This window comes from Pristis pectinata, chromosome 1 (assembly GCF_009764475.1).
Source record: "Pristis pectinata isolate sPriPec2 chromosome 1, sPriPec2.1.pri, whole genome shotgun sequence".
Classification (NCBI taxonomy): Eukaryota; Metazoa; Chordata; class Chondrichthyes; order Rhinopristiformes; family Pristidae; genus Pristis; species Pristis pectinata.
In genome coordinates this window covers 15,596,857-15,657,804 of record NC_067405.1, presented here as the reverse complement: position 1 = coordinate 15,657,804, position 60,948 = coordinate 15,596,857, and the positions used below count along the sequence as shown (strand labels likewise).

Genomic DNA, 60,948 nt, shown 5'->3' with positions numbered 1-60,948 from the left:
TTCCTCATAAAATAATCCCTATAAACTAAGAACACATCTAATAAACCTCATCTATACTTGCTCCAAGGAAACTATATTCTTCCTTAAGTGAATGGTACAGAGTTTTGAATCGCAGTTTGCATTAAGACTATCGAAGTTTCAATTGATTACAACTCCAAAATCAGCTTGCAGTCTTTCTGTGCCAGCTCCACCCACTATTTGGTTCTCTACCCCAGCAGCAAGAAAACTCCTACTTTGATATGGCTATGTTTTGGATATTGCTTAATCTCTATAACAGGAAATTTTTGAATGCAAGGGAATTGTTATATTTTATATGACAACAGATAGGCAGATATTATCAACCACTATACTCCAGCTGTTAAGGTGTGTGCTTGGCAATAAAATTTTCAGATTGCTCAATAAAACTTGTGTAAATATTCACCATGTTAATGATTTTACATCCAATCTGCTTCAGGTATAAAACGTAGCAGGGTCGCAGCAATCACTCTATATTTTTCCATCAGCTCCTTCACAAAGGGATTAACTCTAGTAGGTTGTCTTAATTTAAGAAATAGTTTATGTTGGTTTAAGAATTAACCCATGAAATGTTTAATGAAAAGCACTTACCTTTTTTCAGCCTTTGAAGCATGGTTTCCCACGGGATATTGGGTTCGCTTCTCTTTACAATCTTTGTGATTGGAAAATGTTCTGCTGTGACCAGTGAATTTACTAACTTCCTCAACGGAATTTCGAATGCACAGTCATTGACGCCTGAGCAGAAACTGAACATTCAGAATTTAAGAACAGACACAAATGGACAAGGTAAATGACCATAAACAGTTTTGGTCTCAGTGTATGGTTTCCACGTCTTAACCATTCAATCAACTTAACAGTGTGGCTGCAGCTGTTTGAAATGTCTCTGTCAATACCAAATATTTCTGATTGTTCATTGGAGATAAAATTGGGTGTAATTGGGGTATATCTTGACTTTAGATCAAGATATTCAGTGTAAAGTGATAACATGATCTAAAGTCAAACAGTTTGAGTTTTCCTGTTGGAGACTGTTACATAGATCTCAGTCATGTCATAGAGTGTAATCTAATTCCAGTGTAAGACTTTGGCATGTAGATCAATTGAAATTTATTAATGTTGCACTAAATATGATTTGGGTTATTTTGTGGATAATGCATAATGGTCAAAGCATAGTTTTAACAACAATAACAAATCAAGCAGAGAGAGCATATATGTCATGTTGACATTCCACAGATGCCCCGGATAATTCTATCCGCCTTTGTTATGCTGGCACAGAACAATATGAATAATCTACCATTTGTCTCGGTTCAATGTGAACTTGCAGTTGATACAAAAGGATATTTCTTCAACACATTGACCGTACTTTTGTTAATAAACCAGCATTATTGTACAAAAAGGAGATTGCAGTACTTTTGACCAGTGAAGAAGAAAAATGACCCAATAACTTGAAAGTATTTTTGCATAGTAAAATGGCCTATTGCAATTGTAAAATATAATCAATAACCACATTTATAAAAGTCTTGCACTTTAATGTAAAAGCCTTTGAGGACACAAAATTGATGTGCAACCTCTGTTACTTTTAATATAAAAGCATACTGGAAATACTCAGCAAGTCAGGCAGTATCTGTGCAGAGAGAAAAAGAGTTAATATTTGGGGTTGATTACCTTCCTTCAGTACTCAGAATAGTCAGATATAGTATTTCCCAGCACTTTCTGTTTTTATTTTGTATCTGTCTCCATTTCTGATGCTCCATTTCTCCCTCCACAGATGCTGTCTGACTTGTTGAGCATTTCCAGCACTTTCTGTTTTCATTGCAGATTTCCAACACTTGTAGTACTTTCTCATGTTTGATTCCACAGATTCACCAAGATGTAAATAGGTATAACTCTGTGTTGTCATCATTGATTTTACAGTGCATCTTTACCCAGACTGCAAGGCATTAAACCGATTTGGAAATAAGCCCAGTGGCATGTACGTTATTAAACCCAAAAACAATTCACCTGTGTTGGTCTACTGCGATATGAAAACTGAAGATGGTGGTTGGATTCTGGTGCAGAAGGTCAAGAAAGGCAATAATTTACCCTTCCCAACAACATGGAAACAGTACGAAAATACCTTTGGTGATTTTAATAACAACTACTGGCTTGGAAATATATACCTTCATCAACTCACACAGGAACAGCGCTATGACGTGAAATTTGTTCTGCAGGGTGGTAATGAAACTGTGAATATTGATTTTGACAGCTTTAATATTGATGGGGAAGATAATAATTATGCACTAAGGTTGGGGGCTCCCCTCAATGATTCTGACCATCATAAACAATTGCTCAAAAATGATAACATGATGTTTTCTACTGAAGATATGGACAATGACAGAGATTCCACAAAGAATTGTGCAAAGTTATATGGAGGGGGATGGTGGTTCAATGATTGCACATCTGTCATGTTCAATAGCCAGCACATTGTATGGTCAGGAGTTTGCGATGACTGTGAGTCTGCTGCCATTTTAATTAGACCTTCTACTGAAAATTGTGTACCAAAAGGAATAATTCCAAAATAGATAATGTTGAATGAAGAAGCTGTGTTAAGCTCTTGATTTGCTGTAACAACCTTGTACTCTGTAGTATAGTAATAAATTCCTCAAAGTGATAAAAACAGCTTGTCTTTGTTTGAATGACTGAAATGATTAAAGGAAAAAAATCTGTTTGCACATTGAAAGAGTTGCTTCCTATCTCTGAAGTAAATATGAACCACAGGATACTTCTCATTGCTCTGTAAAGAGCTATCTGCATAAACATGGGTACCTTACTTTTACCACTCTTGTTGTTCGTCACTTGTTCTTAAGTATGACCGTGACATCTGGTCTATAGTGCTGCGATGTGTAAAGAGGTGGCTGATTAGACCAATCTGGGCTTGAAGGTTCTTTTCAAACAGGTGACAGAGGTGTAGGGAGGCTGCAGCATCAGCAGTTATTGATTTTCAAGATTCTCTTTTCCTCTTCGCTTCCTCCATTCCTCATATGAGTGAGCACCACTTTTTATGCAGATATGCCTGTCATGTACCAGCAACAAAAGAAACACACCGAGTCATGTATGAGTGTTAGAAACTATTTTATTAATAACTACTTATGAAAATAAGAAAAATAAAAGTAAAAATGTTAGATATTAAACATTAACCCCAAAACTAAACTCTAAGTGTGTGTGTGTGGCAAATTCCCAAACTCCAAGTCCAGGAATAGTTCTCAAAGTTCAGTTCAGCAAGCCATAAGGTGAAACATGAGCAAAGGTTTCTGCAAGACCACTGCTGACTGAAGAGGAAATGTAGAGAGTAAATAGAGAGGAATTACAAAATCCAAATGTTCCATGATGAAACCCATATGACACCTCAATCACTGATGATCTCCATTCCTTTGTTCCGAAGTATCTGCCACCCCGAAAGGCATTCGAGATGTGGCCGTCCACACAAATACCTGTTTCCTTCTACAGGTTAACAACAAAGTGGACTCCTCTGGATTATTCCAAAAATCCATACGTGGATTGTAGTGACAGACACAGTTATTGTTTTTCATCCATCGATACAGAGACCAGCAGGCAGGGTGTCTCTCTCCCTCTCTCTCTCTTCTCTGACTCTGACTGAACCAAAGCATCAGCACGTCCTTATCTCCTGTTGTTGTTGTAATCACGCCACACAAACACACACACACACACACACACACACGCACACTACTGTGCTACGTCTTAAAGGGACATTCACCAAATAGTAACCTAATCCATAACACACCAAACAGGACGATCTAAAGCTTGTTGGTGTGTGTCAATGTTGAAACTCTTCAGGGATGTCCTAGGAGAGTCTTTGACTCTCTTTTTCTGTCCACCGCATGATTATTTGCCCTCAGTCAGTTCTCCATAAAGTAGCTGCTTTGGTATTCTGTCATTTCTGTCAGCAGACCACAATCAGTGAGGACAGGCAGCAACACCTTTGCCACGATTAACGTCAACACTGGTGCCCCACAAGGCTGTGTCCTCAGCCCCCTACTCTACTCCCTGTACACTCATGACTGTGTGGCCAGATTCTGCTCTAACTCCAATCACAAGTTTGCAGATGATGTAGTGGTCTGAATCTCAAATAATGATGTCGGAGCACAGGAAGGAGATAGAGAGCCTAGCGGCATGGTGTCATGACAATAATCTATCCCTCAATGCCAGCAAAACAAAAGAGCTGGTCATTGACTTCAGGAAGCCACGGGGAGGGGGGGGGTGTGGTGGGTGGGGCGCGGTGCACATGCTCCTGTTTATATCAAAGGTGCTGAGGTTGAGAGGGTTGAAAGCTTCAATTTCCTGGGAGTGAACATCACCAATAGCCTATCCTGGTCCAATCATGTAGACACCACAGCCAAGAAAGCTCACCAGTGCCTCTACTTCTTCAGGAGGCTAAAGAAATTTGGCATGTCCCCCTTGATGCTCACCAGTTTTTATCAATGCACCAGAGAAAGCATCCCATCTGGATGCATCACGGCTTGGTACGGCAACTGATCTGCCTGGGACTGCAAGAAACTGCAGATGGTTGGGGACACAGCTCAGCACATCACAGAAACCAGCCTCCCCTCCATGCTTATATGTCTCACTTCTCAGTAAAGCAGCCAACATAGTCAAAGACCCCACTCACCCCAGACATTTTCCCTACTCCCTTCCCCCATCGGGCAGAAGATACAAAAGCCTGAAAACATGTACTGCCAGGGTCAAGGACAGCTTCTATCCTGCTGTTATAAGACTATTGAATGGTCCCCTAGTACGACAAGATGGACTTTTGACTCACAATCTACCTCGTCATGGCCTTGCACCTTATTGTCTGCCTGCACTGCACTTTCTCTGTAACACGTTATTCTACATGCTGTCATTGTTTTCCCTTGTACTACCTCAATGCACTGTTCTAATGAAATGATCTGTATGGATGGCATGGAAAACAAAGTTTTTCACTGTAGCTTGGTACATGTGACAATAATAAACTAATTTACCAATTTACAATTCAACATTCTTATCACCTTTCTTAAACTTGGGTCAAAAACAGAAAATAATGAATTACTTCACTCCAAATGTTAACTAAAACAAAATAATGTAGGGATATGTTCTATGTAATAATTGTATGGTATTCAAATTTACCTCCTTAGTTGATTTGGACGAGGGATTCAGGAATAATATAGCCAACTTTGTTGATGATACAAAGCTGAATAACAGTGTGTGCTGAGAAGAGGATGCAAAGGGATTTCACAGATAATTTGTAGATTAAGTGAGAAGGCGAGGACATGGCAGATGGAATGAATTGTGGGAAAATATTAGTTCATGCACCTTGGTGTTTTTTTTTAATGGTATGAGACAGTAAGGCATTGGTGTTCAGAAGGGCTTGATGTCCTTGCAGACAAATACAGCAAGCAAATTGAGAAAAATGGTATGTCGACCTTTATTGAAAAAGGATTGGAGTAGAAGAGACATTTTGTTGCAATCATATAGGGCCCAGGTGAGAATGCATTGGGAATATTTTCTGTAAGTCTGGTCTGGATTCCCTGCCCAAGGAAGGATATATCTGCAACAGTGAAGATTCTCCAGATTGACTCTGGGATGTCAGATTTATTGTGTGAGGAGAGATCATTCAGACATGGCTTATACTCTCCAGGTTTTAGAAGATCTCATTGAGATATATAAAATAGAAATGTAGTTATCTTTCCTCTGGCTCGAGTGTCTAGAACCAGAGTCATAGTCTCAAAGTCAGGGGCTGGCCATTTAGGACAGAGGGGAGAAGAAATTTCTGTGTGGTGAATCTTTGCAATTCTCTCAGCAAGAGGGCTGCAGAGGCTCAGTTGCTGATACAGGCTCTTAAATATTAGGGGAATATGGATTTAATGCAGGAAAGTAGCACTGAAGTGAAAGACCAGCCATGATCTTGGTGAAAGGTGCATGAGGGGACTTCTCTTATTCTTATGTTAGTCCTAGAGTCACACAGCACAGAAACAGGCCCTTCAGCCCACTGAGTCCATGCTGACCATCAAGCATCCATTTACACTAATCTTCTTCCCACATTCTCATGAACTCTATCACTCATCTGCACACTAGGGACAATTTACAATGGCCAATTAACCTTTCAACTGGCACATTTTAGGATGTGGGAGAAAACCGGAGCACTTAGAAGGAACCCACATGGTTACAGGGAGAATGTGCAAGTCCACAAAAAGGTGGCTGAGGTAGGGATTGAACCTGAGTCACTGGAACTGAGAGGCAGCAGCTCTACTGGCTGCCGCACTGTACTGGCCCACAGTGAAGTTGAATCCATGCTTGAGGGAGTCACGCTCTGACTTCCCTTCCAGAAGGTGTACACTGACATCCCTCTCTTCTCCCTCCCTAGAAGGCCAGGTTTTGCTGTGTTGATGTTTAGCCTCACTAGCTCCTGGATCACAATAGAAGTTCACCCTCATGGTAGTTTGCTCTTTGTATTGTTAATGAGTGTTCTCACACATCATGTTCTGAGGTTTAGTTTTTTCATGTTTCAACTGCAGTAATGGTGATCATGCTGGGTATGTCTTTCCAGCCAGGAGAGATGGGACAGCCCATGTTTGAGGTCCCACTCAGGGTGTCCTGAAGAGGGCTTCTCAAATATGGATGCAGCTCTTGAAGGATGTCCCTGAACCAACAAGATTGCCCAAAGGCCATCACACATCTGCTCCTGGTGTAGAAGGAGGTAGTAAATTATCCTTCACTGTCCAACTCAATTCCAGGGATGAAGGGGTCCTACAAGGAAAGATTGAATGGGTTGGCGCTGCACTGTCTGGAGGTTAGATGCACGTGAGGTGACCTTATGGGAACATTTAAGATTTTGAGGAGTGTTGACAATGGTAAGTGGTCCGAGAATATTTCCCCTGGTGAGGAAATCTAGAAATTAGGGAGTGTGATCCCACCAAAAAGGTTCTCCACTTAAGACTGAGATAAGAAGGACTTTCCTCTTCCTCAGAGGATTGCAAATCCTTGCACCACACAGCAATGACTGTTGCATTATTAAGAATATTTAAGGCTTCGTGGGCTTCGCTTTGGAGGACTTCGGACCAGATAAGTTTTCCTTTTTATTAAGTTTTAAGTATAAGGCTTAGTTTTTAATAGGGTTATAATTTACTAGGGTTAGTATTTTTATAAGTGTTTTAAAAGTTTTTAGTGGTTGAGTGGGGGCTGCACTGCGCGGGCAGTTTAAAAAGCAAACCGCCTATACAGCGGGCAGCGTCGGAGCGGGCAGCGGAGTGAGTGGGAGCAGGGTGTTCTGGGCTTTGGCTCAAGGGGCTTTGATGTAAAGGGGTAAGGCAGGTGAGTAGCTGATAGGTAGGCAAAGGTAAGGTTACCTGTTATCTGTGATAAATATTTAAGTAGAAAAACTAGGAAAAAACAAGGTATTAGATCAGATGGAGGACATGGTGGTGTGCTGCAGCTGCTTGATGTGGGAACTCGTGGACCTTGCTGCGGTCCACGATGGCCACATCTGCAGTAAGTGCTTGAGGCTGGAAGAATTTTGGCGATGAGCTGGAGTTGCAGCTTCAAACACTGCGCAGCATCAGGGAGGGGGAGAGTTTTGTAGATTCTGTTCACCAGGAGACGGTCACCCCTCTTAGAGCAGGCGCTTCTGGGGTCCAGGAAGTAGATAGAAGGGTGACTGTCAGGGGAGGGAAAAGGAAAAAGAAAACAAACAGTCAGATAAAGCAGAGGACCTCGGAGGCTGTTCCCCTCAATAACAGGTTTTCTGCTTTGGAGACTGTTGAGGGAGATGACCTGGCGGGGCCTAGCAGCAGTAGTCAGCTCTGCGGCACTGGGACCGGTCCTGCTGTTCAGAAGGGAAGGGAGAAGAGGAAGGCGGTAGTGATAGGGGACTTGATAGTCAGGGAAACAGATCGGAGGTTCTGTGGCAGTGAGCATGAATCCCAGATGGTATGTTGCCTCCCAGGTGCCAGGGTCCGGGATGTCATTGATTGGGTCCACAGGATTCTAGAGCGGGAGGGAGAACAGCCAGAAGTCATGGTACATGTTGGTACCAATGACAGAGGTGGGAAGAGGGATGAGGTCCTGAAAAGGGAGTTTAGCGAGCTAGGCAGAAGGCTGAAGGATAGGACCTCGAGGGTAGTGATCTTGGGATTGCTGCCAGTGCCATGCGATAGTGAAGTCAGGAATAGGAGGAGATGGCAGATAAATGCGTGGCTGAGAAGTTGGTGCAGGAGGGAGGGTTTTCAATTTTTGGATCATTGGGATCTCTTCTGGGGAAGGTGGGACCTCTACAGAGAGGACGGGTTACACCTGAACTTGAGGGGGGCCAATATCCTTGCAGCCAGGTTTGTTAGGGTGGTTCAGGAGGGTTTAAACTAGATTGCGAGGGGGAAGGGAACCAGAGGAGTAGGTCAGAGGAAGAAGGGGATGGGGAAAAGTCAGATCTGACAGGTAGAGAGGCTTTGAGGATGGAGAGGCAGAGTACAGGCTATAAAAGTAGAAAGGTGGATGGGCTGAAGTGCATGTACTTGAATGCGAGAAGAATCAGGAATAAGGGAGATGAACTGAGAGCTTGGATAAGTACATGGGACTATGATATTGTGGCTATTACAGAGACATGGCTGACATCGGGGCAGGAATGGATATTGAATATTCCTGGTTTTCAGTGTTTTAAAAGGGATAGGGAGGGGGGTAAAAGAGGAGGAGGGGTGGCGATACTGGTCCGGGACACATTTACAGCTGCAGAAAGGGTAGATAATGTAGAAGGATCCTCTCCAGAGCCAATATGGGTGGAAGTTAGGAATAAGAAAGGGGCAGTTACCCTTCTGGGAGTATTCTATAGGCCCCCCGGTAGTAGTAGGGATACTGAGGAGAAGATTGGGTGGCAGTGTTTAGAGAGATGCGAAAGTAACAGGGTTATTATATTGGGAGACTTCAACTATCCAAATATTGATTGGCACCTACCTAGTGCCAAGGGTTTAGACGGGGCGCAGTTTGTTAAGTGTGTCCAGGACGGATTCCTGACGCAGTATGTTGACAGGCCGACTAGAGGGAATGCCATATTAGATCTAGTTTTAGGTAATGAACCGGGTCAGGTGACAGATCTAGCAGTGGGTGAGCATTTGGGGGGCAGTGACTATTGCTCCATAACCTTTAGAATTGTCATGGACAGCGATAGGAGCAAAGAGGAGGGGAAGATATTTAATTGGGGGAAAGCGAGTTATGAGGCGATAAGGCGAGAACTTGGGAGGGTAAATTGGGGTGACATTTTTGAAGGGAAATGTACTATGGAGATGTGGTCGATGTTCAGGGATCTTTCGCAGGATGTTAGGGATAAATTTGTCCCAGTGAGGCAGAGAAGGAATAGTTGGGTGAAGGAACCGTGGGTGACGAGAGAGGTGGAACAACTAGTTAGGAAGAAGAGGGTAGCATACATAAGGTGTAAGCAGCAAGGATCAGACAGGGCTCGTGAGGAATATAGAGTAGCAAGGAAGGAGCTTAAGGAAGGGCTGAGGAGAGCGAGAAGGGGACATGAAAAGGCTTTGGCAAGCAGGGTTAAGGAGAATCCCAAGGCTTTTTTCTCGTATGTAAAGAGCAGAAGGATGGCTAGGGTAAAGGTAGGTCTGATTAAGGACAAAGGTGGGAGGATGTGCCTGGAAGCTGTGGAAGTGGGTGAGGTTGTCAATGAATACTTCTCTTCAGTATTCACCAAGGAGAGGGGTCTTGATGATGCTGAGAACAGTGTAGGTGAGGGTAATGTTCTAGAGTATGTAGATATTAAGAGAGAGGATGTGATGGAGTTGTTTGAAAATATTAGGACGGATAAGTCCCCGGGGCCTGATGGAATATTCTCCAGGCTGCTTCGTGAGGCGAGGAAGGAGACTGCTGAACTGTTGGTTAGGATCTTCGAGTCCTTGTTGTCAACGGGGATGGTACAGGAGGATTGCAAGGTGGCAAATGTTGTCCCCTTTTTCAAAAAAGGTAGTAGGGATAGTCCAGGGAATTACAGACCGGTGAGCCTTACGTCTGTGGTGGGTAAGCTGTTGGAAAGAATTCTAAGAGATAGGATCTATAAGCACTTGGAGAAAAATGGACTGATTAGGGACAGCCAGCATGGTTTTGTGAAGGGAAGATCTTGCCTCACAAGCCTGATAGGGTTCTTTGAGGAGGTGACCAGGAAGATTGATGAGGGTAGTGCAGTGGATGTGATCTACATGGATTTTAGTAAGGCATTTGACAAGGTTCCGCATGGTAGGCTTCTTCAGAAGATCAGAGGCCAAGGGATCTGGGGAAGCTTGGCCGTGTGGATTCAAAATTGGTTAGCCTGTAGAAAGCAGAGGGTTGTGGTGGAGGGAGTGCATTCAGATTGGGAGGGCTGTGACTAGTAGTGTCCCACAGGGATCGGTTCTGGAACCTCTGCTTTTTGTGATATTTATTAACGACTTAAATGAGATCACAAGATCACAAGACAAGGGAGCAGAAGCAGGCCATTCGGCCCATCGAGTCTGCTCCAAGGAAAGGGAAATAGAAATGAGAAGTGGGGAATGGGGGAAGGAAAAAAATCTATTCTAATCCCAATTTCCGGCCTTATCCCCATATCCCTTGATATCCTGACTATTTAGATATCTATCTATCTCCTCCTTGAATGCCCCCACTGATCTGGCCTTCACTGCTGTACGTGGCAAGGAGTTCCACAGATTCACCACCCTCTGGCTAAAGGAATTTTTCCTCATCTCTGTTTTGAAACTGTACCCTCTAATTCTAAGATTGTGCCCTCTGGTCCTGGACTCACCCACCAAGGGAAACAGCCTAGCCACATTTACTCTGTCCTTTCCTATCAATATTTTAAATGTCGCTATGAGGTCCCCTCTCATTCTTCTGTACTCCAGTGAGTACAGTCCAAGAGCCGACAAACGTTCCTCATACATAAGCCCTTTCATTCCTGGAATCATCCTTGTAAATCTCCTCTGAACCCTCTCCAACGTCAACACATTCTTCCTAAGATGTGGGGCCCAAAACTGCGCACAATATTCCAAATGAGGCCTCACTAGTGCCCCGTAGAGCCTCATCAACACTTCCTTACTTTTATACACTATACCTCTCGAAATGAATGCCAACATAGCATTCGCTTTCTTTACCACCGATCCGACCTGGTGGTTAACCTTTAAGGAATCCTGCACGAGTACCCCCAAGTTCCTTTGTACTTCTGTGCTTTGGATTTTCTCTCCTCCTAGATAATAATCTGCCGCTTATTTCTGCTTCCAAAGTGTACAACTGCACATTTCCCTACATTGAATCTCATCTGCCATTTCCATGCTCATTCTCCTCAACTGTCTAGGTCCCTCTGCAACCTTCCTATCTCTTCAATACTCCTTACTGCTCCCCCTATCTTGGTGTCATCCGCAAACTTAGCCATGAAACCATTTATTCCATCATCCAAATCGTTAATGTACAAGGTAAAAAGGAGCAGTCCCAACACCGACCCCTGCGGCACACCACTAGTAACCGGTAACCAACCAGAACAAGATCCTTTTATTTCCACTCTTTGCTTCCTGTCAACCAGCCAATGCTCCACCCATTCCACCATCATGAGGGGGGTGGAAGGCTGGGTTAGTAAGTTTGCGGATGACACAAAGATTGGTGGTGTTGTGGATAGTGTGGAGGGCTGTCGGAGCTTACAGAGGGATATTGATAGGATGCAAAGCTGGGCTGACAAGTGGCAGATGGAGTTCAATCCGGAGAAGTGTGAGGTGGTACACTTTGGAAGGACAAACTCCAGGGCAGAGTACAAGGTAAATGGCAGGATTCTGGACAGTGTAGAGGAGCAGAGGGATCTGGGGGTTCGTATCCACAGATCACTGAAAGTTGCCTCGCAGGTGGATAGGGTAGTTAAGAAAGCTTATGGGATGTTAGCTTTCATAAGTCAAGGGATCGAGTTTAAGAGCAGCGAAGTGATGATGCAGCTTTACAAAACTCTGGTTAGGCCACACTTGGAGTACTGTGTCCAGTTCTGAAGGATGTGGAGGTGTTGGAAAGGGTGCAGAGGAGATTTACCAGGATGCTGCCTGGATTGGAGAGTATGGATTATGGGGAGAGATTAAAGGAGCTAGGGCTGTTCTCATTGGAGAGAAGGAGGATGAGGGGAGACATGGTAGAGGTATACAAGATACTAAGAGGAATAGATAGAGTGGACAGCCAGCGCCTCTTTCCCAGGGCGCCAATGCTCAAAACAAGAGGACATGGCTTTAAGGTATTGGGTGGTGAAGTTCAAGGGAGATGTCAGAAGGAGGTTTTTCACCCAGAGAGTGGTTGGGGCATGCAATGTGCTGCCTGGGGTGGTGGTGGAGGCTGATACATTGGACAAGTTCAAGAGATTGTTAGATAAGCATATGGAGGAATTTAAGTTACAGGGATATGTGGGAAGAAGGGGTTAGATAGTCATATGTGTGGTTTGAAGGGCGGCACAACATGGTGGGCCGAAGGGCCTGTATTGTGCCGTATTGTTCTATGGTTCTATGTTTCTATACATTGATTTTAAGATCTTTAAAAAAGAAACCTAAACAAACAATTAAACTATTTACTGTACATCAATAAGCAGGTCTAAATTCAACCAATTATTAATTTGCTCTATCTCTTGGTGGAACAATCTTTGTTCTGCACTCTGGACATCATTCACTTCCTCTGGTCAGTCTCATATGTATCCAGTGTCACATCCTGTTCCACCATTGTTGCTTCAACATAATTTTCTTCATAACTCTGAATTCATTGTGTTACATATCCTGAATCACCATCTTGCCATCTTCTTGTTATCATCCAAATTCACTAAAGAATTTCACACTTTATTGTTACATGACTGGACACCATGAACTCATTCACTCTGTTTACTTCTTACATCTCCACCTCTGTGCCTCTGTTTCCACACAGCTTTACAAGCTGATCCACTCTGACTCATCTTGGACCCTCTTTCCTGCTGTTACCTCTGGGGATATGAAATTTTCTCCTGTGCCTTTTGTTTTTTGAATAATTGTCAAGGCTTTCAACTTTGAAATGAGTGGCTTCTGTGTATCTTTCATGCTCTATTGGGCTGACATTAATGTCCACGCCAGTTGCAACATCCTTCAGAGTATCTTCAGAGCTTTGAAACCACCATTAGATTTCAATGCAGTCCCATATCAAAGCATTCAACGCGTGCTTGCTTCTGTCCACTTAACAATTCTGTAAATAGCAAGAGTTTTGTAGACAATGAACCCCTCCCGAGAACTGGAAAGAGTGAAGAAAAGATTTACAAGGATATTGCCAGGACTTGAGGGGCTGTTGTTGGGAGAGGTTGGACAGGCTAGAACTATTTTCCTTGGAGTGTAGGAGACTGAGGGGTGATCTTATAGAGGTGTATAAAATCATGAGAGGCATAGACAGGGTGAATACACTCAGTCTTTTTCTCACGGTTGGGGAATCAAGAACTAGAGAGCGTAGGTTTAAAATGAGAGGGGAAAGATTTAACAGCAACTTAGGGGCAACTTTTTTAGACAGAGGGTGGTATGCATATGGAACGAGCTGCCAGAGGAAGTGGTTGAGACAGCTACAATAACAACTTTTAAAAGACAGTTGGACAGGTAACATGGTAAGGAAAGGATTAGAAGGATATGGGCCAAATGCGGGCAAATGGGACTAGCTTGGATGGGCACCTTGGTTGGCATGGACCAGTTGGGCTGAAGGGCCTGTTTCCATGCTGTATGACTCTATGACCCACTAAAGTAGTTTTGAGGCAGTTGGAACAAAGCATCCTAGTGTACTTCACAGGTGTGTTATCAAGCAAAATCCAATGCCATGCAGATGCCAAAGACCTTGATGAAAGGGAACAGATTTAAGGAGCTTTAAAAGGAGAAAGAAAGCAGGAAACTATTGGCCAGTTAGCCCTAACTTCTTTCATTGGGAAAAATGTTGGAATCCAAAATTTTTAGAAGATATCACAAATATCTCATTGAGATATTACAAATTCCTCAATACATATTCCTCTTCTTATAAAGGCAATGCAATATGGCCCTACCAATGGAAATTTAAAGGAGCCAATCCCACAAGTTACGGATAAGCATTACAGAGTGCCTGAGAATACAAAATTGGCATCCTTGGTGCCAGGGAACTTTAAGATTTGTGGTGTTTTCAGTGCTTACAGCCGAACACTGCACACTTTTTTCACTTATAGGAATGAAAAAAAATGGGTGGATAGAATAAATTCGTTGTAATCATTATGTTTTACGGAAATGTTGTTACAAATGAGATGCTTTCATGACAAGCACTGAATTGCACAGAGGGCAGGTGTTGTGGCCAAATATTTGCAAGAAAGTAATGACAGTCAAGAACAATCATTGACAAATAACTTTTAAAGATGCAGCATTTACCAAATGTTTAATTGTACAGTTAGTTGGGCTATAAACTACAATTGCTCTAGGCATTGGATAAATAATTAAGTTGTTTCAAATTCTGGCATGCAACATACGTAGAGCTGACAATACCACCACAATTTATATGATTTAATTATCAAAATACTGCATACTTGTGTCTTTAATCTCTGTTTTACCATACATTGTTTTACTACCTTAATTTTAGGATATACAATTGAAATCTGCAAGTCACTCCCATCTGCTTTCCAGTTAAGAACTCAGCAGATCTTGAATGCCAAACACGGAAATAATCGATATTAATAATTGTGAATAAATTTCTCTTTTACTGACAATATTTCAAAAGTAGATAATTGATGGTGAAGGACTGTGGGACAGTATCAGGTGCTGAAAGACACAAAATAAACGCAAATTTTTCTTCCACTGATTTGTTGAAAGCAAATTATGTTTAACTAACTTAATGTTTTTTGATGCAATAACAAAGAGTGTTGATGAGTAAAATATGGTTATGTGGTAAACAAGGACTTTCAAAAGGCATTCTGAGTGTCATATAAACATCTCTGAGGAAGAGTCAGTGACCTGAAATGTTGACTCTGTTTGTCTCATCACAGATGCTGCCCACCCTACCGTATTCGGGCATTTTCTGCTTTGGTTTCAAGATTTCCAGCATTTTGTAGTCTTCTGCTTCAATGTCACTACTGCATGTGGAGGCAGATTCAATCATGGGAATGAGATAGGTACTTGAAAGGAAAAGCCTTGCAGGGCTGTAGGGAGATGAGGAGGGTGTGTGTGGGGGGGGGGGGTGGTGGATATAGTGGGGCTACTTGAATTTCTCTTGCATAGAGCTGGCACAGACTCAATGGACCAATGGCTTCCTTCCGTGTAGTAACCTTTCCATGATTCCATGAAAAATACAAAAGGGCAACCTGATAGAAGGGGCCTGGTAGGGATGATGGAGAGAACAGGGGCCATAACGATAAAATAGTCACAGGTATGTAATGGGGTTAGCAATAATTTCTTCATCTGGACAGTGGTGTTAATGTGGAATTTGCTCCCATATGGAGTAGTTATGATGAAAATCAAAATGGTTTTGAGAGAAAATTAGATAAACATATGAGGGACGAAAGCTCATGAAGATAGGAGGAGATTCACATTGGGCATGAATGCTGGCATGAGCCAAAGGACTGATTGATGTTTGCTATATTGTAAACACAGTGTAATTGCCAAGAAATCCTCCTGGTATCCTGCCAATGTTTTTCCTTCACCCACTACTATTAATATTGAATACCTGGCTATTTATTTGTTGCTGGTTGGAACTTACTGTCCATAGACTAGTTGCCACTTTATGTGCATCGCTAAATCAATGCTTCAAAAGTAACGCAACATTTGTAACGTGCCCTAAACATGTATAAAGCTGCTAATGTTTTCTACCTTTCATTAAAAAACAGGATTTTGCAAAGGTTCACTTAGATAAATGAATGTGATGAGGTGGAGAAAGGGAACTCGGACCAGATACCAGCCTGAGATTTCCATCTGGTGGGCTTGGCACTCAGCTGCCAATCAGATCAAGGATGTCGTCAGTCAGGATTTGAGATCCATTAGCAAGTCACTGAGTCTCAAAGTAGATCCTGACAGTCAAACTTCAGACACAAAAAAGAAGCTAAGCCCCAGATCAAACAATTTCAGAAGCAACCTCATACTGTTATGTGATCACAAAACAAGCACCAGTTTTCCAAGTAAATCAAATGCCTGATATTGAGACTTAAAAAGGCTCAAGTGCTGTACTGATTATCTGGTCTCTGGATCTCAGTGTCAACAATCATCCAAGCGCAAACCATTTTTGACCAGCCAGGTTAGAATCATGGAACAGTAAAAGAGAGGAAGAGGATATTTGGTACATTGTTACTGGTTTTCCATGCTCAATCAAGCAAATTCTGAGTCCTTTTTCTCCACATCCCTGAGTCCTTTGCTCAAGGATATTATCAATGGACGCCTTTACTTAGACTTATAACCCATGCTTTAAAACTATTATCATCACCATTGTTTACAAAACCCAGCTTTGATCCATTACCCTATCCTTCATCTCTTTTTCCTGTCTTGTGCTCTTGATCACCTCATCTTTACCAAGTCGTACCTCTTAGTAAATCTTCTATAGTTTGATTTCTGGCCTTCAGAGAACCAAATCCAATTTGGTCAAAGTAATGAGTTACATTGATTTTTGACTGGGAACACTCTGTACTATTGTTCCTTACGCTTCTTGCCTTTGTTGTGATATTTAAGTGTTAACTAGTTCATTCTACTCAGTGGCCTGTTTTATACATCACGATTGGGTAAAATTCCACTCTTCTCACTCCTGCCTAAACAGAAGATTAGCATATCCCTTGTGCACACAACTTTCCCCACTACCTCTGCACATTCAAGAGTCATCTTATTTTCCAACTACATGGAGATTGATGAAGCTGGTGGGGGGGGGGGGGGGGGGGGAGCAAGGTTAAATGTTATCTATATGGACTTTGGTAAGACAAGATCCCAAGGTCCCACATGACAGGCTGGTCCAGAAGGGTAAGGCACAAGGGATCAGAGACATGTTGGCAAACTGGATCCAACATTGGTTGGGTGATAAGAGGCTGAGGAGACGCTGGGTGTTTCTCTGACCTGAAGTCTATAACGTGGCGTACCACAGGGATCGGTGATGGTCATTTGGATGGCTTGGATGAGAATGGAATGAGTATGATTAGTACGTTTTCAGATGACATGAAAATTGGTGGAGCTGTAGATATCAAAGAAGGTTGTTTAAAGATCCAGCAGGACATAGATCCATTGGAAATTTGGGCAGAGAGGTAGCAGATGGAATTTAGTCAAGACAAGCAAGACACCTGAGGAGTGCTGATATACAGAGAGACTGTGCGGTAGAAATCCAGAGCTCCCTGGAAGTGGCAACACAGGTGGATTAGGTAGTGAAAAACACATTAGGCATGCTTGCCTTCATAGGCCGAGGCACTGAGTATGAGTTGGATGTCATGTTGCAGCTGTACAACACATTGGTTAGACTGCACTTAGAGTTCTGTGTACAGTTCTGTTTGCCAGACTATGGGAAGGATGTGGTAGAAATAGAGAGAGTGCAGAAGAGATTCAGCAAGATGTTGCCAGGAGTGGAGGGCTGCAGTTATAAGGGGAGATTGGATAGGTTGTATTTATTCTCATTGGGGCACCATACAGTACATAGCAGCCCACTTGATAGGCAGCCCATCCACAACCATCCATTCACTCCACCACTGACGCACAGTGGCAGCAGTTTGTACCATCTACAGGACTCCTTAGACAGCACCTTCCAAACCCACAACCTCTACCATCCAGATGGACAGAAGCAACTTCTCACCAAGACTCCTTAGAAAGCACCTTCTGAACACACAACCTCTACCAGCTAGAAGGACAAAGGCAACAGAAGCATGGGGAACACCACCACCAGGAAGTTGCCCTCCAAGCCACACACCATCCCGACTTCCAAATATATCGCCGCTCATTCATTGTTGCTGGGTCAAAATCCTGGAACTTTCTCCATAATAGCATTGTGGGCATATCCACTCCTCAAAGACTGCAGCGGTTCAAGAAGGCAGCTCACCACTACCTTCTCAAGAGCAACTAGGGATGAGCAATTAAATGCTGGCTCAGCCTGCGAAGCCCATATCCCTTGAATGAATTTATATTAAAAAATTACTTATGAAGAAAAGCTTACATTGGCTAACGCTGGTATGGTAGCTCCAGAGAAAGCAAACAAAATCATAAATGTGAAGGATAATTGTAAAATCTGAGGTTATGCAACTCTGCATGGGGAGATCTATTCAAAGAAGATGATACAACAGAATAGCTAAAAGATTAAATATATGGTTGTTTTATTACTTCTGTAAACATTTGCAGTTTTTTTTAGATGAATGGTTTATCTGAAGAAAGATAACAAATAATAGCTCCTACCACATGCTCCAGCTGTTAAGGCATTTACAATACATTCAGGACATTTGCAATATAAACATAGTTAATGTTTAATCGTTTGTGACAATTTAAATTCAAATCTCCCTTATAAAAGCAAACAGTAAACTGCTTAATTTATACGCTGCTTAATCTTCTCCCAGCAAGACTAGTAGTAAGTTTGGAGAAGTTTGTGGCAAAGTTAAAATTTAAATTATAGGATTAATTAATGTGCTTTATCCTTTTGCAGGATGCTAATCATGAATTTCCAAAAGCAGTTGCTGGCTTTCACAGTTATGATACTGTCTGCCCAAAGCTTCACTGATGCGGCTGCAACTCTTATGACCTACGAAGGCCTGAAACTTAAAGTGGCTAATGCTGCTATGGTGCCTCAACAAAAAGTAAATGACATTGTAAATGTGAAGGATCTGCTTTTGAGAAAAGGTAAGCTGTTTCAGTGGCATTTTGCTCAAGATTTTGATGTGAATATAATTTATGTTCTCTCCTTAACTTATTTTAATATAAAAGTGCTTGCTTATGTGCTGTCAATAAATATGCCTGATTGGTATAGCGTAGCTGGCAATGGGGAAATGGGATCGTTAGGAATGCTCTGTTCGCCAGCATATGCTCAATGGGCTGAACGGTGTCACATTTAAAACAAAAAGAAAGAAACAAAAAGAAAGAAACAAAAAGAAAGAAAGCCAGCCCCTTTGTGTAGAAACTTAGGGATTACTAGCATCTGGGAATCTATGAAGAAGTTCCCCAGTAGTTATTCACAAATGCAACAGAGGCAGTGCCTTCGACAATAATGCTTTCACATCCTCAGGATGGCCCAAAGTGCTTCAGCCAATGATACAGTTTGGCGTCATCACCTGTTTTGTTAGGAAGTGAAATAAATGCGTTGTGCATTAAGGCTTTATTGAAAGCTGGCCAGATAAATAACTTGTGCTGTTGAGGGACGACAATTGGAATAGCACCAGGAGATCTTTATAGACATTTTTAAATGGATATCAACTTCCTGCTTAAATTTCATCAAAACACAGCAACTCTGAGAGTGCAGCACTCAAATCAGAAATTAACAAATCTGTTAACCTTGCATATTATTCCAAATCTCCTAACTCAAAGGACTAATAGTCAACAAAGTGATAGTGATCACACTTAGCTGATCTGTGGTGGTATATCTGAACCACAAAAATATTCTGGGCTTAAAGGGAGATGGCAGCTTACACAATTCAACCTTAATTTTAATCATTATGGAATATTCTTAGGAAAGTAATATAGTCATCTTAAGTGACACAAGAGGTTTTCTAGTAATTGTAAAACAAAATAAATAGCAATCAATTCTTTCAAATTAAAATGCTTAATATTGTAATGTATAAGAGAACAATTAAGACTGAAGTAGAAACAGATATTTAAAAATTAAATTTCATCTTTGACTGCATTGGTATTCCTGACCGGTGCCAGATTTTCAAAGATTTGTAAATATATTAAAATATTTGTTAAAATTATGCATGACTATCAATGCAAAAATATACCTTAAATTATACTACAAAAAGTAATGAAATGCTTTACGTTACAGCAAAATATGCGAAGGACTGCAATGAACTCTTACGACAAGGTTTCACAACGAATGGCCTCTATGTCATTAAGCCAGAATCAACCCAAAAAACACCCTTAATTGTGGTGAACTGTGTAATGAATTACGACTGTGGTGGATGGACTGTGTTAGAGCACAAAAGCAAACAAAGCGAACTAACCTGGAATGAAACTTGGACCACATACAAGTATGGGTTTGGGAATGTTCTGGGTGACCATTATCTTGGCAATGAGTACATTTATTTCCTAACCAATCAAATGTGGTATAAAGCAAAAGTACTTTTGGGTCAGGCGGACAAAAACGGAGAACTTAAATGGAAACATGCAGAGTATGACATTTTCCGGGTTGGTTCAGAGATGACTAACTACACACTACATCTTGGTGCATTTAGTGGTAAAATTCCGGATGCTTTGTCTGTTCCTGAAAACATGGTTGATAATTGTCCTTTTAGTACAAGGGATAGGGATTCGGATTCAGATTCGGTGAATTGTGCACAGAAGTATGGTGGTGGATGGTGGTTTAATACTTGTCCTTCTGCAACCCCCTTTGCCATGTTGACCCAAAAAGAATCAATTTACTGGGAACCTTATTGCAAGGACTGCACGAGTGTCACTTTCATGGTCAGGTCTGTCAATATGCATTGCTATAAAAGAGATATGCTGTCAAGAATATGATTGTATTTCAACACGCTATGTTTTGTGTAATGCAATGCTTGGTATTCTTGGTATAGTCTAGAAATAAACTTCAGTAAAGCACCTGTGTACGTTTTGGTTACTGAAACTACTTTTTGCATTGTTTATGAACATGCGGGTAGATTGCCCTACAAACACAAAACAATAAGGTCATTGTGGCAAAACAATTGATGGGACCGGGCTGGCTGCCTGTGGTTCAATGTCATCGATATTGATAGAAAAGGGAAATCAGCAATAGATTTTCCATCTGCCAGTACTTGTTTTCTGCCCCAAGAAGAGTATAAATTACTTTTTGATGAGCCTTAAATGTCATGCATTGTCACATACAAGGATAATCCTAGCATCTGTCATATGGTACTGCCACAGCTCTTAGACCAACATCTGTATATGGGATAGGGAGACTCAGATTATACTCAATGCATAATGCAGCAGCAACACACAAAGCGCTGGAAGAACTCAGCCGGTCAGGCAGCATCTATGGAGAGGAGTGGACAGTCAACGCTTTGGGTCGACCATAGATGCTGTCTGACCTGCTGAGTTCCTCCAGCATTTGGTGTGTTGCACCAGATTCCAGCATCTGCAGTCTCTTGTGTCTGCATAATACAAACTGCTTACCGGGGGGCTTAGAAAGAAATGACAGAGGTACCAATGATGTTTAATCACTACACCATTGGAAGTTAAATTGACAAAATGGCCAGAGGCTTCATATTGGTAACATCACATTTCATACAAAAATGCAATGCCCTCCTTGAATGAGGATCATATATAGGACAGCTGGATCAGGACAGTGCTTCCAGCTGCTCACATGCAACCGATTTATTTTGTGTTAACATGAGATACAACTACAGACACTATGGTAAAGTCAGACTCCTTTATCAGACTCATCGACAGAACCCAAATGAATACAATAGCCATCTTTTATTCATGTTGTTAAGTAGTTTTCTTCACATTCATTTCTCTAATTCAGATTCTATCCCAACACGTATCACTGCTTTAAAAGATTCTGAACTGACTGGATAGTAAACAACTACATCGAATTATATACGATACACAGCACTGAAATAGCCTTAGCACCTGCTTGTCCTGGTGTATATAAGACTCCTCCCATTCTCTTTACCACATCTCAGCCTTTCAGCACATTTTTACTCACTTGTCTCTGATAGACTCACCTCGTTTTTTTCTAGAACTATGTTGTTTGCCTCATGCATTTGCTCTCCGTGCAAACTCCACATTCTAAAGGAATTTCTCTCTCCTGGATCTACCTTATAGCACCTGAATTAGATACATTTTCTCCACATCCATCCTGTCCAATCCATTCAGTTTTAAGGACTGCTATCAGGTCATCTGCTTAAGGAAAAGAAAAACACCTTATTGGTTCAATCCTTCCTTATAACAAGCATCTCCTGGTTCTAGTTTCAATCTTGTAAATCTTTTTACCACTCTGTCCAGAGGTTCCATGTTCTTTTAAGCATGGAGACCTCAGCCATGCAGAGAACTCCAAGGGCTCCAATGAGCTTCCCATTGCCTGCCACTTTAACTCCCCATCTCTCTCCCACTCTGATCTATCGGTCTGTAGTATCCTGAGGCCTAACACTGGCTTGAGGAACGGAATCTCATCTTCTAACTGGACACATTGTAGTCTGAACTGCTTTTAGTTATTTGTTCACCTGTACGCTTCTTGGTTTCTTACTTTCTAAAAATACTTACTGTCCCTGTCAATACATCACCTCACATGTATACATGTTAGTTTTTGCTACTTGACTGTCAAATCTGCAGGTTTTGTTATGTTGCTTTCTTCCTTAGTGTTAGCTATACCCAACCAGACCTTTGCTTTGTTTATTATCATCTCCAAAATAGTGACAGAGTTCTGATTCCAATGTCCAACTCATTAATAAATATCAGCGCTTATCGTTATAGAACGCTGCTTTCAATCTAAGTAGCCATGGTCTATCCTTGTTCTCTGATTTTATATTATTTCATTCAATTATTTATCCCCTGGATTGTGTTTACCACGTGGAGCCTTATCAAAGATCCTTTGAAAATCTAGCAGTCTGACATCAATTGTATTACCTTTGTTTATATTATCTGTTACCTCTTTGAAGAGATCTACCAGGTTACAGGTATGACTCAGGCTTTTGGAATCCATGCTATTTTTATACATATTACATCTATTATATATTACACTTTCTGCTTCCATATGCTCTTCCATTACCTATTTTCAGAAAATGCAGAGGGTGAGAATGCGCCGATAAAAGTTTTCTGCTTTCTAAAAAAAATGTGCACTTCTGTATTTGACAGAGGCAAATGAAAATAGAGGGTGGTATAGCACTATGAATAAGGAAGGAGATTAATGCAATGGTGAGAAATAATCTTTGCATGGTCAATCACGATACAGAATTTGAATCAAAATGGGTCAAGCTAAGAAATTGCAAAGGACAGAAGACATGAGGAATTATTTATAGGCCACCAAAAAATTTCTATATTGGGCAAGGCAGAAATCATGTAGCAGGGGGTAACATAACAATTATGAGAGACTTAAACCTACATATAAAGTGGACAAACCAAATTTGGTGTAATAAGGTGAACTCACAGAATGTTTTCAAGACGGGTCTAGATCAGTATGTTGAGGAACCAGCCAGGGAAGAGTCCTGATGCAGGGTTTTGACCCGAAACATCAACAATTCCTTCCCCCCCAAAGATGCTGTTTAAGCTGCTGAATTCTTCCAGAAGATTGTTTGTTGCTCCAGGGAAAAGACTATTTTGGATCTTGTTTTTTGGCAGTGAGAAAGGGTTGATTAATAATCTTGTTGCCTATGCATCTTTGGGGGAGAGTGATTATAATATGATGGAATTTTACATTGGATGTGAAGATAATGTAAATTCAATGCAAAATTAGGGTCTTCAATCTAAACAAAGGTAACTATGAAGGTTTGAGAAGAAAGGTGGCTGTGGTTGATTGGGAGAATACATTAAAAAGCATGGCAGCGGACAGGCAATGGTTAGCATTTAAAGAAATAATGCTCAAGTTGCAACAATACATATTCCTTTAAGGCACAAAGACCCAGGAGAAGTGGTTCATGTATGACTGAGAAGAGAAATATAGTATTAAATCAAAGGATCTCACATAAAATCGCCTGAAGTAGCAAAAGGCCTGAGGATTGGGAGCATTTTAGAACTCAGCAGAAAACGACCAAGAAATTCATAAAGAGAGGTAAGATAGTATAGAATGACAGGAAACACAAAAATAGACTTTAAAAGCTTTGATGTATTTTACATTTATATAAAAAGGAAAAGGTCAGTGAGGGCAAATGTGGCTCTTACAGAGACAGGAGAATTTATAAAAGGGAATAAGGAAATGATTAAACAATTACTTTGCACAAAAGATACACAAAATCTGGCAGATATATTTCAGAATCAAAGGTCAAATGATGAGGAATAGAAGGAATAATTGTCAAACAAAATAGTGCTAGAGAAGTTGGTGATTTTGAAGGTTGATAAATGCCAAGGACCCAATAATCTACACCCAGTTTTGAAAGAGGTGGACTTAAAGACAGTGGATCTTCTGGTTATCATGTTCCAAGGTTATGTAGATTCTGGAATTGTTCATGGGGATTGGAGGGTAGGAAATATGATCCCACTATTTAAGAAAAGAGAAAGAGAGAAAACAAGGAACTGCCTGTCAGGGGGGAAAATGAAGAATAACAGAACTTCTTGAAAAGATTTATTGGATTGAGAAAATTCAATATGGATTTTTGAATTTAGAATCATGTTTGGCTAATTTGTTGGAATTCCTTGAGGACATGACTAGTAGAATAGATAAGAGGGAACCAGCGATGGTGGATATGGTGCATTTGGGTTTCTGGAAGACTTTCCACAAGGTTCCACATGCCTTTCTACCTTCTCTGCAACTGAAACTAAATTATTTTCTCTTTCCTAATTTTGATGAAGGGTCTTAGACCTGAGGTATTAACTCCTTTTTCTCCCCTCAGATGCTTCCTGACCCGTCAAGTATTTCCAGCATTTTCTGATTTTATTTCAGGTTTTCAACACCTGCAGTTTTTTTTTAAAAAAAGTCATTTGCTGTCAAAGCTTCATGGATATATAAAAAGATCACCGTGGGCCCATTTCACAACGAGACAAGACAAATTATATTGAGGAATAAGGAAACCACACAGAAGACAGAAAAAAAGATTCCCAGAACAATAAATCCAAATGAAATTAGCATTAATTAAAAAAGGTACTGAACAAATTAATCAGCCAATAAATCTCCAGGACCTGATGACCTGATGTTTTGAAAGAGATGGTCTTGGACAGGATGTGTGTCCTGTCATCTTCCAAAACTGCAGAGATTAAAGAGGAGTTTCCACAGATTGGAAGGTAGCAAATGCAACCGCACTATTGCAAGAGAGAAATCATTAAACTACAGACCAGTTAAATTGATTTCAGTTGTAGGATAAATGCTAGAGTGTATACTAACAATGTAATAACAGGACATCAGGGAAGTAATAATTGGATTTGAAAGGATTTATGAAAGTCACATTTGACAAATCTGCAGTGTATTTCTGAGTTGTAACTAGCAGAATAGATAAGGGGAACCAGTAGATGTGTGGATTTTCAAAAAGCCTTTGATAAGGTGTCACACAGGAGGTTATGAAGCAAACTGGCCAAAAATCAATAAAGGAACTGTTCATATTCAGGATGGGAGGCTGTGACCTGTGGGGTGCTGCAGGTAATCAACGGTGGAGCCCCAGCTACTCACCATTAATCCCAATGATTTGGATGAAGGAATCATGTGTACTATATCCAAGTTTGATGATGATACAGAGCTCAGAGGCAGTGCAAGGGGTGAGAGGGATGCGAAGGGAATTCAGGATGATATTAGATAGGCTTAGTGAATGTGTAGAGACATGTTGGATGGAATATAACATGGAACAAAAAATGTGAGATCCATTTTAGTTGGAAAGAAAAAGGAAAATTGGAGTAGCTTTTAAACAGTGAGAGATTGAAAGGTGTTGGGTGTGCAGAGGAAAACGACTATCTTTGTACACAAGTCTGAAATTCCCAATTGCTAAGGAAGTTAATGAGCATGGTACAGCAAGCAATTAAGAAGGTAAACAGTATATTCACTTTTATTGAGGCTTTGAGGCCATACCTCCAGCATTGTTTACAGGTTTGGTCTCCCTTATCCAAGGAAGGATATACTTGCAATAGAGGGAGTGGAGCAAAGGTTCACCATAATGATTTTTGGGAATTGGGGAGGGGGGCTGTCCTAACAGAAGGATTAAGTAGAGTGGATCAACATTCTTTAGAATGAGAGGTGATCTCATTGAAATATGGAAAATTCTTACAGCGCTAACAAGGATAGATGCAGAGATGATGCTTCCCTTGTCTAGAACCAGGAATCAATCTCAAAATAAAGGGTCAGCCATTCAGGACAGAGGAGAAGTCATTTCTTTAGGCAGAGGGTAGTGAATCATTGTAATTTTATACCCAAGAGGCTGTCAAGAACTAGTTGTAGAATATATTCAAAATAGAAATCAACAAATTTTTTGTATCCTGTCACGAACCAGCGACAAACGAAACACACTGAGCATGATTCAGTGTTAAAAACTATTTTATTAGTCACTACTTATAATAATACGTAAAATAAAAGTAAAAATGTTAGTATGTTAGAATTCAAAAATGTTAAACCTCGAACATTAACCCCAAAACTAAACTCGTCGTGTGTGTGTGACAAAGTCCCAAACTCCAAGTTCAGGAATGGTTCTTAAAGTTCAGTTCCGCAAGCCATAAGGTGAAACATGAGCAAGGGCTTCTTCAACAACCACCGTTGTCTGAAGATAAGACGTAGATGTAGAGAAACATAGGGAGAGTAAATACGAGATCCAAATGTTCCACGATGGAACCCAAGCGACACTTCAGTGTTTACTCGGTAGTGACTTCCTCACCCCGAAAAGCATCTGAATCGTGGTCGTTCACACACAAATACCTGTTTCCTTCTACAGGTCAGCAACAAAGTGAACTCCACCGGATTACTTCCAACTTCCATACATGGATTTCAGTGGCAGACATAGTTATTGTTTCTCATGCATCGATAGAGAAAACTAGCAGGCTGGTGTCTCTCTCCCTTCTCTCTCTCTCGCCCTCCTTCTTCTAACTTCTTCAACAACGTCATTACGTCCTTTATCTTCTATTGACGTAAGCACGCCCCACACACACATACACACACACTCTCTATCTTAAAGGGACTTTCACTGAGTCCGTAACACCTCCCACCTAAAAAAAATTTTCCCAAGAAAATTTTAACCGTGCATACAGTTAGTAATGTTAATAATTATCATGCTACACAACTAGAGACTATCAGATTAGTACAGCTACATGTTTCCCATTTAACATCGGGAAAGATAATCAGCAATCACATTATCTTTGCCTTTAATGTGAGTTATCATGAGATCAAACTCTTGCAAAATTAAACTCCAGTTTAACAGCCTTCTGTTCTTGTTTTTGACTCGGCTCAGAAACACCAATGGGTTATGATCTGTATATACAGTCAATGGTTTCTGAGCAGTGCAGACATATACACTGAAATGTTGCAAGGCTAAAACAAGCGACAGTAATTCTTTCTCTATGGTGGAATAATTCTTTTGATGCTCATTAAATTTCTTTGAAAAGTAAGCTACAGGATGGTCAATATCATCAAGGTCACCCTTCTGCAACAACACAGCTCCTGCAGCTTCATCACTGGCATCTACTGCTAATGAAAATGGCTTTTCAAAGTCAGGTGTTTTGAGCACAGGATGGTAGCATAAAATGGCTTTCAGCTTCTCAAATGCTTCTTGACAAGAATCTGTCCAAACAAACTTTACTCCCTTCTTCAGAAGATTAGTTAGGGGAAGAGCAATATCAGCAAAATTTTTACAAAATTTTCGGTAATATCCAACCATTCCCAAAAATCTTATAACAGTCCTCGTACCTGTGGGAATAGGGAACTCAAATATTGCTTGAACTTTTGCCTGAACAGGAGCTTGCTTGCCTCGACCTACAACATAACCAAGATACGTCACAGTGGCATGGCCAAATTCACTTTTAGCCAAGTTAACTGTAGGGTTAGCCTCAGAAAGTCTTTCAAACAACCTTTCTAACGCAGATATGTGATCTTCCCAAGTATCATTCCCAGTCAATAAGTCGTCAATGTAGGCATCTGTATGTTTTAACCCATGAATCACTGAATTAATCATTCTTTGAAATGTTGCCGGAGCATTTTTCATTCCAAATGGCAAAACATTGTATTCATACAATCCAGAAGGGGTTACAAAGGCTGAAATCTCCCTTCCTCTATCTGTTAATGGAACACACCAGTACCCTTTTAATAGGTCAATCTTTGTAAGAAATTTTGCCTTTCCCACTCTATCTATGCAATCATCCACCCTAGGAATAGGGTAAGCATCTGACTTTGTTACAGCATTCACTTTCCTGTAATCTGTGCAAAATCTAACAGTTCCATCAGGTTTAGGTACAATAACACAGGGCGAACTCCAATTTGAAGTAGAATGTCTAATAATATCATTCTCCAACATGTATTTTATTTCCTGATCAACAAGTTTACTTTTTTCCACATTCATTCGATATGGGTGTTGTTTGATTGGTTTTGCATCCCCAACATCAACATCATGGGTAATTATCGATGTTCTGTTTGGAACATCTGGGAACAGATTTTTAAATTTTAAAATTAATTCTCTCATCTGTTGTTTTTGTGAAACTTGTAAATGGTCCAACTTCGTTTCAAGGTTCTCCATGATATTTTGGTTTTTTAGTTTTAATGGAACAATATTTGGTCTAAATTGGCCTTCCTCAACATCAACATCAGGCATTCTAGAAACAACCTTTACATCATCCACCAAGGCCACCACTGAATCCCTCTCATAACAAGGTTTTAGCATGTTTACATGACAGAGTTGTGTTTTCTTGCGTCTATCTGGTGTTTTGATTATATATGTTAAATCAGTCACTCGAGATTCAATAACATAGGGTCCAGAAAAACGAGATTGCAAGGGATTATTTTGGCTAGGGAAAAATACCAACACCTTTTTCCCCACTGCAAATGTCCTAGGCCGAGCACGTCTATCAAAATATGTCTTCATTCTTATCTGGCTGGTTTTCAAATTCTCTCTCGCTAGCTGGCAGACTCTCTCCAACCGAGTTTTAAATTTTTGGACATAGTCCAACAGACTCAAGTGCACTTCCTCATTAACCCATTGCTCTCTTAACAACTCCATTTTTGACATAATATCCAATTGGCACTTTTTCAATCTCCTCACATGAGAGAGCTTTTTCTTTCAATTCTGTCAACTCAGGGTCCTTTGTCTGTTCCACCATAAAATCCTTCCTCGACAAAGACAAATCTTTAAATTCAGGCTCACTATAAGGATGTTGATCCTCCAGTGAAGACAGAAAAGTCTCAGATAAGGCATCATAATTTTCTTCCTGTTTAGGACTGTCACAAGGAACCACATCAGACTGCATCGGACTGTCTGTCTTGGCTAATTCTTTAGCTCTAGCTCGAGTCACCGCACATGATGGGTAAACATCTGGATCATTCTCAGACTCATCAATCCTTGGTTTGGTCGTTAACCGTACCACAGGATCACTTTCTCCATCTGCAAGGTCATTTCCCCAATAACAAAGAAACTCCTTCCACTGGCAAACTAGGTCTTATCCCTATCTCGACTGGTCCTTCTACGAACTTTGACTTTAAAATCACCCTGTGAAAAGGGACAGACATGGTGTCATCTGTAACGCCTCATATTAGATTTACTTCACCAGTGTCACTTTCTTCACCAAAATTTAAAACACTGTCCAGCAAGAGAGATTGACTAGCCCCAGTATCTCTAAGAATTTTCACTGGCACCTGGGGTGACTCATCATTCAGTGAAACAAAACCCTCTGATACATACGAACAGAATTCTTTTCTCACCTCCTCCAACTTTTCCGCTTTTCCCTCTTGCAAGGACTGATCTTTAACAGCATCTCCTAAACCTTTTTGATTTTTAATTGTCTGAAAGCAAGCATTGGGCCCAGCTTCCTTCTTTTTCTTCAAAAGGGCACAATTAGATATCACGTGGCCAGGTTTCCTACAGTAATAACAAGTACGCTCAACAGGTTTCTCCAGCCCTGGCTTCTTTTCATCCTTTCCTTTTTTGATTACCTCCCAATTTAATCTCCGGTTTACCTGGATTGTCTTTGTACTCTTTTGAAAGGTTTTAGGTTGTCCCCATTTGGATTTATGGGTTAAAGCATAATCATCTGCCAACCTAGCAGTTTCTTGTAAAGTTTCCACTGCCTTTTCATTTAAATATGTTGTTAATTCAGCTGGAACACATCTTTTAAAGTCTTCCACCAGTATCAATTCTGTCAATTTATCAAAATCCCCATCTACATTTTTAGCCATGTACCATCGTTCAAAACATATTCTCTTTCCATTGGCAAATTCCATATAAGTCTGATCTGCAGATTTCCTCAAGTCTCTAAATTTTTGTCTATAAGCTTCAGGTACCAATTCATAGGCCTTCAAAATAGCTTGTTTTACCTTGGTATAATCAGCTGCATCCTCAGCAGACAAAGCAGAATAAGCTTTTTGAGCTTTACCTTTAATCACACTCTGTACCATAAGAGCCCATCCTTTCCTTGGCCAGTTTGAACTCACAGCAACCTTTTCAAAATGTTGGAAATACTGATCAACCTGATCTTCTTCAAAAGGAGGGACTAATCGAACCTCCCTGCTGGCTGAAAAACCATCATCAGAATCAGATTCCAAACTCCTACGCTTCATTTGTAACTCATGCTGCCTCTGTTTTTCCTTCTCCTCTGCCTCAAACTTTAACCGAATTAGTTCCCGTTCAGCCTCTAACTTCATCCGAGTTAGCTCTCATTCCCGTTCAGCCTCTGATCTCTTTTGCTCTCGTTCAGCTTCTATCTTTAACTGGGTTTGTTCTCGTTCAGCCTCTATCTTTGCCAGCTGCACCTGTGCCTCAGAAATTGCTATTTCACTGCCAGGAAACTGTTTTAACACTTCCTTCTCAAACAGCTTCTTTTCCACATAATGGCCAGCTATCAGTCTCTGAATATCTGCCTTTCTCATAGACTGCTTTACTTCTGTAAGGTTTAACCTTGTAGCAATCTTTATCAAATCATCCTTTTTCGCCACCTCCAATCCTTTTTGGGTTGGTGACTCCAAAAATGCCTTAATATCCATTGCTGCTGGTTTCCACACACACAAGCCAATTAAAAAGAATTTATCAGACCTCCCTCAAAAATCTTTGGATTGAATCCCGAACAAATCTCGTCAATCTGGGGTACAATCCCAGACGACACTCGTTAACCTTGGGAACTATCCCGGACGAGCCCCCAATTTTGTCACAAACCAGCAACAAAAGAAACACACTGAGCATGATTCAGTGTTAAAAACTATTTTATTAATCACTACTTATGATAATACGTAAAATAAAAGTAAAAATGTTAGTATGTTAGAATTCAAAAAATGTTAAACCTCGAACGTTAACCCCAAAACTAAACTCTTCGTGTGTGTGTGTGACAAAGTCCAAAACTCCCAGTTCCGGAATGGTTCTTAAAGTTCAGTTCCGCAAGCCATAAGGTGAAACATGAGCAAGGGCTTCTTCAACAACCACCGTTGTCTGAAGATAAGACGTAGATGTAGAAAAACATAGAGAGAGTACATACGAAATCCAAATGTTCCACGATGGAACCCAAACGACACTTCAGTGTTTACTCGGTAGTGACTTTCTCACCCCGAAAAGCATCCGAACTGTGGTCGTCCACACACAAATACCTGTTTCCTTCTACAGGTCAGCAACAAAGTGAACTCCACCGGATTACTTCCAACTTCCATACATGGATTTCAGTGGCAAACACAGTTATTGTTTCTCATCCATCGATAGAGAAAACAAGCAGGCTGGTGTCTCTCTCCCTTCTCTCTCTCTCTCCTTCTTCTTCTTCTTACTTCTTCAACAACGTCATTACGTCCTTTATCTTCTATTGACGTAAGCACGCCCCACACACACATACTCTCTATCTTAAAGGGACTTTCACTGAGTCTGTAACACTTTTCATTTAAATATGTAGTTATCTCAGCTGGAACACATCTTTTAAAGTCTTCCACTAGTATCAATTCTTTCAATTTATCAAAATCCCCATCTACATTTTTAGCCATGTACCATCGTTCAAAACATATTCTCTTTCCATTGGCAAATTCCATATAAGTCTGATCTGCAGATTTCCTCAAGTCTCTGAATTTTTGTCTATAAGCTTCAGGTACCAATTCATAGGCCTTCAATATAGCTTGTTTTACCTTGGTATAATCAGCTGCATCCTCAACAGACAAAGCAGAATAAGCTTTTTGAGCTTTACCTTTAATCACACTCTGTACCATAAGAGCCCATCCTTCCTTTGGCCAGTTTGAACTCACAGCAACCTTTTCAAAATGTTGGAAATACTGATCAACCTGATCTTCCTCAAAAGAAGGGACTAATCGAACCTCCCTGCTGGCTGAAAAACCATCATCAGAATCAGATTCCACACTCTTTTGCATCATTTGTAAATCATGCTGCCTCTGTTTCTCCTTCTCCTCACTATCCAGCTCCATCCTCTTCAATTCCATCTGCTTCATTGCTAGATCAGCCTCTATCTTCATCCGAGTTAGCTCTCGTTCCCGTTCAGCCTCTAACTTCATCTGAGTTATCTTTTGTTCGGCCTCTAACTTCAACTGGGTTTGCTCTCGTTCAGCCTCTAATCTCTTTTGCCCCAACTCCACCTTCAGTCGCGTTTGTTCTAACTCCATCTTTGCTATCTGCACCTGTCTAACAGGTCTCTCTGACTCACCCCCAGAAAACTCTTCTAACTGTTCTAATTCTTCCTCCTCCAGATCCTCCAACTCCACTGGTTGAAAAGTCACATCAGAAATTACTGATTTACTCTCAGGAAACTCAACTACCTCACTCAACTCAAACACTTCCTTCTCCAAATAATAGTCAACTATCATTCTATGAATAACTGCTTTTCTCATAGACTGCTTTACTTCTGTAAGGTTTAGCTTTGTAGCAATCTTTATCAAATCATCCTTTTTCACCATCTCCAATCCCTGTAGGGTTGGTGACTCCAAAAATGCCTTAATATCCATTGCTGCTGGTTTCCACACACACAAGCCAATTAGAAAGAATTTATCAGACCTCCCTCAACAATCTTTGGATTGAATCCCGAACAAATCTTGTCAATCTGGGGAACGATCCCAGACGACACTCGTTAATCTTTGGATTGGATCCCGGACGAATCTCGTTAACCTTGGGAACTATCCTGGACGAGCCCCCAATTTTGTCACGAACCAGCAACAAACGAAACACACTGAGCATGATTCAGTGTTAAAAACTATTTTATTAGTCACTACTTATAATAATACGTAAAATAAAAGTAAAAATGTTAGTATGTTAGAATTCAAAAATGTTAAACCTTGAACGTTAACCCCAAAACTAAACTCGTCGTGTGTGTGTGACAAAGTCCCAAACTCCAAGTTCAGGAATGGTTCTTAAAGTTCAGTTCCGCAAGCCATAAGGTGAAACATGAGCAAGGGCTTCTTCAACAACCACCGTTGTCTGAAGATAAGACGTAGATGTAGAGAAACATAGGGAGAGTAAATACGAGATCCAAATGTTCCACGATGGAACCCAAGCGACACTTCAGTGTTTACTCGGTAGTGACTTCCTCACCCCGAAAAGCATCTGAATCGTGGTCGTCCACACACAAATACCTGTTTCCTTCTACAGGTCAGCAACAAAGTGAACTCCACCGGATTACTTCCAAGTTCCATACATGGATTTCAGTGGCAGACAGTTATTGTTTCTCATGCATCGATAGAGAAAACTAGCAGGCGGGTGTCTCTCTCCCTTCTCTCTCTCTCTCCCTCCTTCTTCTTCTAACTTCTTCAACAACGTCATTACGTCCTTTTTCTATTGACGTAAGCACGCCCCACACACACATACACACACACTCTCTATCTTAAAGGGACTTTCACTGAGTCCATAACAATCAAAAGAGATACGGTGGAAGATTGGGAAAGTGGGACTGAGGTAAAAGATTAGACATCATCTTATTCGATCAGGTATGAGGCCTACTCTGCTCCAGCTTCTATGTTCTCCATTTTTGTACAAAATGCCAGCCCTATCCATAAATTTTATTCACATGAGCTACACAAATTTCTGACCATTTGAGGTCTGGAGAACATTAGCGGGTGCAAATGCAGGCACAAGTCTGGCACAGCTCCCCACCTGGAATTTCAGATCTTTGTTTCTGGATGACCTCTGGGAGACAGAGCCATACGTAAGTATAGATGGTCAACCTTCCAGTTTGCAGTGCTTTAGAGATATATTTCTTCATGAATATTTATTGACAGTGACTCTTTTTAAATCTGTTGGTAAAACGTAAGTTCTGTAACATCTTGTTAGTGTAATTAATCAACTTTGTACCCATGCATTTTCCACACCAATGAGCTCCGTGACTGAATGCACTAGGTTGTTATCTGAAACCTGGAATAAAAAGTAGCCTGTGGACTGGAGAAGCAAACTCCAAAATTCTTCTTTTAAACACAGATAATTTAGGCCGCCATCCATTACCAACGTTTCAATGTGACAGCTGTGATAAGTCAAATCTTTAATGTGCAGACTCACACCACTGGAGACATTTCTGGGGGAAATCTGGGCCACTGACTGCGGTTGGTACATCACCAATGGAGGGAGGCAGAGATTTTCCATCCCTGTTTTTGCCCACTACTAACCAGAAATCAGGGTTATTGTGACTTTTATAGTGAATAGTGAAAAAAGTCTGACCTTTAAATTCAATTCATCTGCCTATTTATGCTTTTACTCAACTTTAAACACTTCAATCATCTCAATTTCCTCCTCCAAAAAAAATGTTCTCACTAGTCAACATAAGAAAACAAGCAAAACTGGACTGAGTTAACAAGTTCTAATAGGCTACATAATTTCCATAACATCATGGATGTGCCTACTTGTGAACAATCAAAATTAAAATGGAACTGAATATTTTTTCTCCATAATCAGACAAAAACTTCAGGATATCAGATAATCAACTTCTATATTTCTGTATATTTTACATTCAATTTTCACGAAACCCAATATGTGTTTTGGCATTTTTGTCAATGAACAAGAATTCAGCCCTGCATGGCTTAGGCTTTAGAAATACTAGCAACTGAAAAGCAAGTTGAGGACATCTTTGATTTTTGACATTATTATAACCAACATTGACATATTTCATTTTAGCTCTGTTTAACAGTTTTTAATTCATAATTGTCTTTCTGTAATGATGGGAGGTAGTAGAGATGGTTCTCACAGAAAGCTGAGGTCAAAGTGGTTCAGTGAAACACAAAATTGGGATGAGAGTCAAGTGAAACTGTTCACGTGACTCATGGAGGCATGCAAATAAATACCATCAATTCAATTTCACATCCAGCAATCCTTCAGGGTGTTTTCAATCATCTCCTTCCTGGCGGTGTAAGGAGCATGTTTTAGTCTGAACCAATGCTTTGGGAAAAGGTTTCCATTTGTTGCATACATTTCCATTCCCCTTTTGCCTAGAAGGGAACGAAAAGTTCGATTTCGTGCAAGAATTTTATCATAAAACTCAATGCCTCCCTTGGCGTAACTCTTTGATATCGTAGCTGTCCAGTGGTCTGATCTGTAGTCAAGCCAGTGACTAACTGCATCAGAAAAAATAAAATAACCCACAAAACCCGTCGCTGCCGCAGCCAGGTTAAAAAAGGCTCGTAATAAAAAGGGGCCGGAGTAAAGCCCAAGGGCTTGCTTTGCTGCCAAACCAGTCATGTACGTGCCTGCTAAACAGGCTGGTGCTACCACGGATTGAAGGACAGGGCCATTACTTTGCAAGTACATAACCTCTCTTGCAATGGCAAACTTCTGCGCATCAGATGAAAAGGTGAGGGATTCTCTGAGAGATTTTCCCACCTCGCTGTCCCACTTGATGTCTCTGCCATTAATCATGACAATTCGATTGGTTATTCCTTGCCCATCTTCACCTGTGCTGTTGAAGTTGACAGGGATGCCAATCAGTGTCCCACAAGGCAGCCAGGGAACACCTGCACTCACAGGCTGAAAGCTGAAGGCAGCAAAGGCTGTATAATTCTGTGTGGACTCTACTCCAGCATCCTTAAGCACCTCTTGGAAAGTATCTTGCAACTTGTCTGGAAGTTCAGCAGGTACTCCCTTTGACCAAGCTTGATACAATTTTCCATACGTCCGTTGGGGAAATACATGACAGAAAGCATTGGCAGCAAATAATCCTCCACAGGAAACAGCTAACACCTTGACTCGATGTTTGCTGCCAAACAGAGTAAGTTTCTTAAAAAGCTGACTTGCCATCATCAGAGTGTATCAGAACTTGTCTGTGAAACAAAATGTACATTCAGCTGCAGAACAAATACATTGGATAAAGATCATAAAACTTAAAACAGGGTTTTAAGGCAATTCCCCAAAATTGGGGAATCAAGAACTAGAGGGCATAGGTTTAAGGTGAGAGGGGAGAGATTTAAGGAGCAACATTGAGCAACACGTGAGAGACTTGAGGAGCAACTTAAAATTTCCTTTTTTTTACATCAACAGTGGTACGTATACGGAATAAGCTGCTAGAGGAAGTGGTTGAGCCAGGTACAATAACAACATTTAAAAGACAATTGGACAGGTACATGGATAGGGAAGCTTAGAAGGTTATGGGCCAAATGTTGGCAAATGGGACCAGCTTGGATGGGAATCTTGATTGACATGGATCAGTTGGGCCGAAGGGCCTGTTTCCATGCTGTATGACTCATTGGATGAGGTCAAAACCTAGCGAAAAGTCATGATGTAAAGTTGCCAGTTTGATAGCGAGCACAATTCCAACAATAAATGCAACGAAGGAGGATAAAGGGGCTGCCATATCACCACCATACAAGGCAGAAGCCGGAGACTTATCTGCAGAGTACTCCTCGCACAATGAACCAGGAGTACCAGGCCGGTGGCAGCTTTTGGAAATAGTGGCGGTGAATAGTCGTAGGGGAAGGGGCAAATGGAGGGTTTCTGGGATGGGGAGGTAGCAGTGGAAATGGTCTGGGAGGAGAGACAGGGTGGGGTGTTTGTGGAGGATTCTGGCATGTAGGATCCTGCAGAGATCACTCAGGGATCCTGCGAGGGATCGCCAGGGGAGATCCCAAGAGGGAACACTGGAAGGAAGGGGGGAGAGGAAGAGTTGGGATCACTGAGTGATCATGGGGGGGGAGATCCTGGGATGAATGGTGGGGGGAGGGGGGCGGTTGGAGATCCTGGGAGAGATCGCGGGGATCACTGGGAAGGATCGCAGGGGGAGGGATCGCGGGGGGGAGGGATCGCGGGGGGAGATCCTGTGAGGGATCGCCGGGAGTAGAAGGGGGAGAAGGATGACCTTCGTGTTTTATCGGGGCCTCCAGCAGCAGTTCCACCGCCCGTTTCCCCCCACCACCGGTCCGCCATCAGGTGCCCGGGAGCGGCGGCCAACGGCCGCTCGGGCCTGCGCCCCGCTTCTATCCCCGGACCCCGCCCCACCGAACGCCTTTACCTCCGGCTCCGGGGGCGCAGCACCACAGAAGGGCACGTCGCAAAACACGGCCACTTTACGCCACCTCCCTGTCGCAGTCGCACAACATACGGCTGGGTTTAGATCACGTGATCACCGGTGCGAGGGCAGCCCGGTCCTCACCATCTTTGTAAGGTAGCGAAGGGGCTATAGGGAGCCATCTTTGTAAGGTCAAGTCAATTAGCAACCATCGTTGTAAGGTCAAGTCAATTAACAGCCATCTTTGTAAGGTCGCGTCATTGTATTGAAACCAGTGAGGAGCCATGTATAACGTGCACTGAGAATTAATTTTAAAATCCCCACCGTCATATTAATGTTTTATTGATTGTCAAAGTCTACATCATCTTTCTACTTTGAAATAACTTAATGCTGCAGCACTGGAGAAGGCCATTCAGCCCAGCATTCTCCCCACATTTCTGAGGGGCGACTGCCCAACTCCCATTCCCTGCCGTCAATTCATACATGTAAATGTTTCTTCTTTGTACCTTTACATACTTGGTACTTAATTGCATCACCCTTCTCCCTGCCCAATCACCATTCTGGGTGACAAAGAAAAAATTGTTTTACAATTACAGGTATTACACAACAAAATATTCCAAGCAACTCAACAGAGGTGTTTCTCTGGTTCAGTCATCATTTCAGATAGGTTTACCCATATCTACAAAACCCCTTCCAAGCAATGAATTTTTTTTTCAATTCTAAAGAACCTAGTCATTAGGGGTGACAGTCCAAATTCCTGTCCAAATTGACTTTGGACACCAGTTCTCAAATCTTGTGAAAATATTGGTTGTCATTATACTCAGCTTGCATACTGACCTGTCTCACTTCATTGTCAACTGAAACTCTCTTCTGTGCACTTGTTACCTCTAGGCTTGACTCTACCAATATACCCATGGGTGGTTTCTCCCATTATACACACTTTAAACTTCCATTTATTAATATCTCACACCAAACTGCCACCATGTCCTGATCACCTACGACCCCAGTATGTAATGATCCATATTTGCTGTGAGATAATACGACTTTTAAAATTCTTTCCCTTAATTTGAGAATGCTCCAAGATATCACCCCTTCTCTGAGATTCTGATAACTCTTTGACACATTTGTACTTGTCCAGTGATGGCCTTGTCCAGAAATTTAATTGTTGAGCCATTGCTGGCCATGCCAAGTCACCTCTGCTGATCTACCTTGCTATTTCTCTCTCTTCTTTTAAGGTGCTCCTTAAAATCCATCCAGAACAGAATCATAGAATAGATACAAAACAGAAGGAGGCATTTGATCCACTAGTTCTGTGGATTAACTCTACACCAGTGGGAAATAAGGTGCAGCAATAACGATTGAATAAAGGGTCTGGGCAATGACGCATCCTTGCTTGGCGCCATAGAACATAGAACACTACAGCACAGTACAGGCCCTACGGCCCACAATGTTGTGCCGACATCTTATCCTGCTCTAACCCTTCCATCCCATATAGCCCCCTATTTTTCTATCATTCATGTGTCTATCTAAGAGTCCCTTAAATGTCCCTAATGTATCTGCCCCCACCACCTCTGCCAGCAGTGCGTTCCACACACCCACCACTCTCTGTGTAAAAAACTTAACCCTGACATCCCCCTTATACCTTCCTCCAATCACCTTAAAATTATGTCCCCTCGTGTTATCCATTGTTGCCCTGGGAAAAAGTCTTTGACTGTCCACTCGATCTAAGCACCTCGTTTGGCAAGAGTCTTCACTAAAATTGGCTCTATTTTTGACCCACTGGTTAGGATCTACATAACTTGGTAATTTCTGCCCATGACAGAACTCAGAATATTATGTCTATTTTGGGAGTCTGGCATTAGGCATGCAAATGACTTGACCTGCCCAACAGAGCCAAATGGGTATAATTGAGGCCCAGGTTTTGGGGATGTTAGCCTGGGAAATGTCACTGACATTGGTTCACTTACCGTGCCATTGCATTTAAAGGAGTTTGGTGGTGATAACATTGGTGGTATCTTTCCAATGCCTTGAGTCACCTGCTTAGAGTAGGCAAGTCTCAGAAGCATGTTTCTCATGATCCTAACCAGTGGGTCAAAAATAGAGCCAATTTTAGTGAAGACTCTTGCCAAAAGAGGAAGCATCATTGCCCAGACCCTGTATTCAATCCTTTTTGCTGCTCCTTATTTGCTACTGGCAGGACTAATGGGAAACCATTCAATCCATAGCATCTGCACTCCAAACAATGTCACTCCCACCTCAGCTGTTAAGATGCAGCATACAAATGACATTTGCCAACCACATGTTTGGAGGCTGAGCTAAAGAGGAGGGGCCTTATAGGCCTCACACAGAAGGCAATGGTCCTCAGCAAACTGCTCTCTCTGTACACTGACAATAAAAATTCCCACATCTCATGAGCTATCTTTCAACAAAGGAATACATTGATGATGAAATTCACAATTAATTTCTGTGTCCCAATGGAGCATTTAGTTGATTGAGGTAAAGGGTTTTTGAAGATCAAGGCCTTACATCTGGCACAAAACTCTCGGTCTACTGGGCAGCAGTGATTCCTGACTTCCTATATTCAAGGAAAAGGAAGCCACCATCCTACTCAACATTTTCTCCTCGCATTTTGACATTTCCCTTTGTTTGACTCTGCTTAGCAGAAAATAGTGGCTGCATTTGCTTAAAAAGCAATTAAAATTGGCATTTCAAGAGTAACACTCTGGAAGTAAAATACCCAAGGATGTGAGTTACTTCATTATAAGTGTAAGGTTTTTCTTTTTGTAATAATACCCTCATTTGATTGCTATTAGAATCATGGAATCATTACATCACAGAGGTCCATTTGGCCCCATGAGTTGGTTCCAGACACTAAATGACAACAGTCCCATCTACTTCTCTTTTCCTGCTAGTTATGTTCTCTTTCCAGTTCCCTTTTGAAAGAGGTAGAGCCTTTCATCGTTGTCCTTTTCTGCTGCAGCTTTGTTGCGATCAAATTTAGTTGGCAAAGCAAGGAAATGAATGTTGGTAACTGAAAAGAACTGCCTGCCACGATGAAGTAGAAGTGGGCAAACAGCCTCAGAGTCGGCGGGTGAAGAAATGACACGCTATCTATCTGACAATTGTTCCTTTCTGTCTATAACCATTTGGCTTGAGAACTCTAAACACAAACATCAAACAATCAAAAGTAGAAGAATCAGCTCACCACTTCTTTCATCCAACTCCTCCTCCGTACGTTCTTCTTCTCTCCCTTGTCCCGCATTAACACGGTCACTGTTGCTGATGCTGCCTCTCTGCAGGCTCTGGTGATAGGCCAAAGCTAAAGTCGAGTTTATTGTCATATGCACAACTACGTGCCTTTTCTTGTAAGTCTTTCTCTCTCAAGTCTCTCTTTGCTCTATCACCATCTCTACTTTGGTTTTCTCTTCTCACTGGTCATGCCATTTTGGTAAGTAATTTTCCCATGCCCACATGCCCATTTCATATCAGTCTTTTCACTTGGAACTTTCTTCGATGCCCTTCTACCTTCTCCACTCCCTAGTTATGGATATTCCTTACTTTGTCACTTCAAACATCCATCAGAAAATTCTCATCTCTTCCTCATCTCTTTCCTTGAGTTTTATTCAGGCCCTATGTCTCCACAATAACACTGGATACAGGCTTATGCCAGCTTCACTGAAAGCCTCCCATTGCCTGATATTCCTGTCACCAGTTTCCGGTTTGTGTCCCCTGTTTTTATTCAGTGGATTATCTAAGAATGCATTCCGCTCAACGTTTGATCCCAGATACCTGAACTTGTAACTTTTTGAATGTGCTTCCCATCAATTATCAGATTAGTACTGATATTTTTGTTTATTGTTATTGTCACATGTACTGAGATACAGTGAAAAGCTTTTGTTTTGCGTGCCATCCAGACAGATCATGCCATTCATAATTGCAAAGAAAACAGAATATAGCATTTAGGTTACAGAAAAAGTACAGTGCAGGTGCTAGTTTGGTGTTGGATATGCTGGATTTTTTCATTTTCTATGATATTATAATCAGTGATAATTGAAGTGACTGTTAGAAGATTTCAGCCCCCTCTAACTTTTATCTCCATTTCTCCAGAAGATGCTGATCTGTACTGGATTACAATTTCATACATATCTATCTCTCCACTGACAGTAAGAAAGGAGGATCAGAGGAAAGAAGTAATATTTCCTAGAAGAATCAGCCGCATAGTCTAGAAAATAAGTAGATTTTTCCCCAACATATCTCCCTGATTCTTGGAAGGAAAAATTCATTGTGGTTGTGAGCAGTAAGCAGTAAACAGTAAACAGTAAACACAAGGATTGGTTTCTGGTTGTACTCTTCTGTGTACATTGATTTCAATGGAACTGAATGTGAGTACAACCACAAACCAATCCTTGTGTTTGTCCTTAACAATGGTAATCAAGGGTGAATTTTCTTTTTCTTGTCCCATAACACAGATCAATGGCATTCAAACGCATCTCTGACTGATATCACTTAACTCAGTAGAGCCCATATATCAACATTAAAAGCTCTCTGGACAAGTAATTCATCATGCAGTAGATTTGCATATTTCACTTTGCTCATTGGACTATTCTTCAGTAATGTGGCTTTATCATTAAATGTGAATAGGAGAGGCAACAAGGACAAAGGATCTGACATTATCTGGCTGATCTATATTTGTCAGTGGTTGGTATTGATGTAATTTTGGAAAAGCAAGAAGGTTTCTGTAACTGCAAAATAACCACAAATTCTAATCAATAACTACCAGTCAATGACAGATAAGATGGATTGTGCATTTTCACTTTTAATTATTAAATTGCAAGTAAAGATTTTTCCTGCATTGCTCCTCCTTTCCACCATCCTCCACCAGCTCAAAGCTCATGGTCTTTTGATAGTCACACCCAAGTGCTCGTCCCTCAGCTGTGTGTCTTTACAATAAGCCCGTGTGTTGTTTGAAAGTACAACACAACAAAGGTGACACTCTAACAGCTCCACTCCACCCCAATATCCACAAAAATGAACTTTGCACCAATAGGCACATGTTGTGTTTGGGTTTAGCAACCTTGGGCAGTTCTAATACTGCCTGCACTATTCTGGCTGGGGTCTGCTAATATCAGAAGCCCAAACTTTGTGGTGTATTTGGTTCATTTATCCACTGGACCATATAATGGCTTACAGTTCAAAATATAAAATTAACATTAACTTTAAAAGTATGTTGAAATTAATAAATATATACAGGCTGCAGTTAGTAAAATTACCACAAGGGTGTGTGCCAAGACATTTATCATATGCTTTGGTATGTGTACAAATTCTATCCATCTGGTCTAGTACAATGTACGTGGATTATTCTGCACAGATATCATAATATCACTATTATTATATATAGAATACTACATGCAAATAGATATTTATAATTATCTCAGAATGCCCTGAAGCACTTTATAAGCAATGAGCTATGGTCAATGTTGTAACCTGGAGAACTTGACAACCAGTTTACGCACACAGCAAGCTTTTGTAAATAACAATACACATGGAATGCTGGAGGAACTCAGTAGGTCAGGCAGCATCCATGGAGGGAAATGAACAGTTGACGTTTTGGGCCGAGACCCTTCATCAGGATGCTGATATCAATAGCAACGTTCAGTGTACCAGTTATCAGGTACATAATGTCATGTGTATACTGTGAACATTGATGCGTATTTGAAGATACAGAACTTTCATTTATAATGAAATAGCTCTCATATGCTAATTCATTTCTGTGAAATTCTAATGAATCTTATGTTACGTTGAGAAGATTACTCATTTAATTTGGATTGAGTTTGCTCCAAATCCTATAGTAGATTGAGCAATTCAGCAGATAAATGAGATATGTCCAAGTACTCAGAGGAACTGTGGGAAATCTTTCTAAATAATTTTTTTCAGGACATGAGTGTTGCTGGCAAGACTATTTATTATCTATCACTAAGTGCTCTTGAGAAGGTGGTGCAGAAATACCTTCATGAATTTCCTTAATACTTCTGGTGAAGATGGCTACAAAGTGCTGCTGGGGAGCGAGTTCCAGGACCCAGCAACAATGAAGGGACAGCGATATACTTCCAAGGCAGGCTGTTGTGTGACTTGGAGGGAAACTGAGAAGTGGTGGTGTTTCCACCTGTGTGTAGCCTTTGTCACAGGTTTGAGATGTGCAGTTGGAACAGCCTAGGAAAGTTACTGCAGTGCATTTTGTTGCTGGTACACAGTCTGATCATTACGCACCAGTGGCTAGGGTGGTGAATGGAATGTTAATCAAGCAGGATGATTATCGTACCACAGGAAGATTGACTGAACCATCAGGAAATACATTCTTTTCAAGTAGAAACTTACTGAGGTGCAACCATGATGTACAATTTTCATCAGGCCTAGATTCATATATGGCACTGGTAACAATAGATTCATAGATTCAAAGAGTTATACAGCATGGAAACAGGCCCTTTGGCCCAACTCAGCCATGCCAACTAAGATACACATGTACCCTAATCTCATTTGCCTGTGTTTGGCCCATATCCCTCTAAACCTTTCCTATCTATGTACCTGTCCAAATAGTAGTGTCAGGCTTGCTTGTGGAGGGAAACACTGACTAATTCTAAAGCTGATGTCAACCTAATGCACCTCTGATCTCAGATTTCTGGAAGTTTTCTCCCCGGCTTCCTTTTCAGATTTTTCCAAATGGATGTGAATTGCTTCTAAATGAAGCTTAATTCTGGGGTGAGGGTGTGCATAAGGGAATGAGATGGTTTATAAACATTGACTGTTTATTTCCCTCCATAGATGCTGCCTGACCTGCTGACTTCCTCCAGCATCTTCTGTGTGTTGCTCCAGATTCCAGCATCTGCAGAATCTCTTGTGCCTCATGAGATGGTTTGTATTGGGAATACTCGGTATCTAGTCTTGTTTCCCTTTAAATACACCTCAAAATATTTATTGAGTTCAAAAGGCAGGTCCATAAGAGCCACTACCTGAGGTCATTTCAGTGCCTGTGGCCTGCTCTGCCTCACTGTACAGCCAGTGGCCAGGTCTTTAGGTGCATTGCAACCACAAGGCCACAAAACATAAGTGGGGCTGTGGGAAAGACAATGAAGGTTAGGGTTGGAGGTTATTTGGGAGGAGGACGGCTAGTGAGTGTTGGCAACAGGCCAGATCAAGTATACAGTCATAGAGTCATTCAGTACAGAAACAGGCCCTTTGGCCCACTGAGTCCCTGTTGACCATTGACCACTCATTTTCACACAAATCCTACCCTAACTCATTTTATTCTCCCAACATTTCCATGGTCTATCCCCAGATCCTACCCGCCACCACAACCACCACCCCCCTCCAACTTACACACCAGGGGCAATTTACACCGGTTAATTAACCTACCAACTTGCATGTCTTTGGGATGTGGGAGGAAACTGGAGCACCCGGAGGGAACCCATGAAGTCGCAGGGAGAACGTGCAAACTCCACACAGCTAGCACCTGAGGACTAGGATTGAACCCCGTTCAATTAAGAGCTTGTTTGTCTAGTTGCAGCAGCCAGAGGAGAAGAGGGGAGGAGCCAGCAGCTTTTTGAAAGTTGTTTTTCAGTTAAGATCTTGTTTGTCCAGTTGTTTTTTGCAGGTATGAAATAAAAGGGAAGCAGGCTTTAGCAGACTGGCCATTTTTGGGTGTGGCTGTGTTTGAGCTGTAAGTGCCGTGGTTGAGTATAAGTGCTGAGGCTTTGCTTCAGGAGGCTTCAGTGAGAGGAGGCTGAGCAGGTGGGTGCTGGTGAGGTTTTCCTTAGAATTCCCTTAGGGCACGGTAGTGTAGAGGTTAGCGTAACGCTAGTACAGCGCCAGTGACCCAGGTTCAATTCTGGCCGCTGTCTGTAAGGAGTTTGTACGTTCTCCTCATGTGTGCGTGGGTTTCCTCTGGGTGCTCCGGTTTCCTCCCACGTTCCAAAGACGTACAGGTTAGGAAGTTGCGGGCATGCTACTTTGGTGCCGGAATCATGGTGACACTTGCGGGCTGCCCTCTGAACACTCTGTGCAAAAGATGCATTTCACTGTGTGTTTCAATGTACATGTGACTAATAAAGATATCTTATCTTATCTTATCTTATCTTATCTTATTATATTTCCTATTAGAGTAGCTGGGATGGCAGTTAAGGCAGTCGGAGATCAGAGAGACTGCCAGTGTCCCTGATGACTTCATCTGTAGGAAGTGCACCCAGCTGCAGCTCCTGACTGACCATGTGAAGGAACTGGAGCTGGAGTTGGATGCAACTAGGATCGTCTGGAATGCTGAGAGCATCAGAGACAAGACTTTTAGTGAGGTGGTCACACCTAAGGTACAGGCTGCAGATAGCTGGGTGACCACCAGAAGAGGTAAGAGGAAGAGACAGGCAGTGCAGGATTCCCCTGTGGCCATTCCTCTCAGCAACAAGTATACCCCTTTGGATAGTGCTGGGGGAGGAGGGAGGGATGACCTATCAGAGAACAGCAGCAGCAGCCAGGTCAGTGGCACCGTGGCTGGCTCTGTGGCTCTGCAGGGAAGGTTAAAGGCAGGCAGAGCAATAATGATAGGAGACTTGATAGTTAGGGAGACATGCAAGAGATTCTGTGGCTGCGAAAAAGACACCAGGATGGTGGGCTACCTCCCGAGTGTCAGGGTCAAGGATTTCTTGGAGCAGGTGCAGAACATTCTCAATGGGGAGGGTGAGCAGCCAGAGGTCGTGGTGCACATTGGCATCAATGACATAGGTAGAAAGGGGGAAGAGGTCCTGTGCAGTGAGTATAGGGAATTAGGAAAGAGGTTGAAAAGAGGACCTTGAAGGTAGTAATCTCTGGATTAGTCCCAGTGCCATGTGCTAGTCAGGATAGGAATAGAAAGATAGAACGGATGAATGTGTGGCTAAGGAACTGGTGCAGGGGGAAGGGTTTCAGGTTCTTGAATCATTGGAACCTCTTCTGGGGCAGGGGTGACCTGTACAAGAGGGACGGGTCGCACCTTAACTCGAGGGGAACCAACATCCTGGCCAGGAGGCTTGCTGGTGCTACTCGAGAGCTTGGCAGGGGGATGGAAACCAGAGCACCAGGTCAGAAAGTGGAGGGATTGAGAGGAAGATGGATGACATGACCAGTAAGAACAGGCAGGAGTAAGGTAATAGACATGATGGGACAGACAGGTTGAAGTGTGTGTATATTAATGCTAGGAGTATTATGGGTAAGGGTGATGAACTTAGAGCATGGATCAGTACATGGAACTATGATGTTGTGGCCATTACAAAGACTTGGTTGAGAGAGGGACAGGAATGGGTGCTTAATGTTCCAGGGTTTCAATGTTTTAGAAAAGGTAGACAAGGAAGTAAAAGGGGGGGGGGGGTGGGGGGTGGTGGGTGGTGGGGGAGTTGCACTACTAATCAGGGACAATATCACAGCGGCAATCAGTGGGGACACAATGGAGGGCTCATCCACTGAGTCTATATGGGTAGAACTCAAAAATAAGAAAGGTGCAATCACTCTGATGGGATTATATTACAGACACCGCCACCCCCCACCCCAATGGCCACCAGGACATAGAGGAACAGATATGCAGGCAGATTAGGGAAAGGTGTAAAACTAATAGGGTTATTGTTGTGGGGGACTTCAACTTCCTTAATATAAACTGGGACCTCCTTAGTGCAAGGGGTTTAGGCGGGGTAGAATTTGTTGGGAGCATCCAGGAGGGTTTCTTAAATCAACAAGAGGAGGGGCCATACTGGACCTGGTGTTGGGTAATGAGCCTGGCCAGGTGACTGACCTTTCAGTGGGAGAACAGTAAGGGAACAGTGACCACAACTCCTTAAGTTTTAAGATAGCTATAGATAAGGATAAGTATGGACCTTGCGGGAGAGTATTAAATTGGAGCAGGGCAAATTAGGAGATCATTAGGCAGGAACTAGGGAGAGTGAAGTGGGAACACCTGTTTTTGGGCAAGTCCACATCTGACATGTGGAGGGTGTTTAAAGACCAACTGCACAGAGTACAGGACAGGTACGTTCCAGTAAGAAGGAAGGACAAGGATGGGAGGGTAAGGGAACCTTGGATTTTGAGAGAGGTGGTGAATTTAGTCAAGAAGAAAAAAGAAGCGTATGTAAGGTTTAGGAAGCTAAAATCAAACAGAATCCTTGAGGATTATAAAGAAGCCAGAAGAGAACTCAAGAAGGGAATTAGGAGAGCCAGGAGGAGCCATGAGAAGTCCTTGGCAAGTTAGACTAAAGAGAATCCCAAGGCATTCTATACATACATCAAGCGGATAACTCGGGAGAGGGTAGGACCACCCAAGGGTAAAGGAAGGAACATGTGCCTGGAGGTGGAGGATGTGGGAGAGGCTCTAAATGAGTACTTTGCATCAGTATTTACCAAGAAGGACGTGGAGGATAGGGAGATCAGTGTGAAGCATGATATTATGCTAGGGCATTTCAAGATAGAGCTAGTATTGGGTCTCTTAAGGAACATTATGATGGATAAGACCCCAGGGCCTGATGGGATGTACCCCGGGTTATTGAGAGAAGCAAGAGATGAGATTGCTGAGGCCTTGACCAATATCTTCGTGTCTTCCCTAGCCATAGGTGAGGTCTTGGAGGACTGGCAAGTAGGATAAGATGAGATAAGATATCTTTATTAGTCACATGTACATTGAAACACAGTGAAATGCATTTTTTGTGTAGAGTGTTCTGGGGGCAGCCAGCAAGTGTCGCCACGCTCCCAAAGGAAAAAGGGATAATCCTGAAAACTTTAGTCCAGTGAGTCTCACACCAGTGTTAGGGAAGTTACTGGAGAGGGTTCTTAGGGGTAGGATTTATAAGCATTTGGAAAACTGTGGCCTAATTAGGGACAATCAGCATGGCTTTGTGTGGGACAAGTTGCATCTTACTAACTTAATAGAGTTTTTTGAGGAGGTGACGAAGGTGATTGATGAAGGTAGAGCTGTAGATGTTGTCTACGTGGATCTTAGTAAGGCATTTGACAAGATCCCTTATGGGCAGCTCGTCTAGAAGATTAAGATGCATTGGATCCACGGTGAACTGATCGTTTGGATTCAGAACTGGTTTGCTGAGGGTAGTGGTCGATGAGACTTACTTTGGCTGGAGGTCTGTGACTAGAGGTGTTCCACAGGGATTCGTACTAGGTCCTCTGCTGTTTCTGATATATATAAATGACCTGGATGAAAATGTAGATGGGTGGGTTAGTAAGTTTGAAGATGATATGAAGATTGGTGGCGTTGTGGATAATTAGAAGGCTGCCAAAGGATACAGCGGGATATAGATCAGTTGCAGATAAGGGTGAAGAAATGGCAGATGGAGTTTAACCTGGCTGAATGTGAGGTGTTGCACTTTTGAAGATCAAATGTAAAGGGACAGTACGCTGCTGATGGCAAGACTCTCAACAGTGTTGACATGCAGAGGGATCTTAGGGTCCAAGTCCATAGCTCCCTGAAAGTGGCTACACAAGTTGATAGGGTGGTAAAGAAGGCATACGGCATGCGTGCCTTTATTAGTTGAGGAACTGAGTTCAAGAGTCAGGAAGTTATGTTGCAGCTTTATAAAACTCTAGTTAGGCCGCATCAGGAGTATCGCATTCAATTCTGGTCATCCCATTACAGGAAGATGTGGAGGCTTTGAAGAGAATGCAGAAGAGGTTTACCAGGATGCTGCCTGGATTAGAGAGCATATGGATTAAGGAGAGGTTGGGCAAACTTGGGTTGTTTTCTCTGGAGCGGCAGAGGCTGAGGGGAGATCTGACAGAGGTTTATAAGGTTATGGGAGGCATAGATAGAGTAGAAAGCCGGTTTCTTTTTCCCAGGGTTGAAATGTCTAATACCAGAGGGCATGAATTTAAGGTGAGAGGGGTTAAGTTCAAAGGAGATGTGTGGGGCAAATTTTTTACACAGAGGGTCATGGGTGCCTGGAATATGCTGCCAGAGGTGGTGGTGGAGGCAACTATGATAGAGGCACTCGAGGGTCTTAGATTGGCACATGAATATGCAGGAAATTGAGGGATATCGATGTTGTATTGGCAGAAGGGATTAATTTAGTCAGGCATTTGATTACTAATTTAATTAGTTTGGCACAACATCATGGGCCAAAGAGCCCGTTCCTGTGCTGTACTGTTCTATGTTCTGCGTTCTCTATGTCTCTAGGTGCTGTGAGGCAGCATCAATTTCTGTTGTTAAATTTTAATTGTTCTGGTGTTGGTAAAGTTCACAAGGATGAAATAATGATGTATAATCTTTACTTCAAGATGTGGCTTGCAGAGAACTGAAGGAGTTTTGTGAGAAATTTATTGTGTTATAATTGCGTAGAAAGTCAATCAGCATGAGATATAGATGGGGAGAGTGCCTGGATAAAGCATCTAATCCAGAAGAGAGCACAGGTTAATTGTTAAAAGCGCATGTTAACTGGTGTGGATATCAGCTAGGCTCAGGCCTGAAAGCATTAGTTGTGAGTTAGAAGGTTGTATGTTCAAGTTCCGACAATTGGACTGAGAACATAGACTGAAAGAGTGTCTAATTTCAAAGCTGTCACCTATAGGTTGAGATTCTCAGTTGTACGCCTGTTAGTATGTTCAGGTGGAGATAGAAGTGCAGTTCTTAACAAGAGCTGGGAGTTCCCCAAGTCCACTGGTCGAAATTTAACTGAATTGGCTGAAATAGCTTATGGGATCTTCCTGTGTTGAAATGTATGATATATTTGCTAATGATACAACAGAAGATGCATTTTGAAAAGTGACTCCTTGGCTTTGAAGTTCAAGGAAGTGAAACATTTTGCCTAATGCAAATCCATCTTAGAAAGTCAAAAGGAGATTTTGCCCAAGAGTCTGTATTCTGTCAGCAGTAGTACAGGCTTATCCATGTCCAAAATGTTTTTTAAAGTATATAAAGTATAAAAATGTATATAAATTATTCAAGAGATTGCTATATAAGCATATGGAGGAATTTAAAATAGAGGGATATGTGGGATGAAGGGGTTAGATAGTCTTAGGCGAGGTTTAAAGGTTGGCACAACATTGTGGGCTGAAGGGCCTGTATTGTGCTGTACTGTTCTATGATTCTATGAAATATGTATCATATGTTAAATTATGTCAAGATCATATGTGCAGAGTTATTTTCCAACAAAACCAAACCTAGGATATCCTGATTTATTTGGTATCATGGATGAAGAGGTAGTGTGTGAATTCAAGAAGAGACATCATTTTTTTGTTGGCGACATGAAGGTCCTTTCTAAAACTTATTTGCGTATCTTATCCGCCAAAACATTAAAAGTAAATAAGTGAAATCTGAATTTTTTATCCACAAAAAAACACTGCAGTGCTCAACGTTATAGGAAGGGTTTGGAGTCTTTTTAACGAAATGTGATAGAATGTTTCTTTTGATCTTTCTCAACAGAACATGGCCCTATTGTTGGATTGTTTAAACTATTTAAGGTCATCTCCGGGTCTAAGTAGGGAGGTACAAGGAGAGGAGCAGGCAATCTGCTCAGTTGCTGTAAGAGCTCTCTATGACCCCTCAATGATCTCTCAACAATTTATATTGTGAAAAGCTCACTTAATCCTTGCTATGTATGGGCTGTAAGAAAAAATATGTATCCTGTTTTTAAGCTATAACTTCATTAGGTTTTGAGGCTTTTATAGAACTGCACTATTATGAGCTTACGATTCAATTGTGCAGCATACAAATTATAAGCCATGTTCTCTCTTCTCCTCTCATTAAAGATGACACAGAATAATTATAATGTGCCATATGGAGGAGTTTGTTCTCAGTATAAATGCCAAGATGATTATGTTAATTCTGAAGGTTGGCACCAATTGTCAGCACAGCATACATTTTCCTTGAGTGTAATGTTCTGCATTAATCCCATTGTTTCAGTTATATCTAGAAAATATTGCTAACTTTCCATTTCAAACCAGATTTCTCTCTGTCTAGGGAGTGGCACCCTCATGTTACATCAGAATTAAATGTTGACCTCATCCAGCTGCTGATGTATATCTCCAAAGTAAGGAAGGAAATCTACCATTCTCACCCATTCTGGTCTATCTGTGACAGTAATTTGTGCCCTGGCAAGCTATTTAATTCAAGGGCTATTACAGATAAAATAGCCTTACTAATAACAACTGCATTGTGTGAATGGTACCCTTAATCATCCATAGAATCTCTTTCACCTCCTTCTAGAACGTCTAATTTATGTTGTTTGTGTACATTCCAAACTTTTATGCATTTATCTCAATAACAGAGCTGCCACAATTCCAGTGAGACCCCCACCAACACTTACATTGAGGCTCTGGTTGATTGCTTGTTCTGCTCATGCTTGTCCAGGTTGGAACAGCCAGTGGCTTCTGCTTTAATTATAACCCCGCTCTGGCCATAAATTTCTGAGGTGTGCGAAGTGCAAAGGTGGAATTTTGGTCTTTTGCACTGCAGTTCTTGTGAGAGTAAATTCTTGTGAGAATTTACTGCAGTGACTGTAACCATGCTAAAGAATTATTTGCAAATTGTATGGAATCAAAGATGCTACTGCTGTAAACCATCTTTTCAATACCATTTATAACTTTGCTTAACACATTCAGATTTGCATTGTGCAAATTGTTTATTGTGGACTAATTATATCATCTGCTGGAGAATAGCTTTTAAAGAAAGGTTCATGAAATATTCTTCATAGATATATGAATTGTTCAGTGGGAGGCACAGTGCAGCTTGACAATCTATCAGAAACAGATGATGCTTTCCATATATAGACAATTTCCCTATGATCAGGGAATGTGGATGTGTAACACAACAGACTATTGCTAACCCTGAAAGAATTTGCTTTTCATCGTCAAACCTCCTCATTAGATACACGAGAGACTACAAATGCTAGAAATCTGGAGCAAAAAACAAACTGCTGGAGGAACTCAGTGGGTTGAGCAGCATCTGTGAGGGCAAAGTAATTAAGACTCACCCCCACAGCTCAACCCACTGAATTCCTCTTGCAGTTTGTTTTTCACTTCCTCATTGGATAATAAGTTTTCACCAAGGTGCTTGTTTGCCAGTGTTTGGGTCATAGATTCAGTTTCCAGAACTGCCAGACATTTGAATCCATGAGGAATTTTCCCCAGTGTAGATGGGCAAAATGGTCAGCATGGATGTGGAGGGCCAAAGGGCCTGTTTCTGTGCTGAATGACTCTGTGACTCTATAACATTTTTTGAATATATCTCTGGGAAATACTCTTCAGGTTAATCTGCACTTACCCTTGTTGTTTGCTTTCAGGAGTCTGCAATATCCAACAGAGCAATTGAGGAGTAGGCACCTTGCACATAGACGCAATCAGAAGGAAGGTGTGCCAGTGTCTTTACTTTCTTAGGAGGTTAAGGAGGTTCAGCCTTTCACCGAATACTCCAGCAAACTTCTAGAGATGTAATGTTGAAAGTATCTTGACTGGTTGCATCATGGTCTGGTATGGCAATTCAAATGCGCAGGTGTGTAAGAAGCTGCAGAGAGTAGTGGACTCTACCCAATGCATCACAGGCACATCCCTCCCCACCATCGACAGTACCCTACAGGAGGCGCTGCCTCAAGAAGGCAAGATCCATCATCAAAGAATCCCCACCATCCGGGCCATGCCATCTTCTCACAGCTACCATTGAGCAGGAGGTAGAGAAGCCTGAAGTCCCACACCACCAGGTTCAAGAACAACTACTTCCCTTCAACCATTTGGTTCTTGAACCAACTGGCACAACCCTAATCCCTAGAGTTTAGCAACACATTGACCACTCTGATCACTTTGCACTAAAATTGACTTTTTTTTGTTCTAATTGTATTCTTTCATGTAAAAATTGTGTTCCATTTATGTTTAATGTATGTTTTTCTTGTGAATGCTGCTTATATGACGCTATGTGCCTGTGATGCTCCTGCAAGTAAGTTTTTCATTGCACCTGTGCACACATGTACTTATGCATATGAGAATAAACTCGACTTTCACTTTAAGATTGCAACAATACTATATTGGCTTTCTCTCTTTGTCACTTCTGATGAAGGGTCTTCTGCCTGAAATGTTAACTGCTTCTCTTTTCACAGATGATGCCTGACCAACTGATATTTTCCAGCATTTTCTATTTTTGCTTCAAATTTCCAGAAATTGCAGTTTTTAAGAAAAAATTATAGACCTTGTGTGTCATCTGTGGCTCTGTTCTCTCTTGTCTCTAGTCTGAAGGTTGTGGGTTCATGTTCTAATCAACATATTTGAGCTTTACAATCAAGTCTATTATTCCAGCTTAAGTAGTTAAGGAGTGCAACAGTCTTGGTGTGCATTTCTTCAGATGAGGCATTGGAACAAATCGTACTTAACTTTTGATGATAACTCCATAGGTTCTGCAAGTGAGATGGATCATTGGGGAAGTTAGACACCAGAGCTTCTGACTTCCTCTCTGCCTCTGGACTCACCATTAAGTCCCAAGGTAGAGAACAAAAGTTCTGAGCTGAAGCATCAGAGGGCATAAGTTTAAGGTGAAAGCTGAACTAGAGGGCACAGGTTTAAGGTGAGAGAGGAAGGATTTAAAGGGGATCTGAGGGGCAAGTTTTTCCACACAGAGGGTGGTAGGTATAGCTTCCAGAAGAAGTGGTAGAGGCAAGTATAATTACAGTATCTTAAAGCCATTTGAACAAGTACGTGGACAGGAAAGGATTAGAAGGTTATAAGCGAAACACGGGTAAATGGGAATAGCTTAGACAGGCATCTTGGTCAGCACGGAAGGGTCTGTTTCTGTGCTGTATAACTCTATAACTCATTGGTTACACTTGGTTGGCAATGACTCTGCAGGTTATACTGAAAAAAGATGCAAAATAATTCAACCTGTAGTGAGGTAGGGAATCATTCAGAAGAATGTCTGAAATTACATGGTTAATAGTTCCTGCGAGTATCACAAAACAAGGAGCAGGAGTTTTGACACTTCCACCATTTTAATAACTACAAAATCTAAGCTATTGTCTAGCCCCTTTCTGTACTTGCATTGCACGCTATTTGATGCCAAAAGTAGGCATGACCTCCGCATACAAGGCAAAATTTGAAATGGTGCTATGCACCAATGTTCATTGAATATGAAGGAATCAATTGTGTCCAAATCACAAAGCCTATCTAACTAACACGGGGATTATTATTCAGTCATAAAGCATTAGAGAAAAATTTGAATATTGCATTGTATTACAATAACAAATTATGGTAGAGAACTGAGCCAAATCTATAATGCCAAAACGACAAGGAAATTATTGTTGATGGTGGAAATCTGAAGTAAAAACAGCAAATGCTGAAAGTATTCGGCACATTAGGCAGCTTTGGAGAAAGAAACAGCTTCAGGTGGTGAACTTCCATTAGAACTGTTTTTGAAACCTTCTGTTTCTTTATTTTGCACATGTAAACTGACAGTGAACTTATGAAAAAGGAATGCTGGACTCCAAGATAAGTTCCCAATACTGGATATGTGGATATGTAAGGGATTGTTTGTCTGATTTATTTTATTTGTCTGCAGGAGGGGAGGTTACCCCTCTTCACTTCCTCTTCCAGACTGAAACAGACTCGCAGCCATTTGTTTTGCTTCAGATGAGATTGAGTTGAACTTTGTGGTTGATCCACTGCAAATATTGATGTAATCTCAGCAACCAATCCTGCCTCCACATCCAAATATTTGCACATTTCTAGAAACTCCTGCAAATCTTTACATCTCACTCTTGGTTTTGACATCTATCAAAGTGAAGCAGTACTATTTTTTCAAACAAAATATTATTAATGCATTAGTGCTATACATAGTCATGAATGAGATTGTGGGCATTCCTGGCAAAAACAGCAATAATTCTTATCCCTTGTTGCCCTTGAGAAGGCAGGGCCGAATCACGATGTGATGAAGGAACTCCCTTATTGCTATTATAGTCATATATTCTTCCGTCCACCGAAACTACATCAACAATCTAAACCAATCCTACACTAATTCCATTTTATTCTCAGTTTATTCCCTGTTGCGGAAGGAGCTCCAGGATTAAAACCCAACAATGGCAATGGAATATCAATATGAAGGGGAAAGTGCAAATGATGGTGTTCTCATTCCTCTGATGTCTTCTAGGTGATGGACCAAAGACCATAAGACATAGGAGCAGAATTAGGCCATTCGGCCCATCGAGTCTGCTCGACCATTCGATCGTGGCTGATTTATTTTCCCTCTCAACCCCTTTCTCCTGTCTTCTCCCTGTAACCTTTGATGCCCTCACTGATCAAGAACCCATCAACCTCTGCTTTAAATATACCCAATGACTTGGCCTCCACAGCTGTCTATGGCACTGAATTCCACAGATTCACCACCCTCTGGCTGAAGAAATTCCTCCTCATTTCTGTTCTAAAGGGATGTTCTTCTATTCTGAGGCTGTGCCCTCTGGTCCTAGACTCTCCCAGTAATGGAAACATCTTCTCCACGTCCACTCTATCTAGGCCTTTCAATATTTGGTAGGTTTCAATGAGATCCTCCCTCATCCTTCTAAACACCAGCGAGTATAGGCCCAGAGCCATCAAACGCTCCTCATACATTAACCCCTTCATTCCTGCGATCATTCTCATAAACCTCCTCTGGACCCTCTCCAATGCCCGCACATTCTTTCTTAGATATGGGGCTCAAAACTGCTCACAATACTTCAAATGTGGTTTGACTAATGCCTTATAAAGCCTCAGCATTATATCTTTGCTTTTATATTCTAGTCCTCTCGAAATGAATGCTAACATTGCATTTGCCTTGCTTACCACCGACTCAACCTGCAAGTTCACCTTTAGGGAATCCTGCACTAGGACTCCCAAGTCCCGATGCACCTCTGATTTCTAAATTTGCTCCCTGTTTAGAAAATAGTCTAGGTCAGATGTGTGGGAGGTGCTGCTAATGAAGCCTTGCCAAGGCACCACAGTGCAGTTTGTAGATTGAATGCGACACTAACCCTAATCTGGGTAGTTGGTAAATAGAAGTTTCCAGCTAATATGCAATGCTCTTTCAGTCTACAGGGGTCCTCATTTATTATAAGATAAGATATCTTTATTAGTCACATGTACATTGAAACACACAGTGAAATACATCTTTTGCGTAGAGTGTTCTGGGGACAGCCTGCAAGTATCACCACTCTTCCAGCACCAACATAGCATGCCCACAACGTCCTAACACGTACGTCTTTGAAATGTGGGAGGAAACCAGAGCACCCGGAGGAAACCCACGCAGACACGGGGAGAGCGTACAAACTCCTTACAGACAGTGGTGGGAATTGAACCTGGGTTGCTGGCGCTGTAATAGTGTTCTGCTAACCACTACACTACTGTTTCTGAGGTTGTGTCCATAGGCTTGGACTGTTGATCCAGTGACTTGTGTTCAAAGTCATATAATTAATTAAATCTAGAATAAAAAATTGGGAACAACAATAGTAGCTGTGGAATTACTGTTTTATTATTATAAAAAAGGTCTGATTGACTAATGTCCCCCAGGGAAGGAAATCCTCATCTAGTTGAACCTATATGTAATGTTAGAATCACCACGGTGGTTTATTGATAATTATCCTCTGAAATGACGAAGCAACCCATTCTGTTCAGAATCAGAATCAGATTTATTATCACTGATTTAAGTGACGTGAAATTAGTTGTTTTGCGGCAGCAGTACAGTGCAAGGACATAAAATTAGTATAAATTACAAAAATAAATAAGTAGTGCAAAAAGGAGTAATGAGGTAGAAGTGGGCAACAATAAATGATTTTGCTAGTGAATTCCATAACCTGTGAAGGAAAAGAGAACAGTAGTAACTCAAAGTTGCAGTGATACTATTACCTAATCTCCAAAGTCTTGTTGTGGAAGATCTCTATTCCGCCTCTTCCTTGGTCTCCATCCAAATTGATTTTCCGTCATGGATTGCTGGGTGATATCTGGATCAGGAACCAATGCTAATTTCTTCCTTCCAACACTGGGAAAATTAACTGCTCTGCTTATTGAGAAATGGTAATCCAGAAAGAACAAAATCCATATTTCATGACTTCTGTTTTTAGAGTCATACAACGCGGCAAAAGACCCTTCAACCCAGCAAGTCTGCTCTGACCATCAAGTACCCATTCACATTAATCCTATTTTATTCTCCCTACATACCCATCTACTCCCTCCAGATGCACACGAGGGGCAAATTACAGTGGTCAATTAACCTCCCAGTCCGCATATCTTTGGGACACAGGAGGAGAGCACTTGGAGGAAACCCTGAGGTCACATGCAGAATGAGAAAACTCCACACAGACAACACCAGAGGTCAGGCTCGAACCCAGGGCACTGGAGCTGTGAGGTAGCAATTTAATTTGCTGATCCACTGTGCTGTCCATCCTGCGACTCTCAATGCATAACTAATTTCAGTTCAGAAACTGGTAGTTAAAATTTTCAATGGTTACAAAATGGGAGAATAACTAATATTGATTGATACTATCGGAAAAATATTAATGGGCTTGTAATAATGACTGATAATTATAAACTTAGATTTAAAATAATGAATGGTGAGGCAGGAGAAATCTGGTAACCAGTTTTCATGTATGATGAGAAATTAAACAGGGTAAAGGAGCTAAGAGATCTGGGATTCCAGCTGCACAGATGCCCACAAGCATCAATGCAAACTGATAAGGCAAAAATGAGTGAAAACAAAGTACTGCGGTTCGTTTCTAGAGAAAGAGCTGACCAAAATAGAGAGGTGATGTCATGTTTTTGATCAAACATCATATGAACCACAATTGAAGGATGCTATGCAGTTCTGTTCATCATTCTACAAAAAAAGGCATCAAAGCACTAGTAAAATGTAAAAAAAAACACACGGCTGTTTATTTTGTCATGTCTTCAGGTCAGAATGTTTTGTGTTCAAATCCCATTCAGTGATTTGGACCCAAATCTTAGGCCAATTCTCAAGCGAATTCTGAGAGAATATTGTCCATTCAAGATACCACCTTTTGGTGAGTTATTTAAATGAGGCCTTGTCCGATCTTCTGTGTGGTCCAGCACGATCCCATGACACTCTTATTCCTGGAGTCCTGTCCAAAATTTATCACTCATTCAATTTTACTGAAACAGTTTATTTGTTGTTTGTGGGGTCCTACTGAGTAAAAATTGGCTGCCATGTTGTTTCAATGACAACACCTAAAAGAAAGCATATTAGCTGCTATCATGCTGAACGTGTCCTCTGTTGACCTGTGGAATAGCTACTATTCTCACAAATTTACCATTCAGGGAATAATTTTGAGTACAAGTACTCTAACGCCTACCCTATCTACAAAGAAAGGAAGGTTGGAATCTCATTCCTTGCACTCCCCGAAACTGCCAAATTAATTTGTGAGCATCACTGTATGTTAACATGAAAGATATGAGCCTCTGGCAATGTATTGGCATCTTGTACTCATTGTTTATTATTAGGAGTGGCTATGCACAGGATGTTACTAATTTACTTTTAAGCTAAAGTATTTTTTTCCTGATGGAGAATGAAGCCAGTGTGTAGATGGGTTGGTCCACCAGGCACACCTAGGTGAGATCAGAGCTGTGCTATCTGTACTAACCTCCATTACTGGTTATTCTTCTATCACTCACGTAGTATTATTGTTTAGCTTGCAAGCACAGCACATGGAAAAAACCGTGCCACTTTTCTAGCTTCTCCCACTGCTTATTTTGTTAAGTTCTGGGGTGGGTGGGGTAGGATTGGTGATCACCTTCCATTAAGGGAAATTTGTTCTCTCCTCTGCCTACCACTGGCTCATTCCCTGCTGAAACCTTGCTTGATTCTATGGATCAGTTGTATTATACAGAGTCATAGACCATGGAAACAGGCCTTTTGGCCCATCACGTTCACGCCGACCAGCAGGCACCCATCCATATTAAACCCATCTCTTGGGTATTGTCCTGGAGCCTTCTATGCCTAAGTGATTCAAATGCTCATCCAGACACTTCTTAAGTAAAGTCATTGATTCTGCTTCCACCACTCTCTCAGGCAGTTATTCCAGGTACTTGCCACTCTGAGTGAAAAAGGTTCCCCTCAGATCCCTTCCAAATCCCTTGCCCCTTACCTGGAGGATGTATATCCACTAGTTTTATCTACTTTTGATATGGGGAAAAATTTCCCACAGACCATCCTATTTATACCCTTCATAATTTTACATACCTCAATCATGTCCCCTCTTAACCTCCAATGTTCCAGGGAAAACAAGACCTAGCCTATCCACTCTCTTGTCATATGTGAACTGCTCCATCCCAAGTAACATCCTGGTGAATCTCCTCTGCACCCTCTCTGGCACAATCACATACTTCTTGTAATGTGGTGACCAGAACTGCATGCAGATATAGATAAGACATATTTTTATTAGTCACATGTACATCGAAACACACAGTGAAATGCACCTTTTGCGTAGTGTTCTGGGGGGCAGCCCGCAAGTGTCGCCACGCTTCCGGCGCCAACATAGTATGCCCATAACTTCCTAACCCATTTGGAATGTGGGAGGAAACTGGAGCACCCGGAGGAAACCCACGCAGACACGGGGAGAACATACAAACTCCTTACAGACAGTGGCTGGAATTGAACCCGAGTCGCTGGTGCTGTAATAGCGTTGTGCTAACCGCTACACTAATGTGCCTGCAGTACTGCAGCTGAGGTCCAACCAATGTTTTATAGAGTTGGAGCATAACTTCCCTGCCTTTTGGTTTGGTTTAGTTCCGATCCAAGTTCCAACTATGCCATGCCACAAATACTTCTTTCCACAAATAAATCATTGAAGAGTTGATATAAGAAGCCATAACATCTGTTGAGCATGTCCTAAGTCATTAATGAAGGCAGCTGTGTGCATGTGACCCACCATGTACGTACATTTTCAGGCCTTGTTGGATTTCCATTGCCAAGGACATAAAGGAGGAAAACTTAAGAAGCTTTCTCTTATCAAAGAACTAACATAAGGAGTAATAGATCTAAGATGCAGAAGGATCTTGGTGTCCTAGTGCACAATTTGTAAGTGGCTAGTATGCAGATACAACAAGTAATTAAGAAAACTTGTAGAATGTTATCATCTGTAGCCAAGGAAATTAAACAGAAAAGTATGGAGGCTATAATTCAGACACATTGGGATTAGTGAAACCTCATTTGGATTATTATTTGCAGTATTGGTCTCCCGATTAAAGAAAGGGAAAATAATGCAGTTTGGAGAAGGTCTAGTGGACAAATACCTAGAATGGATGGGTTGTCTTATGAGAAAAGGTTGGACAGTCTAACCTTTATCAGCAGGAATTTTGAAAAGTGAGCGATGACCTGATTGAAAAATATAAGATCCTGGGAGTCTTGGAAGGGTGGATCTGGTGAACATGTGAGAGAATCGTGAACAGAAAGGAGATAGAGAGCCTAGTAGCATGGTGTCATGGTGTCTTGACAACAACCTTTCCCTGAATGTCAGAGAAACAAAAGAGCTCGTCATTGACTTCAGGAAGGGGGGCTGTGCACATTCTCCTGTTTACATCAACAGTGCTGAGGTCGAGAGGGTTGATAGCTTCAAGTTCCTGGGAGTGAACATTA

At 41.5% G+C, this 60,948-nt stretch overlaps 3 protein-coding genes across 5 annotated transcripts; 1 reads left to right on the top strand and 2 right to left on the bottom strand.

Annotated features, from left to right (window-relative positions):
* Window positions 1–626: 626 nt before the first annotated feature.
* On the top strand, window positions 627–20,660 carry LOC127575596 (uncharacterized). Its single transcript, XM_052025491.1, has 4 exons — window positions 627–801; window positions 1,927–2,482; window positions 18,640–18,833; window positions 19,969–20,660. Exons 1-4 carry the CDS (start codon window positions 627–629, stop codon window positions 20,658–20,660), a joined length of 1,617 nt encoding a protein of 538 aa, XP_051881451.1.
* A 5,614-nt stretch (window positions 20,661–26,274) lies between these two features.
* LOC127567798 (cilia- and flagella-associated protein 45-like) lies at window positions 26,275–32,871 on the bottom strand. Of its 2 annotated transcripts, XM_052010882.1 has the most exons (3): window positions 32,230–32,871; window positions 29,653–30,450; window positions 26,275–27,717 (listed from the first exon to the last, which is right to left on the bottom strand). In XM_052010882.1, the coding sequence occupies exons 1-3, from the start codon at window positions 32,869–32,871 to the stop codon at window positions 27,634–27,636; spliced, it is 1,524 nt and encodes a 507-aa protein (XP_051866842.1). In that variant the 3' UTR covers window positions 26,275–27,633. The 2 variants fall into 2 exon arrangements, with proteins under 2 accessions (XP_051866842.1, XP_051866833.1); XM_052010873.1 differs by having other exon boundaries at window positions 26,275–30,450.
* On the bottom strand, window positions 26,275–37,406 carry tmem177 (transmembrane protein 177). Of its 2 annotated transcripts, none has more exons than XM_052010928.1 (2): window positions 37,347–37,406; window positions 26,275–36,162 (listed from the first exon to the last, which is right to left on the bottom strand). In XM_052010928.1, the coding sequence occupies exon 2, from the start codon at window positions 36,140–36,142 to the stop codon at window positions 35,204–35,206; it is 939 nt and encodes a 312-aa protein (XP_051866888.1). In that variant the 5' UTR covers window positions 36,143–36,162; window positions 37,347–37,406; the 3' UTR covers window positions 26,275–35,203. The 2 variants fall into 2 exon arrangements, with proteins under 2 accessions (XP_051866888.1, XP_051866896.1); XM_052010936.1 differs by lacking the exon at window positions 37,347–37,406 and adding an exon at window positions 37,194–37,338.
* Window positions 37,407–60,948: the final 23,542 nt, after the last annotated feature.

Coding starts and splice junctions, on each gene's coding strand:
- LOC127575596 (XM_052025491.1), top strand. CDS start 627: ATGGTTTCCCACGGGATATTGGGTTCGCTTCTCTTTACAATCTTTGTG. Junction 2,483..18,639: donor AATAGCCAGCACATTGTATG/GTCAGGAGTTTG, acceptor ATCCTTTTGCAG/GATGCTAATCATGAATTTCC. Junction 18,834..19,968: donor GGATCTGCTTTTGAGAAAAG/GTAAGCTGTTTC, acceptor TTTACGTTACAG/CAAAATATGCGAAGGACTGC.
- LOC127567798 (XM_052010873.1), bottom strand. CDS start 32,871: ATGGATATTAAGGCATTTTTGGAGTCACCAACCCTACAGGGATTGGAG. Junction 30,451..32,229: donor GTTTTTCAGCCAGCAGGGAG/GTTCGATTAGTC, acceptor GCCAGCAGGGAG/GTTCGATTAGTCCCTCCTTT.
- tmem177 (XM_052010928.1), bottom strand. CDS start 36,142: ATGATGGCAAGTCAGCTTTTTAAGAAACTTACTCTGTTTGGCAGCAAA.